Genomic DNA, 70,928 nt, shown 5'->3' with positions numbered 1-70,928 from the left:
TTCTGGTATATATTGTGCCTTTGACATCACTTTTGGTGGCATTGACAGAACAGAAAACCTTTCATTTTGTCCATTAAGGGATTCTCTATTTACCCTGTGTGATAAAAACTTTTCTCATGAACACAGACTATGCCTTAGAATTCTGTTCTTGAACTGTAAATGAGGAATTATTCCCTGTCCTGGGAAATGGAGACATGGAAATATTTTGATTTCCAGAAATATCTCCTGCTGCACACGAGTTCTGAGGCTTCCCTGTCACAGTGCTAACACACCTGTTACCTCTGTGGTAACGTTATTTTCCCTTCCTTTCTGGTGCATCAGGACATCTGTTGGTTTGTGCCTATGCTTTGAGATTGGTCTCTTCTTGCAGGCCAGCCTCCAGCCCAAAGGACCTCTTTGCACATAGATCATCTTGGCTACTGCCCAGGAGCTTCCCAAGAATATATTAGTGACCAAAATTACCCAGCAGCACTCATTATTAGTTCCCTCACAAGGGCTTCTCAAGAATATCTTCTTTTATAAGGATGCAGAAATAAGAATTGTTGGTAAGAACTGTTGATGCCTCGCTACTGTTAGTGTCCCTGGACGGAAGAAACCAGTGTACTTCTATTGCTGTTCTTTTGCTTTATTATTGAGCTGTAGCATCTGGAAGGACTGTTAAACAAAAAAAAATATGTAAATCCAGGTGGATGGAATCCTGACAGGACAGTCTGGTGACTGCAGGCTGAATGCATGGGCTTTAACAAGTGCCATGTCTGCACTGGGAACTGCAGTGTGGCTTCCAGACATCCAACCTGACCCTGAACTAAACTGTCCAGAAACAGGGAAAATTAGCCCATGGCAGACTCTCCTCAGGACTGCTGCAGTGAGGGAACTTCCAGGTCTCAGTCAAACAAGCTGGTCTTGCTTAAAGCTAGTTCTTGTTTCCATTAATTGTACCTCAGGCTTCAGTAAAGATTCATCCAGTTCTGGTTTTCCTACTTCAGTCTAGGGAAAATACTCTGTGTGCTACAGGAAAAGCTTTATCAGTTGTGAATAACAAAGGCTAGGTGGGGCTAGTAATTTTTGTAGAGTGTCTGTAAGGGCTGTGCACGCATCAGCAAATAGGAAAGAAAGGATGCTGAAATGGAAGGGGTTCATGTCTTGGGTCCATTCTCCATCTAAAAGGGATGTTCAAACGGCATCAAAATGCCAATAACTCTGCTTTGATACTACTAAAACAAATTCCTGAGAATTATGTATGAGAAAAAGGGATGGGTTTAATTCTTTTGATATAATCTGTGAAGTTTAATTAGGTATCCAGTTTTAAGTCCAGTTATGTTTGCATGTGGCTTTAGCACCTCCTCTTAATTTAAGAGGCCATGTGACCATGTTATTCTCTCGCAGGCTGCCCTGCAAAAGGCCTGTAAAGTTGAAATGCCCATCAGAAATATTCATACTTTTCTTTGTGATCTTCTTTATTTTATTTCTGAAAATTTGTTTACTAACAATTTACAAAATGTGAGTCAGCTTCACTTTAAAAACCCAGAAAAATAGACAAACTTGAGTCAGCCAAACTGACTGTTCCTTCCTTTTTATCAGAACTGAACCTCAGGGAGGTCTCCGAAGAAGTCTCTCCTGCTTTCTTACTTTACTGGAGAAATGTTGTACCTTGCATGTAATTCCAGCTTGTGAGGATTTAAACTGTAGAGAGAGTGAACTAAACTGTCCAGTGTTCAGCCCCCTGTGCTGTTCCTGGTCCCAGTTTGTGTCCTTTTAGGCCTCACTGGGGTCACTTGCATATTGTTCATTGCCTCAGCTTCTCCTTGAGGTCAAATGTGAATAATGAAGAGCTGGGATCCAGGCCTCTGAAATCCCAGAGCAAGGGCTATGTTTTCCTGCTGTGCAGTTCATGTTTCACTCTGAGTCATGCTTCAACAGGTTCAGCAGCTGTGCATGTTAAATTGTTATACAGTGTCTTAGTTTGAAAAGACAGGAGTTTGTGAAGGAAGGCAAGAGCTTCTTGTGAAATGGAAAAGGTAAACCTCCTCCCTCTGAATTACTACAATTTTACAATTAAAAGGCTCTCAGGTAAAGATATGGGAATGGGAATAATAGTTCTTTAATGGGAAAAAACTAAATAAAATTTTTTAAAAATTTAATTAGTACAAACAAAACTGCTGATAGAGTCAGAAACCTGACACACTGAGGAGTCAGAGTGTTGGTAATAGTCCAGTTAAATGGTGGCTGCTCCTCCTGGAGTGGCAGATGAAATGCTGCTGAAGCAGTGATCTGTAGAAGGGTGGAGTTTTCTCTGAAGGTCTGGTGATAGAGTAGATGGGCCTGGTCTTCCTCTGGGGATCCAGCAGAGAAGAAGGCTTCTCCTCTGGGAATCCAGCAGGGAAGAAGGCTGCTCCTCTGGGAATCCAGCAAAGAGGCTGCCCTGGGGTCCCAAAAAATGCTGATTTTATGCAGGTAGAGATGCTTGGCTCCTCCCTCTGGGTGGAGCACCTCACAATGGAATGATGTAACTTTAAGGTCATGCAGTGAGTCATTTAATGGTCCTTTAACAGAAGATATCTCCCCAGAGGGAGACATTGTTTTTGGAAGAGATAAGAAAACTGCCCAACCTCCAACAGATGCCAAACAGAACACATGCTTATCTTACAAGCCAGGACATTATCCACCAGTTATTCTATTTCCATCTGCATCATAATGAAATATTACACCTAGTTCTCACTTAAGACCAAGTTTCCCTGTGGTACACAACGGGTTTCTCTATTTTTTCTGCATTACCCACTAAGTGTAAAGGGAGATGGAAAGGCAGAGTCTGAAATAAATCCAGGTTGATAAATACCAGCTGTGATAATTTTAGCTAGAATTAAAGCTTTGCATTTGGGCTTGTGCATGGTTTGGGACTACCATGGACAGTTGTTTCTCCAGTGTTGATTGCTGTTGTTTTGTATACCCACCTTTTGGTTGAAAGGAATTAGTCCCTTCCGAATTGACAAGAACAATGTGTGAATGTGTGGGCCTGGTCACCTCTGTTTAACTGCTTTGGCAGGGATGTTTGTGATAGCCCCCAGCTATAACCAAACTCCCACCCACCTTTTTGATTCTACTAGGATTCGATACTGGGAATCACATCTGCGTATTGGTGCTACCAACTCTCTGTAGTAGCCAGGTACACAAGCACCCACTGCACAGAATAATAATGCATCATGTGTTCAAGTTCAGCTTCCTCCTCTGAATTCCTCTGTCTTCCATTGTCATTTATCTGTAGTATATATTTTATAATTGGGCAACTCATGCATAAAAGATCCTTATTGATCAGCCATGATGTGAAGAAGTGCTGTTCAGACTTGGCATGGAGTTAAGCCGCAGTCAAATCAAGGACAGGGCTGGCAAGTGTTCAGGCTCAGACACCACAATGCTGAAATCTGCATTTATTCTAATCTGTTCAGATACAATTCCTGCAATGCAGCCAGTGGCTAAGGCTGACCTTAAATCCTAAGAATCCTTGGCTGTTGGTCTGTTTCCAAAGGCTTAATCCCTTTTGGTCTTGAATTTCTTTTGTTCCTCCTTGTGTCTCCACAGAATTGAATGGTATTTCTATGGCTATGTTAGTTTTCCTGAAGCAGTCCTTCAAATTACTTACAGATTATTGGTATTTGTGCACTTTTTTTTTTTTTTAAGTAATAATTTCCCTTAATCCTACTTCTGCAGCAGTGTCTCAGCTGACATGCAAGCACATTTGGAATTGCATCAGGGCTGCTCTGTGAGTCCAGAGGCAGGACCCAAGTGTGGTACAAGGCACTCCTCCAAAGAGTCTGAGCTGAACACTCAGGCACTGCTTTTCTCCCTGTGCTTGAAATCCAGCCCTGCCACACCACAGATCACCAGCTCAGCGAGTGTGATGCATTGTGTTACAAATGTTATGATGGGAACAAAGAGGGAGAAGTAAGAAACAAGCTTTGCTGCCCCAAGTCCCCATCTGTGATCTCTCTAGGTAACCTGGAAATGCTTTATTTTATTTTAATAAGAGAAATCTTTAATAGGTAGAATCAGCTCTCTGTGGCTATGCAGGCAAGATATTTTATCCCTTTTTGCTCACTTCCTGCATAACATTCTTGTGTCAGTCTGGAGAGAACAGCTGCCTTCTGTACTGGGGAGGAGGTTACCATGGGCAGATCAGAGGTGACCAGGTTCCTGACCTCATTTTCATCTTCTAGCAATTGGTGGTCAAAGTGCTGCAGGTGGGTATGCTTGCACTGTCTGATTACATACAGGGTTGTAAAAAATGTTCCGATCACTAGTGATTTAGGGGCTTCAAATGCAAGAAACTCTACAAGGTTCATCTGAGTTAGAATTATATTGAGGTGATTCTCCCCTTCTACTCTGTTATTGTGTGATCCCACCTGGAATATTGTATACAGTTCTGGTGCCCCCAACATGAGAAGGACCTGGAACTACTGGAGAAGGTCCAAAGGAGGCAACAAAGCTGATAAGGGGACTGGAGCACTTCACCTGTGGAGACCTCCCAGCACCTTCCAGGATCTGCAGGGGCCTACAAGGAAGAGAGAGTGGGACTCTTCATCAGGATTTGGAGTGACAGGATGATAGGGAATGGCTTCAAACTGAAAGAGGGGAAATTTAGATACATGGAAGGAATTTGTCTCTGTGAGGTTGGTGAGGCCTTGGCACAGGTTGCCCAGAAAAGCTGTGGCTGCTCCATCCCTGGCAGTGTCCATGGCCAGGTTGGCCAGGGCTTGGAGCAACCTGGGATGGTGGAATGTGTCCCTGCCCATGGCAGGGGCTAGTACAAGATGATCTCTAAGATCCCTTCCAAACCAAAGCATTCTATGATTCTCTGTAATTCTAATATTTATAGATTTATTTCAGGGACAACAAGATTCACCTTACTAGTTACATGCTCTTCCAGATAAAAAACAAAACAACCCGAAACACAAGCCTCTAAATACTCTAAGAATTTCTTTTTTACCATCACCATGACAGTGTGTTTTTCCCTTTGATTTGTTTCCTGAAAACAGCTGAATCATTTCTTGCTCAAAAGCTCGCCAAAATTTGCAGCCGATGGCATGGAAAATTTTGACACAGAGGTTTGTAAGAAGCTCAAATCAGATTGTTTTAATGGGGAGTGGCAGGAATGCTCACAGTGTGGAAATCTGGGAGCCCAGAGTGTAATCCACATATATATAAACAGAACTGTAATGTTAGATCATCCAGGGGAATAGAAGAGGAAAAACTTTTCTTCTGTTAAAACGAATGCAAAAGATTTTAAAGCAATCATTTTTCACTGCTAGTGATTGTGTTCCTGCGAGTAAGCAAGGCCAGCACGTTAGATTTGCAAGTGTTAAGGAAATCTGACATTCCCTGTAAATCTGAGGGAGATGACTGCCGTTGGTTTCATCCAAAGTGTAGATGTGTATCTTAGGACGGCAGCTGGAAGCTTTTCTGGTTGTGGCACACACTGTTTAGTCACAAGCTGAGGTTCCCTATCACATGCTCAGTGAGATTCTGCAGGACAAGGGCTGTGTAAATTGAATTACACTAACACCACCTATGGATTCGACCGCTAGTGCATTGCATTACAAATGCCCTTACAGGGTGCATACTTTACACTCAGCAATTAGGCTTTCTTCTCAACCGTCTTGGTCCTTGTAAAAACAGGGAAGTTTTTTTCTTTCCTGATGGACTTGCAAAGAAGAGCTGCTAATGAAGGACTGATGAATGGTCTGATTGTGTTGCTGTTTGTATAGTTTCACCTTCATTTGCATCAGTACCAGGCACAGATCCCAAGACTCATTTTTCACTTTTCAGTGCTCCTCTTCTTTGGCCCCTGCCTGCACTAGGACCAACCAAACAAGCACATTTATCTTTGCCTCTTGGAACACGGACTCAGAATATTTCCCTTCGCGCATCCCAGGGGCCTACACGTGGTGGGATGGGACCCCTCGCCAGCATATCTGGCTTCTGTTGCAGGTTGATTTGGGAATCTGACAGCAGCTGGAGCGACACAAAATGTACTGGGAGCCGTGCTTTCCCTTGGGAGCACTTAATGTGTGTCTCCATTTCCTGCTCCAAGGAATGGATCTCATGTTTAGTATCTTTTTCCAGCAGTTCCCACAGCGTTTTGGACACTGTAAAATAAGTCCCCATACCTCCCAGACCAGAGAAAGCTCACAGCATGTCAAATTGCTTAAAGAACCCCTAAATGATCCAATCAAAACTGAGTCAATTCCACAAACAGTGGAGCAATCCCCCTCTTCCTCTAGGAGCAAACAAGTGCACACGTTTGACAACTGACTCTTCAGTTCTGGAGTTCTTTGGTTCTTCCTATTTTTCCTGTCATTTTGAAAACATAGCAACTGCCAAAAAATAATTATTTTCTTTTTAAAGAAGAAAAAAAAAAAAGAGAATGAAAGAATGTGGCCCTTTGTTTTCTATATCTGTTCAGGGAACAAGCTTCATTGATTGAATGCCAGGAAGAGGATAATGCAATCTCCCATTAGTCCTATTTGCATCTTTTTCCAGGATGACAGTTTAAGTCGGCTGGCTACAGATGGCCTTTGACAACTGACAACGCTCGCTGTTATGCCAGTGCATGACTTCATCTGTGTGACACTGCATGTGACTGCAGTTTTCTTCCTCTTTGCTTGCAGGAACTATTGTCCATTTCAGGAGCACCAGAAGAACAGGGGAAGTTTCTCCTGCCAGAATCAGAAGCCTAAAAATGCCTTCCAGGCACTGGAAAAACAGTATTGTTGGAGTATTGTTGTTTGCCTGGGGCTTTAACTGCCAAGTCTGAAGTTCAGAGGCCAAATTTGGTAAAGCTTCAATACTTTTTTGAATGGACATTTTCCAGTACTGGTAATGCCCACATGGGCATTTCAGAGTGTCCCGTGCTCCAGAGTGCTTCCCAAAGGGATACCAAGTTCTCCAGCTTGTGCTGGAGGTGCAAAGGCTGCATACCTGTGCTGGAATTTGGAGGAGTTTTTGTCTTCTCTGAATCTTGGCAACCTCAGGGAATCCTGCAACTTGAATGAATGAAGTCATCCATCATCTAGCAGTAACTGGAGTAGGTTGAACTCATTCCCATTCTGTCTTTTGCTTCAGAAGCAGGAAAAAATTAAGGCTTATATTCTAGACTTTTCTTTTTGCCACTTTTAAACAAAGGTCACATTTTGATTTAAAGTTAGTAGCTATTACCTTGTCCTAATTGTTATTATAACTGCTTGATCTAAACTTGATTCTCAGGCCTGTTCTAACACATGTAATTTACTACTGGATTTTTTGAGAAAATTGGAAAATATTTTTATATTTTCTTCAACTTTTTTTTTCTGTTTATTGCTTTAGGCAAATAGAGAGCTGCAATAACAGAGTGGTGTGGTTCACTTACAGTATATATGCTGTCAAAGTAGTCCATCATAGGCCTGGATTTGGGATGAAATTTAGCAAATACTGGGCCTCATATCAGAAGATGACAGTCAAAGAGTTAAATAGAGACAAAAATACTGGAAGTCATATTTTTCATCCCTTTTTAGTTGTACTGGAACTCAGGAAGCCTCCTCTGAACTATATGGCACAAGCATTTCAAAGTCTTCATGTTAGTAATTCAGTTTTAGCAAAACAAAGTGTTTTTCAATATCTGGGGAACAATGAAGAGTATATAGAATGACCTCAGTTTCTTCAAAGATCACATTTCAATGATTCTGTCTTCACCTTGGAGCCACATTCCTGTAAAAATGCCACTGCCATGAGGCTGTGAACCATAGGGAATAGGGAAATTAATGTGCTTAGCTGAAAATTTTTTTTCTTTGAGTGATTGTGTTGTTGAGTCTGTCAAAAACTGAGCAGCCCAGAAGGCAAATAGAAGCTGGCATCTCAGAAGTTGTTTGGTATTAGTGAGGAGAGCCCTGCATCTGCAGAGCATGAGCAAATTCCATAACAGTATCAAAAGGCAGTTTATTAGAATAAAATTTATCTGTCCCGGATAACTAAATTATCTTAATTAGAGGAGAGTTTAGGAAAAAAAACAACATTCTGAGAAGCTGATTCTCTCTCCATCTTGCAAGCAGGCCAAATAAGCCCCTGTGAGTTGAATAAGTCACAGAAGAGGTCTGTGACTCTTCAGAGGATCACTTCTTCAAGTACCACTAGTAAAATAATATGTTCCCCACATCCTGCTAAGATTGAGAGAGACAGATGCTGCAGATTTAACTTGGACACTTACCCCATCTGGTCAGATGGTAATATAAGGGATGACAAAACAGAGGAATGACACTGGCAAAAAGAATTTCTATCCTAGTTCCTTTAGTCATGCGGTGGACATGTTGGATGAGCAGTGAGGGTCACATCCAGTGTGTTGGAAGTGCTGAGTTATAGTTCCTGTTCTGTTCTGAAATCCATCACCTCTTCTATCAGGCAGTGATTGATCTCTTCAAGCTGGCAGGCATATGGCCAGCTAAATGTCACCACTACTGTGATGCTCCAACCACCCTCTTCACAGACTTAGCTACCAAAATATTTATGTTATTCTTACAGAGTCTCCTGATGCAAGACCACTTCTGAAAGATCTTAGATCAAACAAATTGATTGCTCCTTCTGCCCTTGGTTCTTGCAACAGTGGATGAATCTGCTTTCTTATTTTGGGACTTCAGAATGTGTGAATTTTCCCCTTGTTCAGACTGATCTTTCTCTATCTGATGACATGAAGTTGAGCCCTTGGAAAGGACAGGGAAGAATAGCAGCAGCTTGGCTCTGAGCAATCACTTTGGCTGGCAGTCTGGGAAAGAACACAGTCTGTTGATTGCAGTGATATAAATATTCAGGGCTGGATTGACAGTATGCAGGACAAGCCTGCTGGGAACAGTGAAATTGAGACATGACTTCTTTCCTTTTTTTGTGCTCCTTTGTGAAGGCATGAAGGGTGTCCAGCAACAAGTTTCTTTCCTTCCTCAAAATAAACTGTTAGAGGACAAATGGAGCTGAGTGGTGAGGAGTTGTTGGTATTGTTTTCCACTTGGTTTCAAGTTCTGCAAACAAAGCTAGAGCTGGTAAGTGAATATTGCTTAGCCTGGGTGGCCGGACCTTCCCAAAAGTGCTGAGTCTCAAGGCTGTTCTTGCTTCTGCTCAGCTGAAGAGGGGCTGTGTGAATGACAGAGAACTTCTGTGTTGGCTATATGGGGCTGTTTTATTGCTGTAGTTCACTCCATCACCTATCAGCTTGAGGGCTGAAGAAAAAGATAATGAGTTTTGATGACAGTGAAGGACCAGGTCTCAGTGGTAATTAGGGGGCTGCATTTAAAATCTGATTAATGTCTGACATCAGTACTAAGGAATGTTATTTGTGGTCAAAAGAGATCAATGGTTCTATTCCAAGACATAACCATTAAGAAAAAAAAGCTTTAAATGGCTTTCTAGTATGCTTGTTTCCTGAATGTTAAACTGATCATTATAGCCCTTTTAACTTGTCCTCTCATGGATCAGGTAAAACCAGTATGATTATTCAGTAGCACTCATCGTAACCAGGAGGGTTATGTTATGGTTAGTGCTAAGCTAAAGAGCAGCAATCCTGCTTAACAACACACCTAAAACTGCATCAGGTCTGGGATTTTTTCCAATAATATAGCTAGGACCTTGAATATTGTATTGTATACTGTAGTAATATTGTAATATTGTAACTGTAATGTGGACTTGCATATGAAGCAGAACCATTTCGTTTCTGTACTTACATTTATGGCCTTTATTTCCTCTCTTCCTCTGGGGCATTTTCCTGTATACAGCAGGAGCACACCTGAGATGGGCTCTGAAAATTGTTGTGTAATCTGTAGGCAAAGAGCATAGCAGGGGAAAGGTGTGAAAGGAAAACTACCAGATTGTGAAAGAGAACCAAGACTGACTTTCTGCATTGTTCTTATTGGCACATGCTGTTTCTGCTTCACATTCTTACGTTGCTGAGAAACCCTGTCATCTGCAAACAAAACCAGCTCCTGCAGGATGGAGTGTGTGCAGAATGTAAAGAGGGAGGTTTCTGTAGGCAGCCTACAAAAGCGTGCCATATTGCTTCCATGCACACAAAAAGTTCCTTACTTTTTGGTACCAGACAGACACCTGTCTGCACTTAATGTATTTCATGTCAGGAAGTTTTTCTTGTCTCGCATATTCTTAAGTAGTAAATACAAAGCTGGTATTAAGTTATGCATTATGATCCAAAGTATTGGCTAATGATGAATTGCAATTACAGCATGTGGAATTATAGCATGTAATTTTCAACAGGAAACCATCTCAGGGCTTTTGGCTATTTCTCCATACCCTTAAAAATACTGGTAGTTTTAGTACTAGATTTGGTAAATTCTTGCAGAGTATCTCTGGTTCATATTTTATTGATGATAGAATTTGATCCTGTAGTATCTTTAATAGTTTGGTCTCTGTCCATTTTTGTGTGTCCTGCCATCCCTTTATCTCAGGATGAAAAAAAAGAGACTTAGTTGTGAATTCCTTTCTGAGCTGTTTCCCAGCATTTACCCACTGAGGGCCACCCCTGTCCTTGGATATTTAGAACCGTAGCTCTAACTAGGAATAAATAAAAATTAAAATAAAATGTATTCCCAGTGGTGAAACAACTGAACATTTTCTCGGGCAAAAGCTGCTTAGCCAGACAGCCTGAGAGCAATGGCCTGGCTGCATTCAGGATTCCTACAGGAAGACACTCCCGGTAATGAAGCCTTGTCACCAGGAAGCTGGTGGTAGCAGATGGCAGTGCACAGGCTGGGCCAGGGGTCTCCTTACGTTCTGCATGGGACTTCTTTCCTTAATAGGGGAGTCAGAGTTGGGCTTTATAGGCTCTGACTATTGACTAAAAAGGGGAAAATATGAAGAATTGGCTCCTTTGTGATTTTCCTTTCTTTCTTTCATCCATCTTCGACAGGCAGTAACCAGATTTTCTGTAGCTGCTGCATTTCACCGGGGAAATGAGCAGGGTGTGTTTTTGGATGATTAGTTATTATCCGTAGGGTTTGTACTCAGCCCTTGCACTGCATCCCTGTGAGACCAAGGAGGCCTTTAAGTTTCCAAGTGGGAATTCCTACTGGGATGTTGATGGGAAAAAAAAAAAAAAAAAGCATGAATTCTGTTCATGCTCAAGGCAGTAACAAGACCTGTCTGACTTCATGGCTTGTGACTAAAGCAGGCTCTGGGCAAGCATGTGACTACCTGGCTCTTCTTTAGGAGCTGCCTCTGTGCCACTAAACCTGTGTCAGCACCGAGGGGAGAGAAAAGACTCCATTGTCTCCATTGCCTCACCCCACCCTCTTGCCTTTTAGAGGGCTTCAGATTTCCAGATACTCATGTGTATGTTCTGACAGATTTAGGTGATAAGGTTAAGAAATGTAAATGTTTATCCTTCAGGCTTGCATGTAGTTCCAACTTCCAGGAAAACTCGGTGGAGTAAATTCCCTGATGCCCCATGTTTGTGCTCTGCTTGCAGAGAGCTTGGCATGTTCCATGTCACAGTGTTTGTAGGAAGTGTGTTTGTTGGATCAGTATTTCACTGTTGCAGTCTTGAAAAAAAGAATGAGGGTGATTCACGAGCTGAGAATACCACTGTCTGTGTAGGAAAAAAACAAAATCAAACCTTTGTAATCAATATATAATCCAACTAGAAAAAAGTGCTCTCTGTATTGGTATGTCTTAGGTGAGGCTGTAAGGCAGGGAAGGAAAAAACCTTTAATTCAGGCAAGCTTTTTTCAAAGCTGAATAATCTGAGAATATTTGGGCTTTTTTTCAGAGTACATAGAGTCCCCAGACAGATGCAGACATCAACTTCTTCCAAAAGCCCAATATGTTTATGCCACTGCCCTGTGCTGAAATAGATTGCAGGGATTATTTAGTGGGGATTCCCACTTGGGTGTGGGAAGAAATGACCTAGTGCTGAGTCTTGGCAGGTGAAAATGCATGGAGCACAATCGGGGCTGGAAAAGAGAAACCGCTTTCACAGATGGGGAAATGTACAGAGAATTTAGGCTACAGATTTTGACTTAGGACACTTGAAATATTTCAGAGACCTTTATGCAGCATGTTACTTAGAGCTGAGTGATATCCTCATGTTTCTAGGACTTTTCACTGTCATCTCACTTAGCACTGAGCAAGAGATCCAATCTCAAAACAATGAATTGACTTGGTTTAAGCAGGTAACACATGGAGATAAATGGTACATTTACAAAGGAAGGTGAGTGCCAGGTAGAAAGTGGATTCTGCTGTTTATTATTCTGAGAGTAAGCCAGAAAGAACAGTAAAGCCTGTTACAGTTTAGAGTAGTGTCTTTTGTGTGCCTGCAAGATGAAGAAGTCAAGCCATGAGGATTTAATGTCTGTGGAATTCAGGCAAAAGGTTCCCCAAGGAGTTGGGGTAGTCTGGAGACTGAGGCTGGGGGACAAGTTTTGCTGTCACCTCACAGGTCTGTGTCTCCTTTAGTAGTCACCAGTTAATTTTATCACTGTTTCCTCAAATTAAAAAAAAAATAAATATATATATATATATATTTTTGTTTAAAAACCATAAAAAGATTAGAGGGTTTGAAGGAAACCAGCATAGAAAGATGGAAATAACTATATTTCTCAAAAGAGGAAGGGAATGAAGGCAGAGTGTTGAGGTGAGGTATGTATGACAGGAGGATGCATGATCTGAGAAGAGTCTATGCCAGGCTCACTCTGGTGGCCTTTGCTCTGCTGGCATTTACAGTCAGTGGTTCTGCTTCTCCACAGGAAACAAGGGCAAGCCTAAAAACCACAGACAACTCCAGGAGGCAGTTACTCAGCTGGCCTCAATGACACAGGGTAATTAACATAATTGGCATCTCCTTGTTTATGGTAGCTGAGGATCTGGCCAAAATAAGTGCCGTGTGTAGAGCAATTGTAATGTACCTTCAATTCACAAAAAATTAGAAACACTTGTAATTGCTGGTATAGCCTGTCAATAACCAAAACAGACTCAGTCATTCATGTCTGTTTGAACTCCACCTGGAAGAAGCAATAGCAGATTTTCTGACTCAAGTATGTAAAATGAAGGCTTTTGTTCAGCCATGAAACACTTAGATGTGATAGATCACCCACACTTTGATAACACAAATAATGAAGCGGTAAAGTGCTCTTAGTACCCTACTAATTGGTTACAATGGAAATAAATTACCTTGGTTGAAAATTGCTTAATAGGCAACTTGAGATAGGTTTCCTTTGTTTGAGAGGTTGTTTAGATGTTTATTGTACTGTACAGATAACAGAGTTTTGGTGAAAAGTTTTTAGCCTAAGTCAAAAGCACAAGATCAAAGTTCTAGAAGAAAAAGCAGTCTGTTTCTGACAGACTTTAATTGCATTTTGGAACAAGAAAAGGACAAAAATTATCTGTCTGCTGTTGTGTGCCAGGTTGGAGTTCACTTTTTGTGCCCAGCGCTAGAAATGCATGGCTGATAAGCTGATGCACTTTTTATCTTCTTTGGAGCCTGACTGACATCTCCAAACACTGTTGTGTCTAAACAGCTTGAATATGTGACCTCATTCCTTAAATACCATCACTTGAACAGCTCTTGTTGCTAAAATAAAAGCAGTGTCGTTGCTGTGTTGTGAAAGCTCCCCCAGCCCTCTGACAGGTGCACAACAAACCACACCTCCTTTTACTATGATAAAAAGGTTCATTTGTAGCCATTCCAGGGTACCTGCAGCGAGGGCACCACAGGGGGTTTGTCACTCTCTTTATGTTAACCTGTGACTGGCACAGAAATTCAGGCACACAGAAAAGGACTCGGGAACAGTTCCCAAGGAAAATAATCCCAGAAAGGTGAAGTGGCTTTGTTTCGTTTTCTTAGGCTGACAAGTAGTTTAACTCACTAAACTGAGGGAAGATTGGAGTTGAGCCAAGCTTTCCAGAAAAGAGGCCAGGATCAGTTTTTCCCTTTTATACTGATTTTTAATGCTCAGAAACAAGCCCTCTGCATTGCAGCCCTGTGTCAGTACTTTGTAAATATAACTAGAGTTTCGAAAACACAAGCTATGCCCTCCATTCAAACACAACCACGTTTTTCTGCAAACAGTGTCTGTTAAAAAAGCCTAAAATTTTCATCTCTGAAGACTATTTCTGTGGGAGAGTTGAGGTGCACATCCTCTGCAAAGTAAATAAAAAAGAAAAAAATGTTATTCTTTTAATAAACATACTTATTGCTTAATCCTTTTTTGTTTGGTGCTGAAAATCTCCCAACAGAAGTCGCTACTTTTAATCTTTTCATCCAGTGATAGGAACTGATTTAGCGTCTGGTTGTCTGTCATCTGCTTCTCAAAGCTCAGTATTGTTTTGGTAAGGGAAGACTGAGTGAAAATGACAACTGCAATTTGCATTTTAATTTACAGCAACCAGATTCACATTTACTTAGAAATAAAGGACTTCCATGTAGCTTTGGACACCAAACCTGTGTTTGGGGGAAAAAAGGGTAAAAACTCTCATGTAACTGGTGATCACAGCAGGTTGGACATGTCTGCAGGAGAAAGCCAGCTAGTGCTGCTGACTTGCCCATTGCCTGGGCACCCCTGGTACCTGCTGGTGGGACGGGGAGGCCTCAGGTGAGCCTGAGCTTGGCACTTGGAAGGTGAGGGAGTTGCTTCTGTAGGGAAAGCACTTGGTGGCGACTCCACAAGGCTCTAAAGGTCGAGAGGAAGCAAGAGCCAATATTGAATGTGGCTGGCAACCAGGGTAACTAAGCCTCTAAGGGAGTTATGTGCTTACTCTGCCTACTGCCAGCAAAACTCCTGCCAACATCTTTTTGTAGCAGATGAAATCTATTAATTCTGCATGTGTACACAGCAGCAGAGAGGGTCTGACATCACGCTGGCCTCCATGGAACAAAACACTGACATGAGGAAGGGCAGGCGCATCCCAAAGTGGCAAGGAAGTGGATTGGCAATGTTCCCAAAAAGCAAGGCAAAGCATCTCACTCCCATGAAGGCACTGGCTGTGTGCTGGTCCCTAGGGTTGAGAAGGAGCACTGTGAGATGTTGTAAAGGGAGCACAGTTTAAGGATATCTAGAGATCACAGGCATTTTCTCTACTTGTACTGCAATAATTTGCAGACTTCTTAACATTCTGCTTACAGAAGACTCAGGTGCACTGACAGTGCACAGAAGTGGCAGATGGAATCCTGGTAATGATTTTTAATTACATCTTTCTGATACTTGGCATATGAATGAAATTTAGGCTTCCTGATGGTTTTATTAGATCCGTGAGTGAAAGATTTACAGACTGAAGGAAATAGCTGAAAATAGGGCTGTGAGGAGATCCATAATGAGTGATTTAATGAAGTAGTTAATCCACTGTAGAACACAAATTGTTTTTAATTGGAAACGTTGGACAGTTTAATCTTTTTATCAAATGTTCAGAGGAAATAAAATACCCTGTTGTATAAAAAGCAGCTGGGACACAGGGAGAATGGCCCTTATATCAGTGCTCTGTAAGAGGTCAATGACAATTTTAATTGATGCTATTTCAGTTCTTGTGGTATGGCGGTAACAAGAATAGAAATATCTGAACTGCTTGTTCTTAGAAATATGTAGACATTATCCAGGAGAATTTTCAGCTTAGAATCAAGTACAAGGATTAGATGAAATCTGCAAATACAAACAAATGGGTGCAGTTAAAGATCAGTTTGTGAGTACATCCCATTCCATTAATTTCTGAAAAATACATGAAGTGGCAACATTCACTTATTTTCAAAGACACAGTTAGCAGTGTGGCCAGATATTACTAAAAATGCATCTTGTATAAAACCTAGTATTACAGTTCTAGAAAAAGGTTTTTAAACAAATGCTTTTAAACATTTTCTTGATTTTTTTTTAAACTTTGCAAAGTCCTTTTTATGCTTCTTTCTTTGTCAGCCTGACAGCACAGCATGGTCCTACTAAATCCATCTCTTTATTGTCAGTGTTGCATACAATCCCAAACAGAAACTAAAGGAGTGGGAATATGGGCTCAAGTTGGAATAATAGAAGTATTCCCAGCTTGGTTTTACTTTTTTCAAATACACAGAGGAAGATTGTTGGATCCATTAGAGACAGTAGCAAGAAACAGAATGTAACTAATTTTGACGTTAGAATATTTCTGAAGTTTATCTGTCAAAAGACCTACATTCATTCATTCATTTAAAAAAAAATAATAAGAAATCTTTGGTCTTTGCTACGGGCTGAAAGATGAAGTAGTGCATTAGGAGATGGTTTTTGGCTCTGCACTAAACCCCTGGAAGGTGGACTTTGTGAATGACACAGGGGGAGTTTGTATCAGCCCTTAGCATGGAGTGTTGTTCTGCTGGTACTGTGCTCTTCATGTAGCCCATGTTTCACGTGGCTCATTTCAAACACCTTCAGCCTGAGTGCAGCAGGCAGGGGCTGAGTTCACACCAGGCCCCAGCAGAAGGGTTCTACTGCAGCAGCCTGAATCCATACAAGCTGAGTCTCATCCAATAGCTCGTTGCTGAAGAAGCTTGGATCTGATTTTAGTGACAATATATATAACATGAACTCTCTAGAGCTAATCTTTACCCAGGCTGGTAAAAATTAAGGGTTGTTTCCCTTTTCCCAGAAGCAAATATACCTTTTCATGGTTTCATACATTCCTGGGGTTACCTTTTGAACATGTTTACCAATGTTATTTATGTGTAAAGCTATGTTGTGCATTCTTAGAAGGAGGTTGTTCTCCTTCCACTGCAGAGCTGTGCAGAAAAGGTCTCTCTGGAGAACCAAGAGGGAGATGATTTCTCTGCCCTGCTTCATGCCCCAAATGTGGTCCCTAATCCACAGCTCCAACCATTGCAGCAGGGCTTCATATCAGTCCTCGTGGCACTTCCAACCCTTGTGAGCACTGGGCATTATATCAATACTGGTAACTGTGTTAAGATAACACCAACTTTCTGTGTGTCCTTTGTTCCCTGCTTGCTTTCCCAGACTCTTGTTATTTTGGCTCACTTGTGTTTCTCCCTTTGCCCCAGCAGTCCCTGGGTTTGTGGCTGAACTGTCACTCCTGTACACACTCAGAAGCAGAAATGCTGAGCTGAGCAGCTGCATCTCTTCAACTGTACACTTCCAGGTCTGCACACCTTTTGTTTTTTTTTCCTCAGCTCCATTGTGCTTTCAAAGTTTTAGATGTAATCCTTCCAAATAGCATTAATCACATTACAGGTTTAATCATAGTAATGGTTTTGCTTATTACTGTTATTATGCATTCAAATGTATTTTCAGCTTTTATTTGAGGGTGGGGTTTTTTTGCTCAATAGTTGATTGAAGGTGCATTCTTGGTCTACAAGAAATTTAATCTGAGTGATATTCATACATGAAGAAACTCAAATGTGTTATTATTCAATAAATGAATGTGTGTCTATTTCAGAGTATTGTCTCAGGGTAGCACCTTCCTATTTTTGATATCTTTTTACTACTGGAACAGGCAGAATGGAAGGTCAGGCTATGAAGTCAGTGCTGGCCATACAGAGAGCAGTGTAACCCCTTGATTTATTTTGCACCAGATTTTAGTTCTCTTACCTTCGGATACCCATAAGCAACTGCATTTTACTGTAGTAACACTTAATACACATCCCTGAGAGAAAATTTGGTTCTCAGAAATAAATTTTGAATAAAAATGTGAGTAGAGAAAATATAGACTTAATTGTATACCTAAAATAACAGAACTGACTCAAACTGTAGATACATTCAGTGCAGCAAGGGAACCTGAAATTAGAATTTTTTCTTTTGTTGTCTGCCTCATCTGGTTTTCTGCTTGTAATGAGGGCTTTATGCCCTTTTCTTTCTCTGTCTTCTTTTCAAATAAAACTGAATCAAACTATTAATACATTTAGTACAGCAAGGTAACCTGAAATTATGCTTTTCACTGTTTCTTTGCCTCATTTATTTTTGTGCTAGAAAAGGGGATTTCTTGCCCTTTCCCTTTTGTCTTCATCTGTTGCAATTTCTATATATTAGGCTCATGATTCATTTCACTCTTTTCTCCTAACTCTCTCATGTCTGGCCACAGGTCACTTTTCTAAAACCCCAGGGATACAGATTCCATTTTGTTCTGCTTTCTTCTTTCTCCACCTGCTGCTGACTGACTCTGTTTGGCTTGTCCTCTCATCCCAAAGCTTGCTCAGTGACGAGCACAGCTTCTATCTGCAACTTCCATCCACAATTTCCCACCTTCCCCATTTACCATTTCAATCTCTCTCCCATGTAACCATTGCTGAGGAGCCCCAAAACTCCCAGCTCCAGTGCTGGTTGCTCTGCTGGAGAAAATGACTTTTTTCAGGCACATGGGCAGGAACTGCCAGCTCTTCTCCATGCTGGCTCTGTTAAGTGGCCAGGATTTTTGGGAGAACACTCTACAGCTCATGGCAGGGCCAGAGTTTCTGTGGAGAACACAAATACATGCAGCAATCATGTGGGTTCCTTATCCAGGTATTGCCAAACCCCAAACCCACCTATCGACATGTGATGTTGCCCCGGGTGACACAGCTACAAACACATATATCCTACACATCTGTGTGCTGCTGTTGGAACTCAAAATGTCTCTCAGACATTTTTAGAGGTTCCAGGCCTTGGTCCAGAAGCATTTTAGACCCTGGCAGGCAGCTGGAAATAGCTGTGATTTTGAGTTTGAGCCATGGAATGAGTTACCGACTTTGAAGGTGGAACAAGCAGTCACAAAGGGTTAGATAGTATAGTAAAAGTAGTTACAAAACAGAAGGGAACATTTTTTAGTATTGTACAGGGGGATTTTAGCACCTGTACGGGGGGGTTTTTTGCTTTGTACATGGGCGTCAGAAGTTCTAGGATGGAGGAAAGTGGGCTGATCCTGTTCTTCCTCCTTCTTCTTCCTTGCCTCCATGTGCTTGGTGATGCTGGCACTCACAGATTGGTTTAGAGTAGAAAAGCACTTGGTAATATAGGTAGTAGGTATTGGGGAAAAACTGTAAACATATTATACGTAATATATCATATAAAAGATAGCAGCAGCCCTGAGCGGGAAGAGAGAAGAAGAAGACAGCAGAGAGAGGATGTCAGGGTGTGTGTGTGTCTCTGCCTGGGCCGCTGACCAAACAGCAACAGCCCAAGAAGACAATCTGTTAGATAACTTGCAATAAACTGCCTTGAACAGCAAGAGGCTGCAGAGTCTTTCTTTGGAAGCACGGGTTGGAGGAGAGACTTTACCACCACACGAGACCCCAGACCAAGCCCAGGGTTCTCACATGCCGCCAAGGCTCAGAGAGGATTTTAGACCAAACCAATCCTGTGCTGACATGAGACATAACAAATGACAACGAAATTGGTCTTTGTATCATGTTGGACAGTCTTATGGTTCAGTTTCTGCTTCATGGGCAGAATGACTCCTTGAAGTTTGCCAGTGTGGGTTAGCAGGATCAGCAGTGCTCCCAGCTGATGGGTCTGCTCTGGCTGCCCAGTGGGGAGAAATCTGATTGGAAAAAATTTGAAAAAGCCCCTGCTGGCAGAAGGTATTTATAGCCCCTCACAGCGTCAGGGGCTGCCTGCGGCGCTGTGGGCTCGTGGTGCTGCGCTCTGTAAATCACAGATTATGGGGGCTTTGCCTTAGGAGCTTACAGCTGAGGAGGGCTCACAGGAGTGTATGCCATTACCTGTCAGAGAACAGATAGTCCCTGGATATGGAGCTAAACTTAATACTATGGGATGTTGTTCTGAGCTCTCTTTGATTTTCTCAAAGCATGTATATCTTTCCTTACTTGTTCTAGACTTGTCTTGCAAATCCCAAACATCTACAAGAGAAAACAACTACCCCAGAATGGGAAGTGGAAAAGCTGACTGCTGTTTTTCCACTGACCCCTTTGGTTTGTTGTTGCCTCAGTTTTCCAAAACACCCCTACGCAACACATCTTTCATCCACCTGTTGTATTGAGCTTTGTGAACTGTGTGTAGGAGGAATTGACTTCATAACGTGCCAACATTGTGTAACACACTGAGCCTTGGTACTTGACTAGGGAGCCTGAGCACTCCAGAGGGTAAACTGGAGTTTATATAATTGGTGTCCAACAGCCAGTCTGATCAATTTGGCTTTTTGGGTTCACATTTTGGATATGCATTTATCCATACATCCATATATATGCCACACACAATTATAAATGCAGAAATACTTAGACTGAAGGAATATCTATAATTTGAACTAAAATTTCTAAGCAGAGAGGAAAAAAAAACCCTAACACAATGTATTAAAACATACATATTGGTGGGAATGCAATAAAAATTTAAATATCATCCAGTTGCCATAAAATGATCTAAAACTGAACCAATGTATCATATACTGTGTATTTATATGGCAGCACCTGATTTCTTTGTCAAAGCAGTTTAAATAGTTCTTGCTATTTCTGAAAAATATGAGTGCTGACATCCTATGCTATTTTTAGGAATAATATGTTTATCTTTATTTAGTTGCACTTAGATAGATTCTATATGGAGAAGTAAGAATTACCCAGTCCTGGGCTGTTTTAGTCTGGGGGAACTAAAGTTAATGGTTTGTGATGGTGCCAGTGCTGACTCTTCTGTTCTGTGGGTCAGCAGCTGGAGGTCTGGTCCATTTTGGAATCTCTTTTTGTTGCTCCCAGCTGTCTTCCCTCTTATCCCATAGTGGGATACATAAATTACTTTTACAAGTTCAGCATTCTGGAGCAGTCATAAAAGTGGATTTTAAAGGGGAAAAAAATCTTCAGATGAGGGAAGAGAGGCTGATTCTTCCAGGGTAGTAACTATCACTCATCTCATGGAAAAGCCAGGACAGAATATTACACTTAGTTAACATAGAAAGCATATCCTTTGTGTTGCCTTACAATTGTTCTTTTTCTTATACTCTTGAAGAAAAAGAAAGGATACTTTGCTTCAAAGAAGCATTCAGTGCAACAATTGAACATCAGTATGACGTTCCAAGCTGTAAGAAAGGCTAAACCAGGTCATACGAGCAGAACATGAGGGAAGTGATGATCTGCTGAGGGGCTTTGGCTGCAAGTGGACTGAATCTGAGGATTCTGTGAGACAAAAGTAGAAGGTAAGTATGACACTTCCGTAAGTACTGCAAAGACACCACATGAGTGATCAGAGGTACATTTGACCATCACATCAGATACATGAGCACCATGGGGTATCAAGAAACTGCCTAAATATAATTAGGGATCACCAGTTATTGAACAAAATGGAGGAACTTTTAGATGTAACTAATAGGACCAAGGAGATTGTCTTCTCATCCAAGGAATGTATTTAAAATGCCAATCAATAGGCCTTTGAGTCTCCGTTTTTTTACTAGGAGGCCTACAAAACAGTTCTACACTGTAAGAAACACAATGTGCTAAAAGAACAAGTAAAATTGACATGAATTCAGTGGCAGCCTAAAAGGGATCACATATCTGTGTGTCTTGTTCCAGTCTAGGTAGAAAACTGCTGCTTGATGTAGTGTCCAAAACTACTCAGGGAGATTGCCTTTACAGCCCACTGCAGAGTTGAAGAATTATTTGATTATATGATTTACACTTCCCTGAAAGTGTTCAAGGTTGATCTTGAAACAACTTATTTTAGTGAAAGGTATCCCTGCCCATGGAATGTGGGGACAGGGAGGGAGAGAAATGAAATGGTCTTGAATGTCCATTCCAGCCAAAATCTTTGTATGATCCCATGATCTTATTCTTTTAAGCAACTGTCATTTACAAGAATTCTGTTGAATTAATTTACTTGGATAACTCTTAAAGACAGAGTGCTGTTCTAAATTCTGATTTTATTTTCAAAAACTTCAAGTGGGTAAAATTGAATGAGAAACAAATAACATATAACTAACTGCCTTTAAAGCCAAACTGATTGGTTTTTGGTTTTGTTTTGGTTTGTTCTTTGTTTGTTTTTTTTTTTTTAAATTTACCCAGGCATTTCTCCCCAGCATATGGTCAGGTTATTTCCAGGCTCATATATTGAAACTTACACTGTTTAGCAACCTAATTCTACCTGATGGAATAAATCCAGCAAATCTTAACTAACAGCCTGTGCTGAAGTAATAATTTAAGCAGATGTTACATGTCATTCAAGTAGTTAGTTTTTAGTGAAATATGTTAATTTTTCATAAGTTACAATGAGAAGAGTAAAAACTATATTTGCAGTGAAAGAAAAAAGAATGAAAATAGTTCAGAGTAAGGAATACCTGCCAAACATCATGCTCTAGAAATCTGAAGAACTTTGGTTTTCTTTTCGGACTAAAGTAGCCCTGTGCCACTTCTTTTCCATATGCTGTTTTCTCAATATCTTTTCCTTTCATTTCTGCTCCTTTTTACAGGATATATCAGAAAGACTTCAGCCTTCAGGATTCCTTTTTTTCCCATGCCAACACTGTGGTTGCACTTAGGCAGTCTGTCACCACCAGCATGACTTACCTAGAAATACATCCTGATCTACACCAGTCAGAAACTAGTTCCAAACCAGTAAAACAAGCAAATTCAAGTTTTCTATAGCTCCAGGTCTTACACTGTTTGCATCTCTATCCTGGAATACCTTCAGTTGTTCTCACACCTCTCATCCTCCTTTTTGGTTTTGCCATCTGGTTAAATGACAGACAGGCTTGCAAAAAGTACTTATATATAAACCAGTGGAATGGAGAACCACCAGGTTCTCCTGGCGCCCCCTGCACAGGAGAGCTCATCAGCTCTCTCTAACTTAGCCAGCTGCTGGTTTCTACAAAACTCAGGAAATCAATATCCTTGAATCTTCTGCCACTGCCATATTTAACTAAAATTTGCCTGAAGTGTTCAAAAGCTGGAATATTTTAATTGGTGAAAGGTGAGGGAGGTAAAGGGCTTCAATGTATGACCAGCTGGATGTGATACTGAGAAAGCAGGGAAGTCATGTTGGACATTTCTTAGCTGTCCTATCTTTGTCTGACCCAGATAAAAGGAAGAGCTCCCTAAATACTCTAAGAAAGAAGCCTCAGTCCTGGTAGTGTTTTTCAAAGCTGCCCTACATTCCATCCCCAGAAGTCAGAAATGCTCTGTGGCCCCAAGTACCACCATGACCCAGGTGAAGGCTCTAGCTGCTATAGCCTGCTAAAAGCATTTGCAAGGGACAAGTTGTTAAAAAGTGAGAAACGTTCTGGAGAACAGCAGCTCTTCCTTACAAATGTGAGTTCAGATCTATGTGCTGCTCCCTCTGCACACTTTGCTTGTATAATTAAGTTTCCTAATTCCAATAGTGATGCCATCAGCCTTGTCTCCAGTAATGGTGAAAATGTTGCCCCCATCAATCTGTTTGTTTTCTCCTTGGGCACATTTGGCAGCCAAGGGAATAATCCTGAATGTTGATTATCAGGCTGTTTCTTTCCTAAGTGGGTCAATATCAATGCTGATAAAGAGCAAAAATTGATCTCCAATATACATTATATACACTTTTCCCTTTACAAAGCAAACCAGTTTAAATTCCAATTTATTACAACTGTAATAAATCCCTAAGTTTTAAAAAAGCTCCTAAAGTAATGTACATAAAATGCCATGATTTTAGAGTGCTCATTCTTGTTGTTTTAAGTTCTAGTCACTGAGTGAGTGGCATCAGTACCTGGAGTCAGAATGTGGAGATGATTTAAAATAAAAATTAGGAGGGGGGAACATGAATTAGAAAAAGTAATTGATAATATCTGGAGCTGTTTGTTAATAGAGAATGGATTTTTTTTGTCTAGATCCAATAGAACTGATGGTCCTTATGTTCCTTGAGAGTGTTATGGCCAAACTGGTAAGTGAATAATTTAATTGTATTTCTTAAAAGTGTGAGGGGCTGACAAGTAGTGACATTAAACCTAATGTGGGGAATTACATGTATTCTGAGGATTAGAAAATTCTGGGGGTGTCAGTAAGACATAAAATTAATTGTATTGTCCTTTAAGCAAGACCAAAGGTGTTCTTTCTGAGATAAAGAGTAATCAGACCAAATTCCCATTAACAGTGGATCCCTGTGCAGCTTTAGTGAGGTAAGTTATTCATGTCATAGTCTCATTTACTGGAGAGTATTGTCATTGTTTTAGTTCCCTTCAAATGTTACATATTTTATTTATGAACAAATGTGTTCTTTTTCATTGTTTTAAAGCTAATGTGTGCCATCATTTTAATGGCATATATCAGCTTTGGTCCCTCTGAATGACAGCTTACAGAGACCAGAAATTACCTGGATGTAGGAATTTAAAGCTACAATTAATGGCAACTTTTCACTGGTGGCACTTGGTGTCTTTTAGAGCTCTCCTGAAACTGCTCTCTTTCATGCAGATGGATGGGCTCAGCATCTGGCTGGCTGAAGGAAGTTCTACAGGGTGTATTGTGACAGGTCTGAATCAGAGTACTGTATATTGACATGGTTAGTGGGACATTTACTGTAGAAATGGATATGTTTGATTCCAATCAAATAATTTCAGAATAATAAGTTATTGGAGCACTAAAGAATATAACAGGGTAGAAAAGTTATCATTAAGAAAATGTTATTTATAGCAGAGGACAAGGAAGGCACCACAGAAGATCCTGATAAACCCAGCCTGGCTCAGTTACCATCAAGAGATGGAAATCCCTTTGTTCTATTGTTTTCACACTTTCCCCCCTCTATATGCTGCATTTGTATTAATAAACTAAGCAGTTTTTTTCACAATATGCCACTGCTAATCTTGAAAAGAAGTACACCAGGCGTTCAAGTGAAGACAAACCTGTGAGGCAAATCTGCTCGATTCAGCACTGGCATAATCTGAAAACAAAGAATTCCAGTTTTATCCTTCCAGAGATAAAGATATTATGTCTGAAACCTGGGCGATTGTCCTTAAAGCTTAAAAGGAGGGACTGAAATCCAGCCACCCTCGCAATTTTAAATCCATTGTTTAAAATCGCTATCTGAGGCCAAATGTGGGTTTTTTCTGTTGGGTCCTGCTGTGAAGTGACAGTACTGCATTTGTCCTACCACCATTATTATCTTAGTTCATGATCTGCTGTGATATCATATTACTTCTGTGTAAGATACAGCAGAAGGTCAGAGTGGACTGACAAAATCCCACCAGTATGTAACCACTGGCAGCACTGCTGTGGAAATTCAGAAATATCCCCACTGGGGTTTCTCTCTCTCTTTCCTAACTTTGCTACAAGGAAACAGCTCATGAAAACTAAATTTTCACTAAGTTCTAAGTAAAATAAATTGCTGAATATCTCCAAAATACTCCTACTTGTTGACAATCTTCCTAGCAGAATTGTAAAATACTTTTCTAAAGAGCTAAAACCTGCTCTTTTGCAATAGTTTCAGTATTACAGATCTCTGGTTTTCTCTTGCTTGTTAATTTGACTCGCTCAGAGAATATGGAACTCCCTTCCTGTTTCCCCCCAAGACCTTTAGTCACTTCCTGTCTCTAAATAAAAACTCCTTTCATTTGTTCCTAATTGATGATAGAAAGTCTTCCAAGAATTCTGATAAAATCAGCCAAATTATATATAGATTTTTCCTTCTTGTAATGACCAAAAATCCCCATAGTTAAATATGTCACATCTCTAAATATGTGTCTATGCTCAGAATTTGATGAATTTTTAAAGGTACCTTGTTACATTAAGTTATATAGTAATGGAATTTAAAAAATCCATTTTCTTATTTAACCAAGAGGTGCAAAAAGTAGATTTGCTGGTGAAATTATAAAGACCTTATTTAATCAAAGTATTTTATTTGCTATGTCACCATTCTGCTGCTGCTGTAGCATCCCTTATATCACTGTAAAAGGGGCTGACTTGAAAAGATAAATGGATAATTTGTCAATGAATGTCCAAGATCTTAGGGGCAAAAAATGGCATCTAAAGACCTCACAGTTTGTCAAGGGCTTATTCACCTGCTGGAAACATCTATCTCAATCAGAATAACAATGTTGCCCTCAATGTGTTTACAAAAATACTTTGCACATTTATTTTGGTAATTTCTGGTAGTGATATGGAATCTTGATGTCTTTGTACATTCTTGAAAAAAAAAATCTCATCTGGAATTTCCTGTGCCTGATCTGAGACTGTATTGGATGCAGGGAAAAGCTGCTTGGAGGAGCAGGGGAAAGGGTGACAGCACAGCTTCTCCAGTGTTAGCTTTGGAAAGCAAGGGCTGGGAAATGTGTATTCTTAGGTATTAAAATTCAGATAAAATAATTTAAAGGGAAAAGTGGTAGGAGGCTGTACCTTGGCCTTGAGCAAATTAGGACTGGAAGCTGGAAGGTCTCTTGTCATTTAGAAAATGGGGTATCTTAGAATGGCCTTCCCAATACTAATAGCAGCACAAATATTTAGGTTCAGACTGTTCATGCAAAGAATACAATTTGTTTTCCTGAGGCAAGAGAGGACTCAGTGCTGGGACCTCTTGGAGCCCCTATATTCACTTGTTGCCATCTCATTTTTCAGACAGTGACTGAAGCTGGTGATTGAACCCCAGTTTCCAGCCAGAAGCTCTTCCCTCTGCAGTGTGAGATGCAGCTGCCCCTCAGTCCCTCCGTGTGCTCAGGTGCACTGAGCTGATCCCACTCAGGAGCTTCTCCTGCTCCAGGCTGTCAGTCACTGCTTAATGGGACAGCTCACATTGTCCCTCTTGCATCCATGGCATCCTACATGGCAGAAAGGAAGTGCCAGGAGAGCTGCTTCTTTTTCTTATCTTCTCATGTCTCACTGAACTGGCAGCTGCTTGCTCTGAGTGTTTCCATGAACTTATCTCTTTATACGGGAGAATAAATCACCTGTGGGTTAAAAACCCATAATAATGTTGGAGTAATGTTAAATATAGAATTATAAGGCCTTTTGGTCTTATTGAGGCAGCTGTGTGGGTGGAAATTGCATCCAAATAGATGTTATTTACTTAAATTAAGTGTTACCCTAAGGGCTTTGGCCAATGTTCCATCTCTGAGCAGAAAGCTGGAGACCACACCAGAGTCTAACACGAGGCAGGTGCCAAGTTTTCTTCTGCTCTCCCTTTCCTCTTTCCTTACTTCTTTCCATTCCTCTTTTTTTACCTTCCTTTCCTCTTTCCTTAAATTTCTTCTTCCCTTTCCTTCCCATTTTCCTTTCTCTTATTCCTTTTTCCTTTCATTTTTTTCCTCTTTCCTTCTTAATTTCTTTCCTTTTCCCTCTTTCTTTCCCCCTTTCTTTTCCTCCCTTTTTTCCCCTTTCCTCTTTCCTTTCCTCCCTTTTTCCCCCTTTCCTCTTTCCTTTCCTCCCTTTTCCTCTTCCTTTCCCTTTCTCCTTTTTCCTTTCATTTTTCTCCTTTCATTTTTCTTTTCCTTTCCATTCTTTCCCGCAGAAGTCACACAATTTAAATTCATACTCTAAAGAGACGATGAGGTCTGTTCATGGGACTAGCATAGGTGGTTAAACAGGTTTATCTCTTCTGACAATGTCTCCTCTCTGGTGTTTTTTTTTCAGACACGGGAAGGTTTTTGCATCATGTTTTGGTTAAAACTTCAATTCCCATCGCAGGAAGGCGCTGGCTGACTCCACTTCCCGCCCCAGGGGGATATGCCTGCGGTGATCGGCGCGATGCCCAAGGAACGAGATCGGGATCGGGACGGCGCCTCACCCTTCCCTGGCCCCGCAGTGCTGCGCCGCCCGGGATGCCGAGGGATCCTTCGGTCACATCCAGGGTGAGAGAAGCCGGGCTAGGGCGGATCGGTGCCCTGCGCCATCCGTACCCGGGAGCCCAGCCATCCCCATCTCTTTCTGGAAATCGCTGAGGGTTTATGGCCGCTGTTTAAAACAACAAAAAAAACGAGAGAATGGCACTAGTCCTGGCAGAGGAGAGCGACGAATCAGGCCACGCGCTCCCAGGCTGTCTGTCACGGGGGGCTGGAGGGGCCCCGGGCCGTGCCCCGTCTCCTTTGCCGCCCCACCCGCGTTCTCCGCGCTGAACTTTACCCGACTTGTCAGCCCCGCTCCGCCAGCCCGCGGGCCCGCCCATCTGATGCATATTCATAAGAACCACGCCCGAGCCTGCTCCTCATTGGCTGCTTCTTGCTCTCTCCCTCTCCCATTGGCTGGCACCGCCGCCGCTCCGGGCGCGGGGAGGGGCGGCCGCGCCCGCGCCTCCCGGGCGGTGACTCACAGGGCGTGGAGTGCGGGTCCCGCAGCGGCGGCGGCAGCGCAGTCTGCGCCTCCCCCCGCTCCCGCACTACTCATTGTTCCGCCCGCTCCAGGCACCATGGACGAGCTGGACCAGTCGCCCCTGGTCTCCTCCTCCTCCGGGCCAGCCCGGCCGCAGCAGCCACAGTTTAACTACCAGTTCGTGCTCGACGACGAGAAGGAGGAGGAAGAGGAGGAAGAGGAAGACGAGGACGAAGACTTCGACGAGCAGCTGGAGGTGATGGAGAGGAAGCCTGCCGCGGCTCCCGCCGCAGCCCCGCAGGAGCGGCCGCCACAGCTGCTGGACCTCGGTGGCCCCGCCGAGCCGCCCCGCCCTACTGCTCCGGAGCCGCCGCAGCCCGACTGGAGCCCCCGGGGAGCTGTGTCCTCTTCCTCCTCCTCTGCCACGACGCCGTCCCCCGCGCAGGAGCAGATCCCAGCCCCCGCCCGGCCCGCGCAACCCCAGCCGCCCAAGCCCGAGCCTGCTGTTGCCCCCCGGAGCAGAGGGTCCTCCTCCAGCTCAGCTGGTGAGTGCTCCCGCCCCGGGCCCGGGGAGGGCGGCGGCCGGCCGGGGAAGCCTCCACCCGAGCCGCTCCGGTTCTCGAGCCCCGCTGCCCCGCCGGGAGGTTCCCTTTGTCTGCCGGCCCTCGGCCGCCTCCTGCGGCATCGCTCCCTCCCCTCAGCCGCGCTCGGGCGCGGCCCTGCCGCAGCCCATGCTGGAGAAAGGGCTCCCCCTCCCCGTTCTTTCTTTTTTTTTTTTTTTCTTTTTTTTTTTTATTGTAATTTCTTCTCTTTCCCTCCTCCTCCCCTCTGTGTTATGCTAATGGCGGGAGGGCGAAGCGCCGCCCCGCCGCCGCCTCGCACATGGGCCACCCGGGGGCGAGGCCGCCGCCGCCTGGCAACGGCCGCGTCGCGGGTGGGCGGGGGGCGAGCCCGGCGTACCGGCCGAGTGCAGGGAGGCCGGCCGTGTCCGGGATGCCGGCTGAGCCCCGCGGGGACGGCCGTGCCCAGGGGACCGGCCGAGTCCCGAGGCACCGGCCGCGGCGTCCTCGCTGCTCCAGCCGGTTCTCTCCCGGCGCAGAACCCTCCTCTCGCCGCATTGTCCCAAGCGCGGTTCCTTCCAGGGCGGCCCGGCGCTGCGGGTTCGGGCGTGGGAGCGCCGGAGAGGAGAGAAACATAAGATACTTGTAGTCTTATTCATGTTTAACGCAGCGCCTGGAGGGAGGGGCGAGGCGACGGACTGCGGAGCCTCCGGCCCTCCACCTGGCCAGCACAGCCCTGCGGCCCGCAGCCTGCGTGGGGACGCCGCGCCTCGGCCGTGGACTGCGGGGCTGAGCCCCAAGGAGGGAACCGGTGACCTAGGGAGGAATGTGTAGCAGCACAAAGGGAGACCGGGCTGCTCTAGGTGTGGCAGTCCTGGAGAAGAATGGCAGCCTCGCGTCCTGGATGGCCGCGGCTTAGCCATGGCTGTTACTTGGGGCTTCTCCAAGGCGTCTCCCCGTAGTGTGGGGATTCTCCGAAGCACAGGCCTGTGGAGTGGAGGGCGTGTCACCCCCCAACAATTGCTGGTGCTGCCCAACTGCCAGAGCCCTTCTTAGGTCTTATCCGAGAGCTGACCCGCATGACTAATGCCATGCATGCGGATCTCGAGTGTGCTTTGGCTCCACTTCTCCTTAAGTCAAAGAAGTGACTTGGGGCCACTAAAACAGTGAAAAGGAACAAATTCAAGTGCCCTGAGATCATCATGGTATGTGCTTATCTTCATTGCTGTTGTGGTGTTGGTATGTTGTAAAGATGCAGGATTTCAATAATAACTAAACACCACAGTATGAGGGGGCATGATACTCAGGATCTAGTGAAAAAAAGCATCTGGAACAATAATTTTTAAAAAGGCCTGTTAAAACCTGAATTTAGTTTTTTTCAGGGAAGTTTCATAATGCATTTTATTTGCATGCGTGATGGGACTTTATGGTTACTTGTGCTGTTGTCTTTCATGAAGCCTACTTAGTTTTGTTCTTCTGGAAGCTTTCTATGTAGCAGTATGCCAAGGATATTAATTTTTTTTTTGTTTCCACCATTTGAAGGACAGATGATGACAAAAGCTTGCAACAGACTGAAGAGGAGGGATTCTATATGGTGGATGAACAGAATTTTTTCTAGTCATGTTCTCTGAGTGGAGCTCTGTATGGTTTAAAGAGAGCTGAATGGAAGAAATAGGATCTACCAAATCATGTTGCTTTGAAAAGGAGGGATGAAAGTGCGTTTTCTGGAAGTGATTTTTTTTTTTTTTTCCTCTCTGACCCCTGAAGGATAAGGCAAAAAGAGCACAGTAATTCCTGAAATAGTTCCGTGTTAGAGACCTAACTGTGAGAATTGTGTAGTATAGCTGAGAAGTAGCATCAAGGAGTTATTTTAATTTGTCAGTGATGATTAATTTAGGGCTCTGAAGTAAGGACTGGCATCTGGGGGAGGCCTGATTTCCAAAGACAAGGTGTTGTAACACAATGCTCATCTAATGATGAGTTGAAATATTAGGACTCTGTACTTGAAACTCCTGGATGAGAGCAAATTACGTTGCTAAAAGCACTGCCAGGTTATCTCATGAGTATTTTGGCCTTCTCAAATCTCATAGTGTTAAATATCCATTTAAACACCAAATGTTTGTTAGTTTTGCATTTAGCAGTGGGTGTTAAAACTGTCTGGGTGAAGATATTTGGCTTGGCTTCAAATGAGTTCACTCTCAGTCATGCTGGGAGACTTGCAAAATGAATTTTCTGCCTGCAGCTGGTGGCAGGGTGACCATGGCAGGGACAGCCACGTGCCTTGTGGTTTGCTCTCTGCAGAGTTGTCATTTCACTTACTTTGAACTCTGCTGTTTGAATTAAAGGTATAACTGAAGAGTTACAATTCACAATCTAGAAATTTTGAAAAAAAATCTCCTAATTTTTGAAATCTAATGCTTTCATTTATGAGGATTTGAGGCAGATAACTCTGAAATTCTGTTTCCAGGAGGAAGAGAGTATGGCCTGTAGCAGGGAATAGTAGGGCTTCTTTTGTCTGCAACAATTGGCCATGGTGCTGCCTTTTGGCAGTGGAACAGTAGCAAAAATGTATTGCCTATTGATGACTCATTGAAATGGATTTTATGTATATATGGAGCTGTTTTTAAAAAAGAAAACCTTTGTAATTGCTTTTAGTTACACACTTAAGAGTATTTAGTATCATTGTGACATAATTATATATAATGCAAGTCTCTGAAAGGGTAGCAGCAGCCTACCTTCTGAAGAGCTAATAAAAATATTTGCAGGAGAAAACAAATAGATGGACAAACTTGGGTTCTCCTGAACAAATTTTGGGGGTTTTGCACTTGCTTTTTTGTGAGTAGGAGAAACTACAGTTCTGGAGAGATTACTGCTTAAATCTTTTGTTTACCTGAATTTACAGAGGGTGGAATATAAAAGTCAGTTTGAGGTAGGTATACATGGTCAAAGTAACTTGTAGCCCTTTTTTTTTTGCCAGCTGCCCAAAGTAAGAATAACCAGTGTACTATGATGAGTAGATCCCACTTTACTTCTCCAAGCCCTAGATTCTGCAGCAAAAGGAGGGTCATATATCACTTTTCTGGAAGAGACTGGTGTGTTTTGACATTAAACTGCACTTAACCAGAAGCCTGTACACGAGATCCACCAAACTGGCCCTAGGCCAGCATGCAGAGAGAATAAAGATGTTTCCTTGTATGTCTGTTGCCTTCAGCTGACCTGGGTTAAATACATATGCAAACGTTGTGGAGGGCCAGTTTATTAATTAGTCTTGCTGTTCTATGTGATTATATAGGATTTTTTCTTTAATTTCATCCATGCTGAGGAGAGGTCTCAGGAAGGTTTGCCAGACAGTGTCAAGCAGAGGTCAGCAGAGCTGCCTGGAGCTGTCCCTGGCCAGGCTGAGCCCAGCCGCAGGAGGTCCTGAATAAATGCAGATCTATACTTGCTTCTGCTCACCCCAGCAAGTGAACCTTTTACCCTGCTCATCCTGCGTTTGCAGTTGATATAAATTCTAAACCAGCGTATTTGCTCCTCAGATTTTTTCTGTTGTGCTGCTGTGTCTGCAGGGACTCCTTCAGAGGAGTTGTGTGCATTTTAAGGACAGGATGCAGCATGACTTGGAAAAAAACAGAGCTGTGTTTGAATGCTGTCACTGGTGACTTTCATTTGCACCCTTCATTTATTAAAATATTGTGAAAAACACCAATCACTTGGTTTTTTAAAATTTTGAAAGTTTAATAATAATAAAATGGTTACAAAAATAGTAATACAATTAGGGTAATAGAGTTAGGACGATTACAAGACAATAAAAAGCCAAGAATTACGGACATCCGGATGATGCTCTCTAGGTCATGAAAAGCATACCTTGTGAACAAAGGAATCACCTTAAAAGCAATAGCCTGTTGCATATTCATATATTCATACATGATGCATAAATTCCTTGCAAATTAAGAACTTTTCTGGTTTTTGTCAACCTCTTCTCCTTAATTTTGGTGGTTCCATAAAGATGGAGAGAAGGTGCAAGAATGTTTGTCTTTTCTGATAAGGAGGCAGTAACTTTTTATGGGCCCCCTTCACTGACATCTCTGTGTAAAGAATTTCTTGATTATCTCATCTTCTCACTTGATCTTGTAACAAATTCTATTCTATAGCACAGTGTTTCTATTTTAACATTATGTTGTAACATAAAACTGCATTTATCACACTACTTAAGAGAATTAATACAGTATAACTTTCTAACATTGCACATATAATATTCATTGTAACATTTGTGAAAAGCCAATCATAAAATATGCATTTTTCACAATATGTACCCAGTGATCCTCAGTGTTTCTCTGAGGTGCAAGACATTTTCTCTTCCCAAGTATAGCCAGCAAAGTTCTAAGGGAGATGTTCATAACCTGGGTTATCTAACTTAGAATGTGATTTAAAAAAAATTCTATTGTAAAGAGAATAATTAGCAATTTGACTGGTATAGTACACCTTCGTTTTCACATTTCATGTTCCCATCTTGGTGAGTTCAGCAAAGGATCATTTTATTTATTCAATTTTATTCATTGTCATGTGCAGTATCTAGCACTGGGGCCTGCTTCTGTAACTGAGCTGGTGTAAGAGTTTCAGAAGCCAAACAGCCCTGTCTTCTGGTAAGCAGAAGTGTGTGCAAGGATAGTCCTGCCAAGTTTGATGGTATGTTTGCTTTGTGTGTGTATCCCTGGACTTACTTTCCAGGATAAAATCACACAGCTTCCACCTACCCTATAATGATGTAGCTCTCAGGGAAGTTTTCAATTGCACTGGGAGTTTTCCCCTTGGAGATGAAGTCCTACAAACCACAATTTAGGAGACAGTGAAGAGCTGCTGTTTGTTTGCCCTCCTTCCCCTCCTCCCAGCCTGTACTTAAGGAAGCTTTGAGCATGGCTGTGGAATGACCACTGCCTTGTCCACCTTGTTGCATCACCACTGGTGGCCACAGAACCTTTCTTATCTCACAGATAACCACAAACAGCAGCACTTGTGGAAGCTGAGGGGAGTGTTCAGGCTTCCCAGTCCGAGGTTCTCTCAAAGTTGCTGGGAAAGCAGATACTGTGTCCATTTTGCTTCCTCTTCCTCCAGTACCCAGGATTTTGGAGAGCACTCAGTGCAAGAGCTTGGCTACTTAGAAGGAGGCATTTAGGCATGAGTCTTAACCCTGGAGCCCAGTTCCCATGCTGCTGGAATTTTGGAGAGCTCTGGTGGCAGCCACACAGTTTTGAGGGGATTTCGAAACTTTGTTTGCCTGTTTCTATGTCCTTTCTGTTGCACCCAGCTGCTTGGTGGCTCTCTTGTGATCCTGGCCTTTGTGTGCTGGGAAGGAACAAAGGGTGGTTAACCTTCAACTGGAGCACTTGGTGTGCTGGAGTGATATTTCTTTGTTTTCTGATAATATTTTGACAGAAGCTTCTTTTTTTTTTTTTTATTTTTGCTGGCAGGTTTCTATAGTAACTACGAAACTCAGAAATAAATTAGCAAAGCATAGTTCAATCTTAAAATGTCCTTTGGGTTCTAGTTTGGAGGCAAGGAAATAGTTCTTGGTCTTTTATTGGCTTGAAAAATGGAAAGCAACTTGGAGCTTACAGGTAAATTGTCTTGACATATTCAGAAATGCTTATACATGAAGTAGGAGGAAAATTGTGTAACTCTCAAGCTGCTTTAGAAATGAAAGGGGGAAAAAAAAGAGCTATTATTGCCAAGTAAAAATAGTGAACTGTGAGACCTCAGTAGAAAAGTAATATTTTAATGCAGTTTTAAAAACAATTATTTGTTTATGATCTAAAATAGAAATTGTTCCTTTATATGCTTTGGATACACTGCATATTTTCTACTTATTCTGCAGCGTCAGTTTTTAGGGCAGTATAGAACAGCCAGAACTGAGATCCTGCACTCCAGACAGATGACACACGCTTGGTGGATGGCTTTTTTAATTGGTCTTTCTATCAATAATAACTATTACAACAGCAATAAAATAATGGCCTTATTAATATTCACAAAGTCTGAGAATCAAATTATCTCAGTAGAAGGTTTTTTATCTTTCAAATGGAAATAATCAATCTGCTGCCAACTGTAGCTGTCAAAATATGAAGATTTTAAGTTAGGTTAGATTTCATATTTTAAAATTAATTATTTTCCCCATGATTTTAATGGGTTAGTCTCAGTTTGTTGCTTTCTGATGTATAAAGAAAAAATACTTTCAGTTTTATCTCCCCTCTCAATATAGAAGTATTGGTAATACCAGTGTGACCCTCCATGGTTTTGCTGGGAGACTTGCTTTGTGTCTGAGAAAATACTCCCAGCTTCTACTGGCAGCTTTTTAATGAACAGGGCAGTCATGTAATCAACTTCAACAGCTAGGGGAGAATATGTTAGTTAAGATGCCTTCAAATGAGACACAAGACTGAGATAAATATAAACTTTCCTATTGCCAGTTAAAAATGTTCTCAGTTTGTCAAAATCCTCCTGCTTATCCAGTCAGCATTGGTGTGTGACAGTTTTCCTTGGACCCTACTCTCCCCTCCTTTCTGAGAGGAGAGAAAATTCCTTACTGCCTGTTGTTCTGTGTCCCCTGTGTGTGGCAGGGAAAGCATTGCCAAGGAAAACAGATGAAAGAGCGTGTGTGAGGCCTTGCAAGGCAGCTTGGAGCTCAGAACAGAAAGGAACAAGCGAGGAGAAAAATGTCACTGGTGGCAGAGAGGCTCCTTCTTTCATGGGCTTCAGCCAGGTCTGCCTGGGGTACCTTCAGTCTGCTGAGAGAGATGGATTTAAAGTGCTTTAAACCTAAGTCTTTCTTTAAAGATCACACTGATAGGCAATGAAATAGGGTTTTTCCTGTGTGTTCTGTTTTAAATTACAAAAAAAATGAAATGGTTGGGCAAAACCTGTATTGACCAAAATCTGTTGTAGTGCTGTTGATACCTGATTCCTTTAGGAGTCAGGAGGACATCAAGACTCTCTATCTTCACATTGCTTTTCCCCTTTAATTAAAAGATATTCTACTGATACTAATGGCTACACTGAGTCCATGTTCTTGCTGCCTATTTTTCATATCTTATCCATCAGACATCTTATGCACCAATGTTTTTTATTTTGCAGACTGTAAGCTCTTGTGTCAGAGGCTTGTCACATGAGGTAATGTGTTGGGAAGAGATGCCAAAAGAAATCAGTAGCATCTCGTCTCTATTCTTTAAAGATTATTTTAGCTAATAAATACATTCTTCTGCAATGATAAGGTTGCTCATCTAAATACTGCTTAATTTGTTTAATTGTGGGAAAAGCAGGGAAAAATCCATCTGTACAAATCAGTGAAAGGGAATCCTATGATTAGTATAATCTCTAAAATTAAATTGGATAATGTCTGCATAATAAGATTTGCATGGCTCTTTAGACCTTCTGCCTTTGAATAAGATGTGATGTAATTACTCTATTTTTCTATTTTGTGGCACTGCCAAAACTCAAATTTCTTTTTTGTTATTTCAATTTATGGTTAAAGAACCTGGGTCTTAAGGAAGAGTGACATAGTTTTTAGAGGAGTTATCTAGTATTTTTTTGGTTACAAATGTTGCCAAAGACTGAGTACTTGGATTTGAAGCTGTGTCTAGCTGGATATGTGGTTTGCAGTTGGCTAGATTGTTTCTTTCTGCTTCTTTTCAATAAAATACATTGAAACAGTATAAATTGGTCTCTGTAAATGCTGAATCCAGTAATGTTCATATTTTAGATTGTTCTAAATTAAGGTTTTGCTTTGCTATTAAATACATTTGATTTATATATTAAATATAATTCTGTTTGTGAAGTGGGTATTTCAAGCCATCAGAGGTGGGCTGTGAACAGTTTGGGTTAATTGTGGCCACCTGACTTCAGTAAAGGGAGGCTTTGCCCACCATCTGATGCTAATTTGGGTAATAAAGCAGAATTTCTGTGATTGGAGCTGGTACCTTGTAGGAGGAAGGTACAGCTAAGGTGTGTGGTACTAGAGCTGTGCTATTTACTCCTCCCTGAGCTTTGGGAGGAGAGCAGAACAGTTTTCTCTTTGTTCCTGTGAGGATTTCATTTCCTCATGGTGAGCTCCTATGGATTGCTGGGCTAGGAAAGGTATGTGCATCCTGTTTCTGGGAATTCTGTGTGCTCTTGGTATGAGAGGAGTGAAAAGTTTCTTTGGAGCTGAACTCTGGGGCATTTTTCTCTGTTTAGTTTTGCTAACAAAAGATGCCTGATAAAATCCTGTCCCTGCTCTGAGGGGATGAGGGGTGTGACATTCAATGGGTGAGGGACTTTGAGCAGAAAATGTCAATAGAGAACCACTCCGAAATGTTTTGGATCCTGTCCCTGGTGTTACTGATCAAGAGTGAGGTGAGAGTGGCGGCTGCGTCTGAAGTACTTAATGGTCTTTTAGAAACATTGTGGTGGTAGATTCTTAATTTGGCAGCTTGGGAATTGTAACAGGGAATGCTGTGATAGAGCCAGGATTCATGTCTCTTCCTTGTGTCCCTCTGTTCATGCTTTGGTTGCCACTTGGGTATTGCAGGGGAGTGGAACTGCTTTTTTTTTCGTTGAATAGCTGAGTGAAAGGAGAAGAAATGGCACACAGCTCACCTCTGTCCCGATGCTTTACAGTCTCGTTGTTGCTGGGCAGCTTGGCTCAAGTGGAGCTATTTTAAAAGAGGAGAAGCTGAGAAATTGGACCATGAAAAAAAACTTGCCTAAACCAGTTTGATTATAGACTTCTGCTTAGACAACAACAAAATGTTATTTTCTGGAGACCTGTTTGCAGAAACAGACTATTTTAAATGCTCGTTTGAACTTTTTTTCTTTATGCATTTCAAATAGCGCACTACAACTCTCCGTGCAGGTGATGCCTGCTTCCACTTTGCAGAAATTGCCATGAAAGCCTGGAATGACCTATAGCTGAGTTTGTTAATGATCAAAGGTCTTGGCTCCTTTTGTGATCCCAGCCATGATGTCCTCAGGGTGTCCAAAATGGAACTTCATTTCCCCCCTTAAATCTTCAACAAATCCTATCTTCTTTAGCAACTTACACAATTTTTCTCCCAAGATTTCCAATCTGGAAACTTCTCTTTAAAAACTTAGACCTGTAACTAAAAAGAGCCAAATGAGAAAAGCTAATGATTTGCTGTGGCTCTGCAGCCTGATGCAATGATGTGAAAAGGTGCTATTAATAGTTAATGTTCTAGATCTTGAATGGTTTAAATATTTGGTGAAATCCTGTATTTAGAACAATCACATCATAACAGGAGATGATTTAAATGGAGTTTGTGTAGGCAGCTGCTTTTCCCAGGAAATTCTTGTGACGTTGTGTGCCCTTGTTTTGTACTGCAGTAGAAAATTAGGCATCTGAGAACTTGAAATAATTAACTTTTAAATGGCCACGTGTTGCTAAACAGCTTGAGATAGAAATGCTGCTGGGGCGGCCTCCACTATGGGCACATGAGCAACTTGGTGCATTGAGGGAACAATTTCTCTTTCATATGAAGCGATAAGTGGAATAAATAAATAGACTCCACACTTAGGTTAGTTATGAAGTGGGTATGTATTGTCAGTGCCTGGCACAGGTGAGATCACTCTCCAAGACTTGTGCACTGAGCTTTAGTCTGACCCAAACCTTTATTCCCAAAGGTGTTCCATATGCATTACATTACACAATTTTTCTATGCATATTCAACCCCTGGCCCTGCCTGTCCTCGCCTCCCATGCTAAATAGGTCCACGCCCTTCTGGGCACACGTAGTTTGCCGTGGTGGTCCTGCAGGGGTCTCTCAGTGGTGTCTGAAGCTGAAGATCGTGGTCCTCCTCATGGTTGAACTTTTGAACTTTTCTCCTTTGTGTGTGAGCTTTTGGTGCTTATCTGAGTACCTCTGTCAGTCTTGATAAGCTGGGAGACAGAGGAGTCACTTTATCTGGGTTTTTTGTATTTTTGGTCCTTTCTGGTATTGTTCTTTATGCAAGAAATTTCAGTAATTTGCATTTTCTTATGCCCTTTTGTACCTTGGAGGAGGCTTCTTAAGTAAAAGGTTAAAATTCAACACGTAACTCTACAAGCTAGAATATAAATATAATAATAGAATATTATTTCATTTTGTTAACTTAAGTGAATTTCAAAAATCTCTGTTTCACATATTTGCCCTGGAGGGGTTGCTGCAAATGGAACTTTTACAAGATGTCTGAGTCATGTCACAGATGCCATTCCTTGGAGTATTAATTTTACCCTGTTTTCCTTTATTGTTAAATATTTATGTTAACAGGAGAGGCCTTTCAAATGTTCCACTGTGGGAGGTCTGTGAGGTAAAAGCAGTCCCTGGCCTGTTATCTTGCTCATTTCCTAGGCTTGCAAAGGTGAAATGAATTCTTAAGGACTCCATGTTTGTTAATTTTGTTTTAAGATTAGCACACATTTTCCAGCAAACTAATCCAGGAAGTGGTTTTTAAGCTCTGAAGGCTGAAACTGCCATCTAGCAGCCTAATGAAGTCTCCTGCCGAAGCTAAACTGGAAACTTAGCATTAGGTGACGTTTGCTCAGTGTTTCTGTGGGTTTTGTCTGTTTTAATGCTGAGCTCATACACAAAAATAAGGAGAGCAGCAGAATAATAAATCCATGTTAGCACAGTTCTGCTGCTGCTGATTGGAAGGAGGCATGTGGGATCAGATGGAAGGGTCCTTCATTTACACAAATCCAGTGATGAGGGATGGGAATTGTTGTGGCTCAGTTCTTATTTTCTCTGACTACACTGAAGTCCTCTGCTTTACTTTGGCAAGTATTTTTTTGGGAAGAAAAAAGGCTCATTTCTCATAAATTGCTTTTCTTGGAATTGTTAGTTTACTGCTTAATTTCAAGCATTTTTCTCTGGAAATCTTTGCAGATAAGTTACATTTCATTAGTTGTGTGAAAAATCTCTATTTATTCTCTACTTTTTATCTGAAGCTTTGGTATTTAAATGTTAAGTTTTATGCCACTAATGTCAGCATCTTGTAACATCGGCAGTTAGTGGGAAATCAGCAAAAATTAAAATGAGGGTTTAAAATTGTCATGCTGGTGTCAGGGTTCTTTATTTTTAAACAACACTGAAATCTGATTCTCATTGAAGCACATTATGTTTTAGCTGAACTCATAATGTAGTTTTAAAATATGAGAGCTCATGCTAATGAAAGAAGCAACAGGACTATTTGTGGGTGATTTGTTTTGGGGTTTTTTTAGAGAATATTTAATTTGCAAAAATACAAAATAAAATTTACAGGATGATTCTGGTTAAAAACAGGCATGCAGTCAGGCTGAGTCTCTAAAGTTCTCTTTAAGAGCCATCAATTGGAGTGCTTCAGTAACTCATATAAAGTGGTACCACTCATAAATACGAGGTCAGCCTTTATCTTGGCTGCAATGCTGAAAGTACTTTATTAACTGCATCATGGTGATTTTTTGCCTGAAAAACTTTGGAGTAAGAAGTCTTTTCATAGAGATTGAAACCTCAAAATTAACACATTCTCCCGTGCTTTGTGAAACAAAATCTGTCTTCTGATGGAAGTGTTAAGTGAGCAGTTCATCTTAGTAAAGGAGTTTTAGTTTGCATTTGTAAGAGGATCACTTAGATTTTTTTTTTCTGTATATATTTGGGTGAAGCTTTTTGTAATGAAACTACTTTGTGTGTCAGTTGAGGTGTTTTGAATATCTGCTTTTGCTTGACAATACTGTTGCTCAGAGCTTGATGTATTCAGAAATGTTTTTTACTTGGTTCTGTTGTGTTGCTTGTTTGGGTGGGGTTTTTGTCACCTAATTTCTGCCATTGAGATGCAAATAGGAGAAACCACCCCTGGTGATGGATCCTAAAATTGTCCTACTTACCCACAGAGCTGTGTTTCTGAGAGGTTTCTATCTCCACCTGGGAGGCAGGGATGCTCCAGCAGTGTCACTACTGGAAAAATTCCCTTTCACCATGTCACTCCAATTCCACTCTGCAGAAAGTGGTGGTTGAGTCAGCACCGATGCTGATGGGAAATTGTCCTACTCCATTTTCCCTGCTTGCCTGGAGGTTTTAAACAGGATCCACAAGGGCAGGAAAAAGCCCTTGTATCTTTCCTTTCAGCAGAAAAAATGCCTTTCTGATGTGGGTGGAGGGAGAGTGGGTGGTTCTCTTTGGCTGGTTAGGAAACACTGCTTTTATGTAATCTCTTTTCACACTCCAGCCATGTGTGGAAAATAAAGTTTGGGTGTGGACATAACATCCTTCCATTAAGAGAACATGGCAATTCAGTGGCTGGCATAGCGATTTTATGGTACTGTGTTGGGTAAATGGAAGCCACACCTCAGAAGGAGTTTTTGCCTTGTGCTGTGTTAAGGAAATGCTGAAAAATGAGAACCAATGCTCTTAAACCCGGTGCCCTACCCCAGAAACTGAAACCTCTGTCTCTGGGGGCTGGAATGTGTTCAAAAGATTTTAAATGTGGATTTTTTGGTGGAGATTGCAGTTGGCCTTTGGACAGGAAGGGAACAGCACCTTTCAGGGATGACTTGTGTGTTTCCCTCTTCACCTCCTTGCCCCCCAGTGGACTCTGCTGTGTTTGTTTGCCCTTCCTCCTGCATTTCCAGCACCTCCTCTCCACTGCCTTGGTATTGGTTTCCCTGGAAGGTCCTTTTCTCCTGGGCTGTCAGGGTTTCTGTTCACAATCTGCTCCCATCAGGTCCATCCTGCTCCCTCTTCCAGTTCATCTGGGTTGTGCTGCTCTGGTGTGATCTGGAGGAGGTAGAGTGTGTGATTTCAGGAAAGGTGTGGGCTGAGGAGCAGTCTCTGCTTGTGGAAAGGATCCTGGTGAGCCAGGGGATGTGGAGCCACGTAGCCCCTGGAACAAAGGGCCTGTAGTGGTACTTGCTGTAGCAATTCTGTGACTCTGTGTCACATACCCCTCAGTTGTCCTCCAGTTTTTGTCCTTAAAAGCTTTGCCACCATTGAACTGTGACACTGCTTTAATGTGCTCTAAATTTGGAATTGAGGTTTCTCTCTATGTGGTCCTTAATCGAAAAATGTAATTTTTAGAAAACTGAGCAGAAATGCCTTTGGCCCAGCAGGAATTGAGGACCCGTCTGAATACCAAGTCCTACACTCAGCTTTATTTCTTACTCTGTTTCCTGCTGTCTTCAGGTGATTCTTATAATCCACAACATACATCAGGAGATGTATGTTCTATGAAACAAACCCAATTGACTGTATAGTGTGACAGGAAATGCAGGTTGTGAGGAGACTTGATTTTTGGAACACTGCTGTTGGGATTAACTTGAATAAGCCAGACAGGTCGTGAGTGTCTGCAAGGGGCATTGCTTCTGCACAAGCTGTAGTTCAGTGCCAAAACACAGCTTAGCTTTAATGCCTTGCCTGACTGGTTTATTATGTTTGTGCTGCTGTAACTACCGCATTTCTCACTTCTTGCCTTTAAATTGCTTCTGTTATTCTTTACTTTTAATAATAATAAAAAAAACAAGCTACCTCTTTTTCAGCACTTGATTTTGTCCAGGCACATAGCAAAATTAAAGATTGGTGGTGTCTGCACTGAGAATAAAAATCAGATTTAAGTGCTTTAATATAATTTTTTTCTCCACTAATGCAATTGATGTAAATTGCAAATATTCTTTAACAGCCTCAATGTGAAAACTTTATGCACTTCTCAGAATGAAATAAATTTGCCTAAATGATAGTATTCTCACATCAATGTAGAGCCAACAGGACATGATGGACCTGGGAAAAACACTGCCGCTGGCACAGAAATCCAGAGAAGGATTGGTTTTGCTTTGTCTGTTTCCTCATGATGGCTGGTACTGCAGCTTTGAGTGGAAATTGGAGAACTGGTTTTGTCTTGGGAGCTATTGGACTTAAAGCAAACTTGGCAAAGCCAAATACACTCCTTGGATCATGCAAAAAAAGGCTTTAAAATTAACAGCTTCCTCTGGGGGCTTGTCTGTATAATATCAAAAGTAAAAGAGTAAAGACATAAAATAGGTAATATGGCCTAGTATGGCTGTGCCTGAGGAGTTCTGTGTTTGTGGGGTGTTTCAGAGCTTGCTTCAGTCATTTGAACTTTCACTGGTGTTTGATGGAGTTTGTTTGGGCTGCTCTCACACAAATATAGGGGTGTGAGGAGACCTTGGGTGGAGAGAGCTAAGCAAGACCCATGTGTCACTGACAATGGCAGGTGTAGCTGCCCAGTGGTGTGCAAGGTCTGGGAATGAAAATAAGAGTAGCTGCCAAGGTTTGTCCCACCCTTTGGTTGGTCATTGGCTTGGAGGGTGGAGATCCCTCAGTAAAGATCCCTTTGTGAATGGGAAATCCGGATGTGGGCTCTCCCAAGTCACCTGGCTCCTGATGCCTGGTTCTGTTGTGTTGATCTGTTGGGTGTTGGCTGTTGATCTGTTGGGTTTACTGGGAACTGACTCCTTGTGTGCTTTCTCCCCTCTTCACCCTGGCCCTTCCTTCTGCTGAGGTTATTTGTTTGTTTTTCAGATGAGACCCTTTTTGCTCTTCCTGCTACATCTGCGCCTCTGATGCACTCCTCTGCAGGCAAGTTCTTTCTGCTCCCCTTTGTCTGAGTACCTCCTGCCTTTCTGACCTCATTACCATTAACCCTTTCCCACTAGTCTGCTTCTACTAAAAGTCAGCATGGGTCCAAGAATAGCCTCTGTCACATTTTTAAGTTTTGACTTTTTGGTTGATCTATTCCAGATTTTAATATGCATTCATTTGTTTACGTGGTAAACTGCTTCATAAACAAGAATACAGCCATCTGTGAATTCTTGGACCCTTGATGTAGGAGAGAAGTTGATACTGTTAACAGGTTAATACATCAGAACATAGTTGCTTTACTGATTTAGCAGAAAGATTTAATCTATAGTAACTTTCTGCAGCATTTTTAAAAAGTAAAATTTGCACCTATAGTATTGATTTGGTGGTTTTTATTAGGGACACCATCCACAAATTTCAAAAAAGGTGTCAAAAAAAGACTTAGATGTTTGTGCAATATGTTTATGCCCAAGCATCCATACACCCCCTGTCTCTGTCTCCACTTGCCATCCTCCTGTTCTGGCTTTGTTAATATTGTCCCTATACTTCTCTGGCATCTTCAGCTTTACTGAGATCTTTGCACTGCATAAAGTTGCTGCTTCTTGAGCTTCTTGTTCACTTCTCTCCTAGAAGCGAAGTAGAATAGCTTTAAGAGATAGTGTGTATTAATTGCTCATAGTATCCACGCTAGACCTTGGAAGAGCCTTTTAGTAGCTAAAATCATGTAAAAAGATTGCAATGACTTTGAGAACACTTGCCTTCTCTAACTTTCCTTTCTATCCACGGTCACAGAAAAAGTTATGGACTTTCAGGAGCAGCCAGGTAGCACTAAGTCACTTGGGCAAGAGGATTTTCCTGCGGTCCCGCTTGATCCTGCTCCTTCTCTTCCCTCCTTCTCTCCTCTCTCAGCTGATCCCTTTAAAGAGCACGCAGCCTTTGGTACCCTCTCAGATGGATTTCCTGCAAGAGGCACTTACAAAGAGAGCTCCAGTGAGGTATATAAAGAACCTATGAAAAATGCCAGAAACCCCTTTCTTGCAGAGGGAAATGATAAAGACATTTCAGAGATTAAATACTCACAACCCACATTTGCTAAAGAAGCAGCAGCCATTTTATGTCCAGCTGATGAAAAAACACAGCTAGAGGGCCCTGAAGAATTACCTAACCTGGAGAAAACACTTGCACAGCAGCTGAAAACGTCTCCAGAATCTCCCCAAGATTTATTTGAAAGAAGTGAGGAAGATCACTTCTATAATAAAGACAAGTACAGAGGAGGTGGTGATCATGGTGAAAAAGGGGTGCTGAAAGAAGACCCTCTTAGGAGGGAAGAATATGCAGACTTCAAACCATTCGAGCCAATATGGGAAGTCAAAGGTGCTAGTCATGGACTGAGCAGCATGAGAGAGGATGTTGGAAGTAAGACAGATACCAAGCTGGAGAGCAGTTTGGATGACAAATATGGTGTGGGTAAGCTGACTGTGCAGGATTATGAAAGAGAGAGTGAAGGCAGTGCTGAAGAGCCCTCCTTCCCAAGCACCCCAGAAGCTGTAAAAGAACCTTCGCAGACTTACATCACTTGTACTAAATTTGACTCCTCTCCAAGTCCTGGTGATAACAAAGGTAAATCTCTTTCGCCACTGGAGGAAGGCACTTCAGAAAATAGAACTGATGATGAGAAAAAAATCGCAGAACTGAAAGCTCAGATGGGCCCAGAACAAGGTAATTTTGCTGCTGGGGCAGTTGGGCAGGAAGGGCAGGGAGCTGACCCTGCTAAAGCACAGGGGGTCCCACCAGTGCCACCCGACAGCGCTGCCAACGTGCCCGAGGGTCTCACTCCTGACCTGGTGCAGGAGGCGTACGAGATGCACGATGCAGTCTGCACAAAACTGGCTTATGAAACCAAGATTGATTTAGTGCAAACCTCTGAGGCGGCGCAGGAGACTCTGAAACCTGCGGCGCAAATCTGCCCCTCCTTCGAAGGCTCGGAAGCTGCTCCATCGCCCATATTGCCAGATATTGTTATGGAAGCTCCGCTAAGCACCAGCACTGCTGGGGTAGAAGCATCTGCTGTGCAGTTGGAAGCCTCCCCACTAGAAACATTTATGCCCACTGCCAAGTATGAGAATGTAAAAGAGGCTGAAAAACCTCCTGTATACCAAGAGGCAGTGAATGTACCACCGACACAGGCCCAGGAAGCAAAGGATAGATTGGCATTTAAGCAACCTGATGGTGAGAGTAGCACCACTCCTGAAGATCTGGAGACTCCTTATATATCTATTGCATGTGACTTAATTAAGGGAACAAAGGTCTCGGGTGAATCTCCTCCATCTTTCACAGAGTATTCAAAAACACCAGTAACAGAAAGCATTTCTCAGGATGTGCCTGAAGACAAGGAATTAGATGGAACCCTTTCTCCACAGTTTGGAAAAGCTAGCCTGTTTAATAGTCAAATGATATCTGACTTTGCTGAAGAAGCAAGTGAAGATCCATCTCTCCTCCTAAAAAGTAAATCCCCTGAGAGTATTGCAACTGATGAAGAAGATGAGGAGGAAGGACTGGTGGAATCAGCAGCTGTCACAGGCAAGCCTTATCTGGAGTCATTCCAGCCTGAGCTGGATTCTTCCAAAATTGTTGCTGCTCCACCATCTGAGCCAATACCTGCAGGAATAGCCAAGGCAGATAAGATTCCTCTTCAAATGGAAGAGCTGGATTCTTTGGCTTATTCAGCTGATGTATCTGTTGCTATGGAACCAAAAACAGGAGATGACAAAGCTCTCTCACCAATGGAGTCTTCCCCAGTCTCAGTGGAAGAAGACTTTGTGATGTTAGGTCATCCTAAAGCTGTTCCTGAATTTGTGATAGAAGCCACTGACCGAGAAACAATGCACAAAGATGAAGGTGAAGACATCGGTAAGGTGATGCAGGGTGAGAAGCAGTTGCCTTGCCCAGAGCTGCCCTGTGATCTGTCTTTGAAGAATGTAGGAGTAAAAGCTGAGGAAGATAGCAATGCCTTGAAAAAGTCTTTGGAGGCTATGGACAGAGAAGTGCCTGAAGTATCCACCATGTCCTTACCAGCTACAGATACCTCACCTTTATCTGCTGAAAAAGAGATAGTCAGTGTAGTAAAACCAGGAGCTTTGGAGAAGGAAGCTGAGAAAGAAGCTGCTTCTATTAAAGAAAAGAAAAAACCTACCGCTGTATTTTCAGCAAAGCTGAATAAGTCTTCAGGTAATCTGTGTACCCTGTCTTGCAGTTTGCTGATCTGCATAATTCTTTAGCTAAACTTAAGCATGTCTTGACTTACTCTTTTAAAATCACTTTCTGTAAAACTTCTGTGTAGGCCAAGGATAACAGAAAATGTCAGTGCCTGCACTTGTACCTTTTTCATGTTCTGATTGCTTTAGTACCTTTTTTCTGTTTATCAGGAATGGACTCAGCATCTCCAGGTTTCTCCTCCAGCTCTGCTGCTCATGGTCTCTTGATACAGAAATAAGTGACTGCCCACTGCAGGCCCTTCCATGGTTGTCCCCAGGCTGGGCATGGGGTGGCCTCTCAAACTCTCAATCTGGGATGCCGTTTGCTATGTGCACATGATTTGAAGATGCATTTCTTCCTTCTCATTAACAGTTCAGACATCAGACTGTAAAACTCAGGAAAATACCCCTGCTGCTCCTGTATGTACCTGGAATCTGGAAAAGAGTCTGTGCACCTCCAGCCTGCATTAGATCAAGGCCGGTGGTTTAAACAAAGTGGTGAATATGAGGGAGCTTAGTACGCAGGTTACTGAAAAAGTGGTCATTAAGAATTGAGTGTTCTGCAAACACTAAAATTGGTTTAGGTACAGTACAGGTATTAATTTCTGTTTCTCTTTTCAGGTGCACTTCAATATAGTTAATTTTGTTTTACAGTAATGTGCAGTTATAGTAGCAGAAAGTTGTAATATTTTCTCTAAACTGAGCACCTCATGAATTCCCAGCTTTTTGTAGACTAGGGGAGTATTTTGCATTTTGATATTGCAGTACTCTGCCGCTACTTAAGCTTTGACCATAAGCAATCACACCAAAAAAACAGCTACTGCAGAAAGCACAGTGCTCTAAATAGAAAAGCAGGAGTTAGTTTGACTCAGCAGCAGTACTGTATTTATGCAGTAGCTGCAGCCTACAATTCATAAAATAGGATTACAGAATACCCTGAGTTAGAAGGGAAAAAGCAGGTGCCATGTTGAAGTGAACATTAGTGTTGGTGCCACTGAAATTGGTTTGGGAAATAAGGTAGAAGATGTATTTTTAAATATTTACCTTTGCCATTTCTCCTGTCTCAATTCCCCTGTGCATACATGTAAGGCAGAAAGGAGAGAGTTTTGCTTTCCCCTTGGCTTGGGGTAAAACTTCATGGATAATCTGCACTGTTAAAACTCTGTGTGTTCTGTGAAGGCTCCTCCTGCTTCCAGCAGATAGAACTGTCTAGAGAGCAGCTGTATGTCTTGGACTTCATGTCAAGGGGTTAATTGCTTAGAGCTCAGACTACTTTAAAGAAAAGCTAAAGCAAAACACTGCACTTAATATAAGAGCTTTTGTGTTAGTTTTTTTTAAAGGGACACCTTTGGAGAGGGTCTTTAATCATTGCATAGATGTAGCAGGCTGGGTGTGGCAAGTCCCTGCCTGGGGATGGCAGCCCCTCCTTATGGATCTGAGGAGGACACAGCTGCTGCTCTTCCATCTGTGGGAAGCTGCCACAGAAGCTGCAGAGACCCAGCTGCCAAAGCAGAGAGGAGGAGTTTGAACAGTGTCATCACTCTCCCATCCATGGCCCAGTGCAGGGACAGGGCCCAGGTCTTTCCAGTGTGCTGTGAGCTGGGCTGGGGAGCTGCAGCCTCTCAAGTATTGTGTTCACTCTGGAGAGAGCTGCAGTTTTCATTTTTGGCATGCTGTGCTATTGGGAAGAGAATTTTTTGCTTTATGCCAGAGGAACACTCACTTAAAGCTAAAGAGATGAGAATACCAACTCAAAAATGGGCCATTTTTTCTGGATTTTTCCCCACACTCTGCTGTTTTGCAAGATATAGAAGTGGACTTTAGAGACAAACCACAAACATCAGTTGTCTGCTTTAAATACCACACTGCTTAGGCACAATTTCAGAGTATCATTGAAGAACTAACAAAGAGGGATTGTTCATCACAAGGCCAAGTGCATCTGTGTATGTGTTTGGCCTTCTGAGTCTACCTTTGTTCTTTAGGGCTTTTTTTCCTACCCATCAGTGGAACTGAAATAGATTTCACTGTTGTCTTAAGACTTGTGGAATTCAGCTGGTGTGATGGTGTGACTGATGCTTGTTAAAGCTTTAATCTGAACTGCCTTACTGGTGCACTTAAATCCAAGGTTGTGGAATGCTTACTTAACGGTGCTATATTTTGGAAGCTAACCTAGATGCCAGTGTGTTGTAACTTCCCACAGCCTGGGGAAGTTACAGTGGGCTGTGGGGAGCTAACAGGGATTCTAAAAAGGTTGCAGATACTTTTTTAACTTATTCAGTCCACTGAAGCAAATGTAAAGCTTTGAAGAGCATCCTGAGTTGAAGGAGGTTTGTTAAATGGTGCTTGGCACACCCTTGGCTAACTTGGACAGATTTAAGAAATGCACAAAAGCAAAAAACCCCAAGCCCAAACAAATTCAGAACTGTAGGTAACAACTGGAACAATTTTAAGGGCAAACTACCCCTGCAACACCAGTAATTTCTACTGTCTTGAATACAGTAATTTTTTTATTTTCAAGTTTGTATATCTCAGTAGCTGCTGTATTTGACTTTGAACAAATAGCCTTGCTTCTCTGTCCCCCTCACCAGACCTCAGATACTGATTCCTGAGCTCCATCAATGCACTGCCTGGTAAGATGTGACCTCTGAGGACAGCTCCTGTGGGTTCAGGTGCTGCTGCCCCAGCTCCTGCAGGAGGGGTGAGCACCAGGCCAGTGCAGCAGGTGCTGGGGAGCCACGGATTAGGGCTAGCCTGTGTGACAGGACTCTAAGGCCATCTATTGTTTGTCATCGAGGTGGAACCTCAGCTCCTGCTGGACAGGAAGGGATCCATCCAGGTTTGGAGAAATTCCCAACTCCTGAAATGAGTTTGAGAGGTGAAAGCTAAATATACACATTGCATATCTCAACCCTTCTGTTGCACATACTTTCTTCTCTCATACAGATCATTAATCCTCCCCAAGCCCATGCTTTCCACAAACCTAGTTTTGATTGATGTGATGTGGAGTTTTTTATATTATTGAATTCTAGACTCAAAATCTCTTGCTACAACAAAGTTATGTACTAAAATGGAAATTGGCAGTTTAAATCCCTCAGTGTGTCCATGTTGAGTATTACAATAATATTTGGAAGTAACGTTGAGCTGTTTACCATCAAGACACTCAGTTTCCCAGAGCACCCTTGTGTCTCATGGTGGGTTTCACCACCAGCTCTGCAGACATTCCCTTCAGATTAAATCCAACTGGTTTGTTTGCTTTCATTCCAGGCACTCAGAAATCCAGCTAATTAATAATATTTTACATTTCCTGGATTTTCTTGGGGGGCAAATACAAAGGTAAAGCCCAGGTGGGAAATGTGCTTTGAGAGGGTGGTACTAATGCTGAATCTTTCTTTTTCCTCCTACAACATGAGAGTAGAAACCAAATACTTCTTGTGATGCTGTAATAGAAACCAGGTCATTGCAGTTGTGTGAATCTTAAAGGACATTAGAAGTTCTGTCTGATACCAGCTGTACCCATTTGGGGAATTTCTGTTATTTTCTGTGTTTGTAGTGAGTTAAATGGCACCACTCAGCAGATAGGAGGTGTTTGGGGTTTTTTTTATTTTCACTGGAGAAAAAATGCCTTGGAACATCTCTGAGTTTCTTTCAGAAGCAGATTGGTAAAATTCCATTTAATTCACCATAAAATATCTTGATTTAATTCCATCTCATTGTAGTCTTATATTCTTTGCTTGTTCAGGTCATCTTTTATGCTACCATGTAAATAGTAATAAATGGAGAGTTCCAGAGGGAGGAGAATTTGCAGAGGAGGAGGAGGAATGAGGGAATAAAACAAACCAAATGAGTGAAATTTTTATGAAAGAAAGGCACAGACCTGCTGTGTTTCATTAGAGCTCTAGTGACCCCTGTTGAAAGGCAAAGACTTGTGTCGCTGAGGCTCTGAAAGAACAAAGCCTGAGGGAAGTTCCTTCAGAGAGGCAGAATTAGGGAGAAAATGGAGCATTTGGGCCAAGTTCCCAACTTTGCCAGATAGGCGCCAGCACTGAGGGGGAGCAGAGGGAGGTGCAGTGCTGTTCTCAGTGCCCCTGCTCAGGGTGATTTAATATGTGAGTAGTGAGTGAGTAAAGCACTTGCCTGCCAGGCAGCAGCTCCGTGGAGCCTGGGGCGTGCCATGATGCATGTCCAGAACTGATTATGTCTGACTTGTCTGGGGGACCTGATAATGCCACCTCCTCTGTACTTGGTGTTCAAATGTGCTCTAGAGGCAGGTGTACAGTATCCCTGCTGAAAACAGCTTCTCCAGAAGTTTGGCAGTGCTGGTGCCCACTTTATGTACAGCATAGGGGCCCCTCTTGCCTAAAATGGGAGATGCATTTCATTTTGGGTGTGTTTGCATGGAGTGGTGAGAATGGTGCTATGCAGAGAGTCAAGAGGAGGATCTGGGGGCCAGAGGCACTCCTGGAAAGCAGCGAGCACACACTGGAGATGGGAGAAACGGGACTGGTGGTGCAGCCACTCTACTGTGGCCACAACAAACTCTGGTTAGACAGAGTTGAATAAATACACTATTTTAAGTATAAGAATATAAACGTGAAATAAAGAGGCTTTAATTTGGTATCTTTAGAAATTAATGGAAAGAGCTTTGAATGCACAATGTTTTTGGCAAGTTTAATGACAGTGCAAATATGGAGGGAAACTCACAGATTTTGGTGGTTTCCAGTTCAGCTTGAAGACAGACGCAGATTCTCAGAGATGTTTTGTACCTTTTTTTTTTTTTGTATAGTTGCAGCTTTTCACATTTGCTTGCACTGTGATATTTGAATATACACTCCCTACCTACCTCCTATTTTGGATTTGTTTGGATTTACCTGTTGCAATTGGAACTGAAATGCACACCTTTGTATAAGTTAAAAAGAGATGTAACCGGTCTTGATGTCAAAGGAGGCCTTAAATGTATGTAGTAGTTGAAGTCAAAACCAGGGCTTTTGGGTCTCTTTGTAGTAATCTTTCTCAGTGTAAGATTGTTCTAATGAAAAGTTGAACTGTCTATTTAAGGTCTGAATCAGGATCTCTAGCTCTCCTGGTCTACAGTATTTTCATGAAAATGTGGGAATGCTATTTCTTCTTAAGAAAATGGTGTACTAGTTTTCTAATAGGCTTTGGAGCAGCCCTGGAAAGATTTTAGCTTTCTGTTGTTAGCTCCAGATCTTAAGAAGAAACTCCAAACTAGAGAAGAAATTGTGGGTTCTTTCAGCAGGGATGGAAACAAAATGGCATCAGGATTCCCACAGTTCTTCTCTTTCAGATTCAGAGTTGTAGTTCACACTCCTCTCCTGTTTGTGCAGTACTTTCCAAATGCTACTTTCTATATGTTGGTACTGTAAACTGTCAGGTTCCTGTTTTTATTTAAATGAAGGGAACCGTTAATTGTCAGGTCAGCAGCTGCCAACGGAGAATGCTGATGTAAAATAAAAAAGGAGAAGGTGTTTGCTTGTAGGAATTGGGTAAAGGGCTGAGTAACTTTTTCTGCAGCCTTCCTTAAGCGGAATAAACACGGCTGAGCAGCTCCCAAGAACTAAAGATGCCAGGAAAAGGATTAATCATGTTCTTCATGAACCTCTGCTTTTGTTCCAGGCACTGAAAGGGTCCTTTTCCGTTTTCCTTCACGCTGCTTGTTGTGAAGGGAGAAGTGTTACAAAGATGTCTCTGTTAGTCCTCCAGCAGGCAGACATTAGTTTACAGAAACCCGAGGGGAAGCCATACATCTGGGAGGTTTGTAAACGCCTTTGAACCTCTGTTTGAAAAGCAATCTATTTAAAGCTCGTCTGGTGACTACTTTTAGCCGGGCCGCGAAAAGCCGCTTAGCGCGGCCGGGCTTGGTAGCCCTCGCTGCCGGCCGCGCGGTGGGGCCGCCGCGCCGGGAGGAGCCGCTCCCCCGCGCCAGCGCTCCTTGCCGGCGCTCGGGGCCGCGCCGGGCGCAGCGGGGCCGCGCCGTGCCGTGCCAGCACTGCGTCAGCTCCACACCCCGTCAGCTGACCCGCTCCTGCAGCACCAGTGCAGCACCACTGCGGAGCCCGGGGAAGCCCATGGTTCCCTCCCTGAGCTGCAGGGCACTTCTCCCGCAGCTCTCCCCTCTTGGAATGCATAATTGATAATCCCAGCTGGAGAGATGGACAGTCAGCCGAGCAGTTGGAAGGATAAGGGTATTTATTCTTTCGCCTTGTTTCCTTATTTTATTCCTTTTGAGGTGCCGCGGGGCCGTTTTCAGCAAATGGTGTCTATAGCATGTATTTATTTGATTGTGAAATGTAGCCGAAGATGTGGAGTCTCTTTGTGCCACGTGCAGAAATATAAAAGCTGCAGGTTAAAATGGGTGAATACAAGCAATGCAGAAGAATAAATACTTTATGTAGGTGAAATGACTTGTGTGACACTGCAGTTCTTTTCCAGTCCTACAGAGAATATTAATGAAGGGCTTGTTTTAGTATGCACAGCACAAACACTGGCATAGTCTGAATTTAGTCCATAGTCCTTGGAAATTTCGAGATTATTAATAATCTAACGATACTATCCATTAACTGTAAAACCCCACGTAATTGCAGGTGATGTTTTAGTATTTTTAAGAGGAGAAATTGCATGCAGGCTACAGCAGGGTGGGGATATTTTCTCTTAAAATCTGTTTGAAATAGACCCTTAATCCCGTTTGCTTTGGATCGTTCCTAATTGTCAAATTCTAGGTAAAACTGTATCTGTTTTTTCAGAGTTTACAGCCATAATATTATTTTTTTTTAGGTAAATAAGTGGCTAGCCTTAAATTAGTATGGTGCTGACCTTTGTTCCTGTAAGCACCAATGGGAGATCTCCAGTGTAAATCTCTGTGGATCATTACGTTAGTGTTCAGTGTGTTAGAGTTTAAGCCTTATTTGAATAAGTAATCTTCATACTTTATCAACAGGACAAGCTTTAAAACAATTTAATAATCTCTAAATACTTAAATATATTTTAACAGGACCTGTCGTGCTTGGTGCTTGTGTAGTTTTCCTCTTTTTTTGGGAATTATTGTTCAAAATCTGGGGTTTTTCATATTCTACTTGGACAAAATTGCTATCTCTCTAAAATCCATAGAATGCTTTTTCAGAACCTAAATATATAGCAAAAAAGTCCTGAAGGTGAAAACACTATGCCCCTGCAAAATCAGATTCTTAAAGTTTAATCTTTCTTTAAAGGGTTGTAAAATATCAGGAAAAGTATTATGCAGTGTTTAGTAACATATTCTTGTTGATACGTAAGTAATTTAAATGTTCAAGGCTTCATACATCAGGACTGAAATTTGTGGGGATGAGAAGGAAGGGGGGACAAAAAAAGGGCTGAAGTCAGAATGTTTTGGTAAAAATTGGAAGGCAAGTTCTCTTTTTGTCTTCAGGCCCGATTTTCAGGTTTGTTTTACAACCAGCCTGGCAGGGGTGGTACTGATCTGAAAGCACATTTCCAACACTGGAATTTGAGGCCTTGAGAATAGTGGAATTTGTTTCGGTTTAAAAACCCTGAACTGCCTATCCTGAGAAGAGATCAGGTCTAAAAGAAAATGGAAGCAGAAATGAAGGGGTTTGGGGAAGCAGAAGACCGTAGTTGTTCTTGTTTTGCAGCTGCTGTTGAAATCTGGTTTAGAGGTGGTGGTTTTTTTTTTTTTTTTTTTTTTTTTAAGAACAAGATGAAGATACTGTGTTTCATGTTCTTCTTTCCTTAGGTCAGGCTCCAGTGGCATGGAAAATGATGGGTAAAGTTCAGGGACTGATTGCACTATTCATCAAGCCCCAAAATAAATACAGAAGCAAATATTGCAACATGCTTGCAATATTTCTATGCTAAAAAATTACTTTAAAAAAAAAAAGAAATCTAAAACCAGAGAAGAGCAAAAAAGTATAATTTGTAGTTGGACTTCACAGCTGAAACACTGCTTCCTAATGAATATAATCTTAAATTTAGATTTGGTTAATGTGTTGTAGTTGAAGAACGAGCATAATGCAAGTGGTACAACCTTTGGCATTGATTAATACGTGTGGTATCAACCATCTAGATAGGATGAAACGGGTCTACCCTGGGAGTAGCATGATTTTAATTTTTAATGCTCTTGAAGATAGGCCCTATGGAGTAATTGGTAGTAAAATGTAACATTTATTTATTTATTTAATTTTTAGTTATTTCAAGGAATTGTCAGGTTTTAATGGCTGAATATTGATATGATGGTATGGTGAACAGTGGAGCTATACTCCCAGGTTATCCCAGGATTCTTTTCTAATTAATGAGTAGAAATCTCTCTGAATTTTTGTTTAACTGATGGCAAAGATTCCATAGGCAACCTTTATCATGAATAACTGGGGCTTTGGAATGGTTTTCCCAGTTGGTACATTGTGCACACATGCACGAGTAGAATCTGCTCAACTTGAAAAGAAAGGAAAATGTTGCTTTGGCTCATTAGGTAATATATGGCAATTGATTTTTTTTTTTTTTTTTTTTTTTTTTTTTTTGAGAATCTGGTAGTGTTTGCCTCGTTCTAGGATGTACTTGTGAAATCTGCATTACTTTTTTTGCTGGGGTTGTAGTGCAAATGTGCCAAGCCTGAGCTGTGCGTGTGCAGCCTTGTTCTGTGCCCTCTGGCACCCAGCTGGGACCACCTGCCCATCGGTCCCGCTGGATGTGCTGCTCCACGGGGATGCCTGTCCCTGTGACAGGCACAGCTCTGTTGATGGCAGTCCCATGTGCTTGGCACCACTTGCAGTCCTGCTGTCACCATCCAGTTTCTCCAGCCAGGAGCTGGGGGTTGTTCCTGGCTTGCGGGGGGACAGTCAAGGACCGAACTGACTTCTGATGTGTCTGATGGGGGTAAATGGAGGCTGCACCTTTGTTGCCTGGTCTCTGCCCCTGTTAGGATGTAACCAGGATTTTGAATAATCATCCTGATGCAGGAAGCCTTGAAAATGTCAAACCCTGGTCTGTGGTGGTGCTCAACACACCAACCACTGGATGGTTGATGGCTTCTCCTGGGGGTTGGGCTATGTCCAGCGGGGCTGCCCCACTCCAGTGGAACTGCAGGGTCAGCACTCGGGTTCTCTGCACAGGCATCAGGAGAAACCCTGAGGATCACATCCTATGTGATATGAAGTTTATTATGTGTAAGGGGAAAAGGCCTCTGAGCAGAAACGCAGAGCAATTTGTGGTTGTGGATTTTCTCCCCAGCAGCTTTCCTGCTCAATGCCAGATCGTGCTGCAGCCGTGCTGGAAGCTGCCCGTTCTCAGCGCTGCTGTCCCATTTCTCTATTGGCACAACGCTAAATTGAGCCAGAAAAGGCTCCTCCCTGTGCCTCCTCGCTGTTGCTGGGAGAATATAAGGGCTCCGTGCCTACCTTTACGTCACAGAAAGGTTCCAGTGTAACAACGCCTGTAAATCGTACAGTGTTTTTTTCCCCCCTCTCCCCTCCCCTTTGACACAAACAGCCTTTCTTCGGGGCTGAAGCGCGGGGTTTGTTGGGCTGTGAATACAGGATAGAGGGGAGTTGTTCACTGTGCAGGGAGCCCGTGGCTCCGCAGCTGCATTCCGAGCGCTCAACGCGCAGGCGGCCACTGGCGGGGCGGCCGCCGCTGGATCGGGGATGCAGCGGGCGGAGGTTGCGTAGCTCCGACCTCCGAGCGCCCTCGCAGGAAGTGGAAAGCGCCGGGAGCGAGCCGTGCCCGGGCTGGCTGTTTGCAGCACGCTCAAGATGGATGCCAAAACGGGTTAGTTCCTTTTTCCTGGTTTTATGTGGCACACCTGAGCTCAGCCCCTTCGTAGGTCTCGCTTTAATTGCTCTTTCTTAAATAAACAAAACCCAAAAAAGCAAGACAGGGTTGCTTGGTTCGGGGTTTTTTAGAAAGAGGATTATCAGGTTAAATATATCAGACCGCTTGTTTTTGTCATTAAAACCAGATATGACTTTCTCAGTTTTAAGTTAAATAACTGAAAGGAAAATACTTTAAAAAATACAGCACCAAAGCTATTGCAGCACTTGCTTTAAAAGCAAAATGTAACTGGATGAGTTGTGCATGTAAGGCACGGATGGTACAGGACTATTTTTAGACGTGCCAAGTGACAGTTCGTGCTTACCAAATGTAGGCAGCTGTTGTTCTTTCAGAATACGTCTGCAAGATGTGTATTAATATTATTTATTTTATTATATTTCATATTATATAAAATGCAGCTCAAAACAGTTTCCATAAGGAAATATGTTGCAGGGCTGTTGCTTGAAAATAGGTTTGGGGTTTTTGTGTTTCTGGTTTTATTTCTAATCTGCTTTGAATATCTTGTGTGTAAGTTTAAGCCAGAAAGCTGTTTTTACTAAAGCTTTTAATCTTTTCCTGTTGAAATAAATGCAAATAACTTGTTTCTGATCAATTAGAGAATACAGATGAGTGGCTTCATCTGCTTTCTTGGACTGCAAAATTGCAAAGCAGTTTTTCAGTGACTTAAACACCGAATTTCCTTTGAGGAATTTACGATTATATCAGATCCCTATGTCATTAAGCCTACGCTCCTTTGGTCATTGTCCAAACGGAGTGGAGATGAAATTAGGGAAAATGTTTTATGAGCAGCTTAACTCTGGTCCGGGAGCTCCTTGTGGGGATTTTTTCTTATTGATTACCGAGAACAAAAGACTTGATGGGGCGCTAAAGGCCATTTGGCTTTTGCTGTGTACTTTAATTCCAGCAATGTACCTTTGTTTCTGGCGTTCTGAAACTGTGGTACTGATGAATTGCTCTCTTTATGTTCCTTATAATTCGGATAATGCATTAATGCATGGAATAAAGGATTTCCTATGGAGCAGGAAGAACCCACAGCTTTAAACCATGCAGAGAGGATGGAATAGCTCGTTTACAGAAGTAATGCTGTCTGCAGGCAGAGGAGCAGGGCTCATACTGAATGTGTCACCTGATACAGGGGTAGCGTCAAATTCGAGTGCATGGATGCTCAAATTGCAACATTTAAAAATAAACACAGTTTCAATACTTGCAGTAAATGCTAAAAAAAATGATGCCTTACATGATTTAAGAGCACAAAATCCACTAACTGTTTTTATCAAGACTAGTAGTGAAGATCTCACTCAGGTGTTGAGGCTCCTTGCAGCTCAGTTTAGATTTACAGGTTTACAAGGATTATTAGGTCAATCACACAATTTTGCTGATGTTTAATGCAAGGTGTGCAGAGACAATAATAGACAATAGAAAGAAAAAGTTAAATTTTGAGATTGCAACCCACACAACAGCAGATCTATGATGACTTGATTTTGTTTATTTGTTCGACTTTTTACAAATACTAAAGAAAGTTTGTATTGCTTGGAGCCTGGGCTGCAGTGGAAGGAGGACTTTGGATTGGAGGTGCTGGGAAAGCAGGAGCGTTGCCTCCTGGCAGTGCTGCTCTATCTCTGCCCCCATATGTTTGTGCAGTCACATGGTGACAGCGCCAGGCCCTGATCTGGCTGGCTCCTGCTTTCTGGGATGGTGTTGGCATGGCACGGGCAGCCAGGCTGGAAGAAAGGAGTGGGATGGATGGTGTTGGAGGGGTGAGGCTCTTCTTTCCACAGCACTTCTGGTCTGCAGTAAACTGAAGGTGTTGGTGCAGCTGTTACCTGGCTCTTTCTATGGAGCTGCAGGAAACTTCTGCTGAAATGTGAATTAAATATTGGGGTTAGATACTTTGCATTAGGTTGGGTTCAAGTTTCTGACCATGGTTTTCATCTTGCCTGCTATGCGGTATAGTTTCCATGTTGGAATAACTGGGAAGAGCTTCAGCTCTTGAGAGCCTGGGAAAACCCACCTAAGGGTATTCTCAGTTCAGTCAGAGAGAGAGTTTCTAACCAGGCTAGAGCTTGGGAAAGAGTAGCAAAGGAATGTAAATAATTCTCTATCTCTCTTGTTGTTCACATTGTTTATAGATATGTTCTGCCACCGTGCATCATTCACTCACAATGCTGTGAGATGTTTTTACTTTAAGACCAATGAAATTAGTCTACACTATACTCTGTATAAAAGACCATGTATGTAAAATAAAGTAATTAGTGTTAACATCACCTAACCTTCTGAACTAGAGTTCTTTCATTCCCATCCTGCCTCAACGGTGACACCCACCCCAGCCCCAGGGGCTTTGGCATGTTCTACCTAAGAAAGGTTTACACAGACTTTGCCCTACTGAGGCAACCAAGTGTTGAATATTGGATCATTACTGTGTTTTCATCCTGCAAGAAATAATAGACAAATTCTACTACAAATTCTACTTTTTAAAAATACTGTCATCCAAATAATCTGTTCCAAACTGTGATACACTGTTTTACAGTTAATTTTGCTGATGTTTAGGATGAGACAGGATTACTAAATGTGTAGTGGAATATGTTTCTGTAATTCATCTTGAACTCTGTCTCTGTTAGGTTATTGCTGTTAACAAACACATCTGCAGTGGGTGTGTTAAGCCATTACCTATGCCTTGTGCAAGTGTGTTCTTTGCTCTGAACAGTGATGCTAAAAATGGCGTAATATTCTGTTCTCTAATGAAGGTCACTTAAGGAAAACTAAACTTGGTTTGCAAATTAAGTCTTCTGCATTGGAGCACAGCAGATTTAGTCTGGATTGACATTTCAGGGAGAGTATTCCCTCTTGATGGCTCAGTCTGTCACCCATAATCAACATTATAAACTCCTATGGGAACGCTTCCATCAAAAGAAAACAAAATGAACTGTTGATGAGTCTGAGCAGCCTTTGCCTCTACCAGGCATAAAGATATAATGGTTTAGAGATCTGTTGAAATCTGTTTAGAGATCTTGTTACCTGTTCTCACAGGGAATTGGAATCAATCTCTCCAGCGAGTGACATCATCAAAATGTCTGACAATGAAAGGAAATGAAGCACAAACTGCTGTGGTTCTGGTGCAGAACATAGCACAGTAGCTGAAGAGATGAATTCTGACATTGCTTAAAGGCAGCATTGTTGTAAAATTTGAACAATTGCATCTGGGGTGATCCTAATAGCAGTAATCCAAATAATCTGAAGTCAAGAGCTGAACCAGTACTAAATAACCTATTTCTAGTTGTGATTTCAGCTCTGGTTTGATGTGGGTTCTCAAGTTCCACTCTTGGTGACTCGCAGCAGTTGAGTGAATAATGAAAAATTGCTGCCTTGATATGAATGCCAGAGGTGTCTTGTTCTAATTTTTTACCTCTTTTAAATTGTAGTTGTTGACCTCCTTTTCTGGCGAGACATTAAGAAGACCGGGGTGGTGTTTGGAGCCAGCTTGTTCCTGCTGCTCTCATTAACAGTGTTCAGCATCGTGAGTGTCACAGCCTACATTGCCCTGGCCCTGCTCTCTGTCACCATCAGCTTTAGGATATACAAGGGAGTTATCCAGGCAATCCAGAAGTCTGATGAGGGCCACCCCTTCAGGTGAGATTTTTATTTTCATGAAGCAAAATTGTGTTTTGGAGAGCAGCAGTGTTGGTGCTGCCAGAAGCAGTGGGTGACACATGCTGTTAAGATGTTGCATAATAACATAAATAGACTCTGCAATGAAAAATGTGTTCCCCACTTTCAGATTTTCTCAGGAGTCATACAGTAAATACAGAAAACAGACTGAGGGCTTGGTACAAGGGATGGAAAACTCGGAATAAATGTTGCAGAGTTTAAAGCATGACAAAGGGCTATTTTAAACTTTTTGAAACTTTTAAGACCTTAAAATGTGTGCTTTAATGTGTAGCAGTGTAGATGTGCTCCCCACTTGCAAGGTCAGTGACAGGGTCCAGGTACCCACTGTGGCAGAGCTGCCTCTTAAGAGAAATAAAACCATATTAACTTGTGTTGGAGGACTTGTAGGTGTGTTTCCTGCTTCCCTGCCAGCCCTATCCCATTCTGCCCAGCCTTGCTTCTCCCTGTTATTAATGTGAGAAGTGGCTCAGTCTTCTCTTGCAGTCTTCAGAAAGTCCTGTTGGCCCCTCTATCTACAGCCCTTTTACTAGTTTGGCAGTGTTCCCATCTTCTGTAAGGCAAAACAAAATGTAGGTTTCCCTCCATTCCTCCCAGACCATGTGCAGTGGCTCCTTTTCCAGTGGGAGCCAGTCTGTGGGACAAAATTATGGGGAAAAAACACCATCCCGTTAGGGTGAACATTCCTAGCTGAAATCCTGCTTGCTTCTCATTATCCAAACAACAATTTCAAGCTTCTTCTTAGCAAGAACAAGCAGAACTTTTTTCTACTTGCGGTCTTTCTGCAGTTTTTTTCTAAAAATACTGATAATCCTAAGTAGCTTCCGGACATTCATGCCCAGCATACCTGGTTGCTTACTTTTTTCTGAATAGCTTGTCCACAAGTAAAGGATATTTTTACTTGAAGAATCTTGTGAGAAGAATTGGATTTTTGATGCAGGTGCCGAGTATTCTGTGGATGAGCTCGGAAGGGTGAGCAGATGGAAACCAAAGATGGATGGCAGAATGTAGCCTTGAAATGGCCACTTGCTGTAGTTACCATTTGAAGTATTTTCATTTGTCTTGGACTTGCCACAAGGTCATGTTTAGCTTTACCTTAAATGACATACATAGGAGCATTGTGCAATTTTCATATTAAAAAATCCCCAAACTAAACCTCCCCAAAGCAGAATCCCCCCCTAAACAAAAGTTTAACAGCTGTAAAATGAGCTCCATTTTACAGATGTGCTGCACTGCTCCTTCTGCCTCCAGCATGCACGTTAGATAAATAATTTATACTTTGTTTAAAGACCTCAAATTGCCATAGCCACTGCAACTAGAGATAAGTGACAGCTGTGGGAAGGGAACATATAACCAGATATGGGTTTGTATCTTTTATGTAAAAGAACTGCTCTCACTAGCTGTAAGAATTTTTTGTCTCAAATGAGAAATTTACCTCATTTTGCTGTGCTATAGTACGTTACAGCTTATTGGCAACTCCACAAGGGCCTTCCAGGGGCAGAAATGGGTATATTGCTTTTGTAGGATTTTTTTTTTCCTTGTCTTAGCCCACTCACCTTTTTTGCCTGGTGCAGGTGACTGAGTAAATAGCAATGAGAAAAAAAAATGGTTTGCTAAGAATAAGGTAGGTTAGTTCTGTTCTGTCCTTTCAGCACTCCTCACACTGTGAAGTTTCTTTCTCTGTAGCACAAAATGGAGGTTCTGTTGGTACTGTGTCTAACACATAGCTCAAGTTTGCAGCACTTTTATGTGAGGTTTCCTGGCTGTCTTCTGCAGGGCTTACCTGGACTCGGATGTGGCCGTGTCAGAGGAGCTCATCCAGAAGTACAGCAACGTCGTGCTGGGCCATGTGAACGGCACCGTCCGGGAGCTGCGGCGCCTCTTCCTCGTCGATGACCTGGTGGATTCCCTCAAGGTGAGTTTGCCTCTGTGAGGACATTGCTGCTGACCGAGATTAGCCAAGTCTGCTGGTCCTTGCAGAATGAGCAATGGCTCTGGTTAAGTAAATAACGAGGTGTCGTTTGCTCTTGGAAGTGTTCTGCACGGAGCTGGAAATCGAGTGCTGCCTGCAGTGACAGTAACTGTAAAGGAGAACTTGGTCTACATATGGGCAGAGCAGCAACAGAAATAAGTAGAAATAAGCTGTGGCTGCCTGCAGCTCCTTGCTAGTGCCTCTCGCAGCAGGAATCTTCTAAAAAAACAAACCATGCTCCAGTCTGGGCATTGAGGGTGTGTCACTGTTGTGTGTGTCTCTCTGGAAAACCTGGCCCTGGGCTAGATTGTCCCAGGCTGGTTTGGAGTTGGTTTTCTGTTTATGTTTAGTGCACAGCTCCCTGTCTTTAAACAGGAGTTTATTTCCACTTTCTGTTGGAATGGTGAGGACTGAGTGATGCCCTTGGGTTACTGGGAAGGTGGACACTTGTTCTAACCCCTGGATTTGGGAGTGAAAGCTGCTGTTTTTAGTGATGGGAATTACTGAAATGGGATTTGCAAATTACTCTACCCAGTGTGAGCAGTGCTGTATAGCAGCTAGAGTCTGTCCATGTAGAATTTAACGGGATTTACTGAGAGTGGCAGATCACAACTGACTGTGAAGAATGGTAATAATTAAACAAAATGTAACCTAAGTAAAAAAAGGGAAAAACCCTACAAAACACTGCAATAAAACCCTCCAAAATAAAAGAATTAGCTAAAAACCGTTCCATTTTGTTCTAGGAGAATTGTATTCTCTCCTTTCAAGCTTTAATTGCCTTTCTTTGTTTCTGAAACTGGTGTTTCTTTTACCTAGTGCAGTGTGTTATCCACTTCTTTTTCAGTTTGCTTAATCTTCTTGAAAAAACTTGCATTTATCCTGCAGTAAATCCCCTTACTTAGTGCTTTGTAAAGTCCTTTGAGTTGTTGCGGAGTTGGGGGAGGGGCTCCTTGTGAAACGTGGGGAAAACCAGGAAGGCTGTCCAAGTCTTTGTTGTAATTGTGCAACAGAAACCTGCAGGCAGATGTCAGAATCTTACCCAGAGTTTGTAGATCCAGTTTCTCATTATGCTTTAAGTTAAACACAGTTGGTGCCAGAAAAGCTGTGCCTGCTGCCCTGCAAGGCTCTGGCAGTGAGACAGTTCCCTCTGGAAGCAAGAGGAGGTGTAAGGGGGCTCTGCTGCTCCTCGACAGATTTCTTTTTTCAGGAGGGAGAGAGAAGGTGGCATATTGGCCTGGGGGTTGTGCAATAATCTCCCTGCTCCTGAAGGGCTTTGCAGGAAAAGGCTTTTGAGGAGCTGGTTGTGCATTCTTCTCTGCACAACCATTTCTTTCTTGTGTTTTGAGTCATGCTCAATAGTGCTGCTGTCAAAGTCCTGTTTGGATCTGACTATTAACAGCACAGAAAACTTTGCAAGGTCACTTGTGTTCCTGATTAAGGCCTTTGTGATACATGCCTTGGTCTGAGTTAGGAAACTTTTCGTACCATTTGTGTAGAGATCCCAACGCCTTACAGTAAAGGAGAAGGAAGCAGTGAGAAGCCAATTGTTGTTTCAATGAACAGTGGTCTGAAAACAAGGCCTTCTGGAGGAATTATGTTAGAAGCAGAATTAATTCCAACCAGAATGTCTTCAAGGCACTTTAATCACTTAAAATACTACAGTCCATAGGAGAGATGTGTTTATTCAGCTGAACGAATTCATTTTCCCTCTATCCTTCTGACATTTAAAATGTTTTATGTAGGTTAATTAGTATAATTTATGGTAGCTGGAAACAACCCTTTATCAGAAACCAGTGAATGTCAGGACAGGTCACAAACACAAGTTAGTGATTTTGAAGAGTTTGCGCTTGAGGAGAACACTGGGATTCCAGGGTCTTATGTAATTATAATGGCCCTGGTTTAAAAAATAAAAATATCTTGGCTTGTGTAGTTTAAACATCTTCACTCTAGGAAACCACATGTTTATGTGTAATTCAAGTTACAGAGCTCTAATGCAGAAAATATCTGCAGGTCAGTCCATTGTGTGTAATAGTTCTGACTGTAAAATCTGTCTTGTTAAGATTTTTCTTCTTCTTTATTAAACAATACTTAGTCAGGAAAGTCTTAAAATGGACTCTAAATATTTATGCAGCACAAGGAGAAATTCCTCGCAGCTCTTGAGGAGCAACTCCAGAGGAGCCCTTGCCAGAGCCCCAGGAGAAGCTGCATTTTGTCCTTGCAAAGGCTGTGCTGGTACTGGGCATCGCTGCTCTTGCTCAGCTCTGAGGCTTTGGGGATCAGAGCTCTGTATTCTGGGTATTCTGTAGCAAAGAAGGGGCATGGGCCACCTCTGGATTTGCCCATTTTGGCTGGCTAAAGTGGTTCAGTCCATCAGCCACACAGGCCTTTCACTGGTGTACAGGTCCTTGGAAGGGTCATGACAAGCTTGGCTCCTGAGCTTCCCCCTCATCCCAGGCAGGTGGGAGGGGCAGAATCGGCTCTGGAGGTGGATCCTGGCCTGCCTTCTGCTTTCTTTTTCTTGTCTTAGACCTTTATTTAGAGGTGTTTTGGGAAGTTTTTAGTGTTTGTAAAGGTCTCTTAGGTATGTTTCAGGTAAGCTTTGTTGTGTCTGTGAGGGTCTCTGGGTTTGCATAGTTTATAAGAAAAAGAAAATAGACACCAGTAGGTAAATGTGGGGTTGAGATGGACTCCAGGATGGATAATCCTTGGAGAGCTTCTTGAAGTGTTAGAGGAGTGCAGAGAGAGGAGTTGTGGAATTAGGGTCTCTCTCCCATCCAGTACTATTATGTGAAGGGGGTTAAAACCTGCATATGCAGTGGTTTATGCTTCTACCCTGATGCTGCTCTGGACAGACTTTGGGTGGAGAGAAGCTTGTGTAGTCAAATATGAACTCCTGGATTTTGCTTAAACCATAAATTCAGTGCTCACTTAAAATAAATAATTGATGATTCTGATACCTCTGATAATGGCTGGACTTTGGGATTGATTTGTGTCTTGTTACCCCTGTGCTTACGTAAACTCACATTTTCTGCCCTGCGCAGACTGATCAGCAGTGTTCATGGCTGCTGAGTTGGCTGGGTGTTTCTGAACTTCAGGAATTGTGTCCATGGGGAGCAGATCATGGACAGCTGTTGGGATACAAGGGAACCACTGTAAACCATCACATACTCAGGGCCTTCTTGCCCAGTGCAAGATGGTGCTTTCCTTCCCTCTCTGGTGGATGTGCTGCATGTGCAGGCTGCTCCAACATGGAAGTGTTTGCTCTAGTAAAATGTCTGATGCAGAGAGGTCAGCTCCAGGCTCACCCTGGCATTGCAGGGCAGAACTGGGCCAGGGGGTTCAGCCAATCTGCTTTATTTTCCTTGAGAAACCTGCCAGAATCCCCCTGCACCACTGGGAATGGTGCAGCCTCTCTGAAGGTTGACTTTGTGCTCCTCCCTGGTGCTGCTTTGTTCCATCTCAGAAGTGCTGACAGAAAAAGAACTGCATCACTTGCAGTCAATGCACCTGAGTGAAGCTCTTAAGTCAACTTGATTTTGTTGCAGGGATCTTGGAATTAAACTTGTATTGACCACCAATGCTCTTACCTTGTTGCTGGCTGTTGATTTTGTTTGGTTTGGATATTTTACATATTTTGATAAGCTAAAATTGGATGATGGGATATGCAAGTTCAGAGTACCTTGGCTGCAGGCCAGTTACCAGGCTCCTGGCTCACACCCACAGTCCTGCAACCATGCCTTGTTTTCCTTGCCAGCACTTTGTGCCCATCCTTTGTTAGGTGTAGCTCCTGCTCATGGGAGTGTTTCCATCCTGGGTTGTTCCAGGTTGTTCCTGGGTTGTGCCCAGGTCTGCACACCCTGGTGCCAGTGCCAGCCTTCTCATGGGTTCTGCTGGAAAACAACCCCATGTGCTGAGCTGGCCAGGGCTGGGGTCTCTGCTCTGTGCAGAGCAAGGGATAAACACTGGGAAAGCTGCTGTTCCTGGCTGCTGCTCAGCTCCTCAGCAGTCCTGCAACTCTAGAAGAAAGCGGCTGATTTTCCTCGGGAGGAATCCTACCCCAAAATAGAGTTGGCAGCCCTCGGTCCCCTCCCACTGCTATAGGTCAGAGGTGTGCCTGGGACACTCCACCTGGCACTAAATGTGGGCAGACCTTTGTGTGGAGCTGGGAAGCGGAGCCTGTGTCCCACCAGGAGCTGGACAAATGCTGTCAGCAGGGAGGGAGAATGGGGCTGAGATAGGGAGCCAGCAGGCAGTGTGGGGCTTTAGGGATGGCTTGGCTCTGACCTGGAGCCAGCTTCCACGTTAGAGCACTTTTCACTCCTCTTGGCCCTAAATTTTTTAACATACTAAGTTTTTTGGGTTTTTTGAAGGAGAAAAGGTAAATCAAGGACACCCTACCCGGTTACCTTCCAGAGAGGCTTTTCCTGATGTGTCAGAGCCTCTGTCTGGTCTAGTCAGAGCATGGCTTGGCCAAGTGGGTGGACACTCGGGTGGCAGCAGGGCCACCATGCACACGTGTGATCTTTCTCTCTGGCTCTGTCGTGCACCAGCACTTTGGCCTCTCTTGGCCTGGCTTGTCCCCTTTCTCTAGAGGATGGAAGGTAGGAGAACTGTATGATTGCCCTTCATTCCTCACCATGGAATTGGCAGTGCCCTGAGAAGGCGCAGGGCAGTGTTTGGGCACTGCTGACCCAGGCTGAATTCAGCCCTGTGATCTGGACACAGGAGTCCACGTATCCCATTACTGAGTCCTTCAGCCATCTCATCACCCAGCTCTGATTACAGGAGGTGTACAAGGGTAAAGTGCGGTTTGGGGCTGTTTAGATTGGTATTTGTGTTTGCAGCAAACCCTGGGATGTCCTGGGCACAGAGTGGGTGCTGACGGGCTCTTTTTCCCTTGCAGTTCGCAGTATTGATGTGGTTTTTCACTTACGTTGGTGCCTTGTTCAATGGTCTGACATTACTGATCCTGGGTAAGTGTGGACTTGTGTTACACACCTGGCACACCAAATAACCTTGGGAAAGCAGTGGGGTCCGGTCAACACTGGGAGGCTGATTCTTTAGCCTTAAGATGTTGCACTTTAAGTTCCTTTTTTTTGATAAAGCAATGGAACAGGTAATTTTGAGTTGTGTTATTGAATTCCTTGAGATTCTATTTCCAGGCATTACACATTACATTTATTGGCAGGTTGTTGTGCTTGTCCCTGTCAGGCTTAGCCTGCCCTGAATGTCATTGCTGTGCTGGGACTTCAGAGGAGGTACAGGATCTGCAGTGGCTGTGTCCCACTGCAGGATTTAATTTCTTATATCCCAGAGCAGGCTAGCTTTCAGGTGTTAGAACCAACTGATGCCTGAGCAGCCTTTGGGAAGAATTTGCATGACCCACTGTGAAAAATGACCTGTGACCAGACTTAACTGTACTGTTGGTGAGACCTGGAGAACAGCTCAGGCTCTCCTTAATAGAGACTATTCAATTTTCTGGCCAACAATTGGTCGTGGGGCTTAATTGTTCATTTTTCTTGTACATTTTTGCAGGACATACCAAGGTGTGGAAACTAGTCCTTGTTCTGCTTGAACACCATCCCTGTTGTCAATATTTATGCATTTGATGTGCTTTTTTCCAGCTTTGATTTCGCTCTTCAGTGTTCCTGTTATTTATGAGAGACATCAGGTAAGTATTTAATAGAATTCATTAAATGTTTCATAAGATCAGCTTGAAGCAAAACCAGAAATAATTAAAATTAATTTCAGTCTTCTGAAGTATTTAAAGACTTTAAAATAGACCTTTACCCAGGAAGCAGGGCCAGGGAACACTAGTTCAGCTTGAAGTTCAACCCGTGCGTGCTTTCCCTTTTCCTTCTTGGTGGAAGAAGAGATTTCTCCAGCAAACAGTTCTGGAAAAGGCCTGATGAACTTGGAGGCCTTTACTACTGGTCCAGCTTTGGTCAGGACTGGAGCAGCACTGGGCATGGTGTGTTAATCCTGCTGTGCCTTTTGGAGTTGATATTCGGATTGGTTTCCCAAAACTCTGTGGAATTTGTAGCCCTGGCAAAAACAGGAGGTGGGAGCTGCTTGGCCCAATTCAGGGCTGCTCTTGGGGAGAGACTCCCATGTTAAAGGAGTAGGGAGGAAGGAGCCAAAGTAAAATGCTTTTGATTAAATTATGGCCAGGGCTGTCTTGGCCAGGTCAGTGCACAGGAGGGGGCTTACCCCTTCGTCTCCCCTTTCAACAGCAAGGCTGCCGTAGGGGCTGGGCTGGGACTGGGGGTAGGCAGAGCAGATGGCAGAGCCTCATGGGGTCCTGTCCATGCTCCTCCTGCACAGGGAGAGGGAGCCCGGGAGCCCCAAGGCTGGAGCACAGACTGTGTGGGGCTTAACCTGAGCCGCTCAATCCTCTGGCCAGGCTGCAGCCTAAGCTGGTTACCCGGCCCAGCTAAGCAGCTTTGCTGTTCTGTGGGGCCCAGCGGGGCCCAGCCTTGCACCTATAACTGGGGCTTGATGGACCAGGGAGAAGCTGGGGATTGATTCCTTTGGGACTTTGCCCACTGTGCCCTCTGGTGCGTGCATTCCTAGAGTTCTGGCATCATACTGGGAAATATACCCCTGGCTGAGCTCCCACTTCTCCCAGAGTTTTGTGAGACTCAGCCAGGCTGCAAAGGAGGAGCTGGGTTGTAACTTTTCTTCTTCAATCCCAGGCCCAAATCGACCATTACCTGGGACTTGTGAACAAGAATGTCAAAGATGCCATGGCAAAGTGAGTTGGTTTGGGTTTATTTATTTTCCTTTGTACTGATAACAGTTCCTGGCACATGTGGCACTCCTGTATAGGACTAATGTAGTCTTCCATGTGCCAGGCCAAGGAGGGAAAAGGGCTCTAACTCGGGGCTGGTTAGGAAATGAGCTCCATTATTGCTGATGTGTATTGAAATGAGCCTCTACTCTTTAATGGAAATCTGTGTATGTCAACCCATTAGTGATACCTGAGCCCCTCAGCAGATGCAGTTGAGGGGGGAAATGAGAAATTCAGCAGTTTCATTGGGCTCAGAGTATAAAACTGTGTTGTGAGGGTTCTTTTCACGTGTTGCTGTTTCTAAGACTGTTGAACCTTTTCTTTTTTGTCTGTTACTCAAACTTACTTTTGTGTGTTTCCTTCTTCCTCTTGCAGGATCCAAGCAAAGATCCCTGGGTTGAAGCGCAAAACTGAATAAAAAAAGCCTGAAGCAACTTATCAATAGAAAAGGAAGTTCATCTTTTAAGGGGGAAAATACTCATTGGATTTACATGGGGAGGGTCAGGGAATAACCCCTTGACATTGCAGTGCAATTTCACAGATTTTATTTTTTAGCAACGCAGTGTTTGAGGAAAAATAACTGTTTTGACTGCCATGTGTTTCATCATCTTTAAGTATTGTAAGCTGCTATGTATGGATCTAAAACTAATCATCTTTCCTTATCCTGTGTGCAGCACTGGCTAATACAAACAACTGAGACAGCTGTACATTTGCTTCATCAGAGGTAGTTCCTGCTGCGTTCCAGAGGTGTAGAGTGGGTGGGGCAGAGGAGAACACTTCCCAGTTTGTGCACTGTGTATGGTCTGTGTAGATTGATGCAGATTTTCTAAAATGAGATGTTTTAGAAGACTATACCAGTTTAGCAAGTTTTGAAAAATCTTGCCTTTTTGGTATGAATATAGCTGTATTGTGATTTTGTTTTATCAGTTGCCAATATATATATATATATGTGTGTTTCACAAAGCTTAGATCTTTCAGCTGCTCCACAGTGCTTTCTACTTCAGAGAACTGACTGAGGCCTGGACAAGCTCCAGAGCACACAAGCTTGAGAAACTAAAGTCTCTGTAAACACTGGCATCTGTTGGAAACAACAAAAGAGAAATGAACAAAGAACCTTCACACAGAGCAAAAGAAACTTACAGCATACACTTTGTTGCACAAATGTACAGTAGTTGATCTTGAGCAAATAATTCTCCAGCTTTCAGGCTCTGATAATCTGTGGACCGAGTATCTAATGCTGCAAATGTTGTTTGGAAACTTAAAGCCCTGTCCTGTTATGCAAGAAATAAGTGAAAATTTTTACACTTGCAGTTTGAGCTGTATTGAACTAAGTCTGTGGAATGCATTGTGAACTGTAAAAAAAAAAAAATCCCAACAAAAGAGGAGAAAAAAAACCCCACAACCCCAAAACTCCAAGTATCAATAAAGCTTATAGACATGATACCAGTATTTGGCTTTCTTGAGGCAAGTTTAATCTATTTGTGTTTATTTGAAGTTCATTGTGATAAATACCCATTGTCCATGGTGGTGGCAGTAGTGTCCCAGTAGAGCGCGGTGTAGGGTGGATTTGTCAGGGTCCCTCTTCTTCTTCTGCAGCATGAAGGAGCTGCTCAGGGCCACCTCCAGAGTCCCAGGGAGCTCCAGAGGGTGTCAGGCTCTTGGATTTTGAAACAGGAGTGGTTAATGCCATTTTCAAGTTTGAAGGAAATAAGTCCCAATAATGTTTCCAGGTCAAAGTGTTGATTCTGATTTAAGAGCTGGACATAGAAAACTTGTGTACAAATTTATTTGATATGCAGATCTTAAGTGAATGGCATCTTGACCGTTGAAAAATAGAAATTCATGCATTAGTATTTCAGTTTACAGTACAATACAGCATTACTTCTGAGCATTTTATACAGGAAGCCAGACCACAGAGACATACAAACCATAAGTAAGTGTTTTCCTGACAGACACTGTTGCAGAGGATAGATAGATACGATTGTTATTTTAGCTAGCCGGATGTCACTTCTACCCTTGGATGAATCCTGGAGTGAAATGGACTGTTCTTCCCACCCTGCAAAAGATTGTGGTTCATCCCACACCTCTGTACCTGCCCCTAAAACAGAGTCTGTA

General features: G+C 42.6%; 1 protein-coding gene and 2 long non-coding RNA genes across 7 annotated transcripts; 2 read left to right on the top strand and 1 right to left on the bottom strand.

Annotated features, from left to right (window-relative positions):
* Positions 1-20,952: 20,952 nt before the first annotated feature.
* On the top strand, positions 20,953-27,615 carry LOC146767993 (uncharacterized). Its single transcript, XR_014953900.1, has 3 exons — positions 20,953-21,093; positions 23,749-23,801; positions 27,476-27,615. It is a non-coding gene; the product is annotated as an uncharacterized LOC146767993 (long non-coding RNA).
* LOC146767992 (uncharacterized) lies at positions 27,459-28,058 on the bottom strand. Its single transcript, XR_014953902.1, has 2 exons — positions 27,965-28,058; positions 27,459-27,796 (listed from the first exon to the last, which is right to left on the bottom strand). It is a non-coding gene; the product is annotated as an uncharacterized LOC146767992 (long non-coding RNA).
* Positions 28,059-28,158: 100 nt separating this feature from the next.
* Positions 28,159-70,262, top strand: RTN4 (reticulon 4). 5 transcript variants are annotated; one of them, XM_021537684.4, is made up of 9 exons: positions 28,159-28,695; positions 43,241-43,297; positions 44,090-46,525; positions 59,808-60,015; positions 61,828-61,966; positions 66,927-66,996; positions 67,648-67,694; positions 68,719-68,777; positions 69,189-70,262. In XM_021537684.4, exons 1-9 carry the CDS (start codon positions 28,248-28,250, stop codon positions 69,229-69,231), a joined length of 3,507 nt encoding a protein of 1,168 aa, XP_021393359.3. In that variant the 5' UTR covers positions 28,159-28,247; the 3' UTR covers positions 69,232-70,262. The 5 variants fall into 5 exon arrangements, with proteins under 5 accessions (XP_021393359.3, XP_085431880.1, XP_085431881.1 ...); XM_021537685.4 differs by lacking the exon at positions 28,159-28,695 and adding an exon at positions 36,697-36,834; XM_085575754.1 differs by lacking the exon at positions 44,090-46,525.
* Positions 70,263-70,928: the final 666 nt, after the last annotated feature.

Source organism: Lonchura striata, chromosome 3 (assembly GCF_050655825.1).
Source record: "Lonchura striata isolate lonStrDom1 chromosome 3, ASM5065582v1, whole genome shotgun sequence".
Lineage (NCBI taxonomy): Eukaryota > Metazoa > Chordata > Aves > Passeriformes > Estrildidae > Lonchura > Lonchura striata.
Note: the sequence above shows the minus strand (reverse complement) of the source record. Positions and strands in the feature narration are given on the sequence as shown.

What these genes read in the sequence shown, in the direction of transcription:
- RTN4 (XM_021537684.4), top strand. Translation starts at nt 28,248, where the DNA reads ATGGACGAGCTGGACCAGTCGCCCCTGGTCTCCTCCTCCTCCGGGCCA. An exon ending in GTCCTCCTCCAGCTCAGCTG is followed by an intron (nt 28,696 to 43,240) that starts GTGAGTGCTCCC and finishes TTTGTTTTTCAG; the next exon opens with ATGAGACCCTTTTTGCTCTT. An exon ending in GTCAAAGATGCCATGGCAAA is followed by an intron (nt 68,778 to 69,188) that starts GTGAGTTGGTTT and finishes TTCCTCTTGCAG; the next exon opens with GATCCAAGCAAAGATCCCTG.